At 38.8% G+C, this 50,589-nt stretch overlaps 3 protein-coding genes across 7 annotated transcripts in view; 2 read left to right on the forward strand and 1 right to left on the reverse strand.

Moving 5' to 3' along the window:
• The first annotated feature begins 366 nt into the window (after window positions 1-366).
• On the forward strand, window positions 367-14,072 carry LOC124865586 (protein rapunzel-like). Of its 5 annotated transcripts, XM_047360788.1 has the most exons (4): window positions 367-785; window positions 4,753-4,800; window positions 11,050-11,112; window positions 11,227-14,072. In XM_047360788.1, exon 4 carries the CDS (start codon window positions 11,263-11,265, stop codon window positions 12,442-12,444), a length of 1,182 nt encoding a protein of 393 aa, XP_047216744.1. In that variant the 5' UTR covers window positions 367-785; window positions 4,753-4,800; window positions 11,050-11,112; window positions 11,227-11,262; the 3' UTR covers window positions 12,445-14,072. The 5 variants fall into 5 exon arrangements, with proteins under 5 accessions (XP_047216744.1, XP_047216745.1, XP_047216743.1 ...); XM_047360789.1 differs by lacking the exon at window positions 4,753-4,800; XM_047360790.1 differs by lacking the exons at window positions 367-785; window positions 4,753-4,800 and adding an exon at window positions 5,100-5,191.
• A 9,755-nt stretch (window positions 14,073-23,827) lies between these two features.
• On the reverse strand, window positions 23,828-28,576 carry LOC124866205 (membrane-spanning 4-domains subfamily A member 4D-like). Its single transcript, XM_047361897.1, has 7 exons — window positions 28,512-28,576; window positions 26,932-27,111; window positions 26,766-26,849; window positions 26,479-26,535; window positions 26,243-26,404; window positions 24,287-24,403; window positions 23,828-24,140 (listed from the first exon to the last, which is right to left on the reverse strand). The coding sequence occupies exons 2-7, from the start codon at window positions 27,100-27,102 to the stop codon at window positions 24,072-24,074; spliced, it is 660 nt and encodes a 219-aa protein (XP_047217853.1). The 5' UTR covers window positions 27,103-27,111; window positions 28,512-28,576; the 3' UTR covers window positions 23,828-24,071.
• An 11,629-nt stretch (window positions 28,577-40,205) lies between these two features.
• Window positions 40,206-50,589, forward strand: part of LOC124863268 (transmembrane protein 176B-like) — a 10,407-nt gene continuing 23 nt past the window's right edge. Inside the window, exons 1-7 of the mRNA XM_047357585.1 lie at window positions 40,206-40,360; window positions 41,315-41,509; window positions 44,114-44,230; window positions 46,042-46,098; window positions 46,193-46,408; window positions 46,860-46,982; window positions 48,649-50,589. The exon at window positions 48,649-50,589 is cut by the window's right edge and continues 23 nt beyond it. Coding sequence (XP_047213541.1) covers window positions 41,333-41,509; window positions 44,114-44,230; window positions 46,042-46,098; window positions 46,193-46,408; window positions 46,860-46,982; window positions 48,649-48,714 — 756 coding nt within the window. The 5' untranslated portion in view covers window positions 40,206-40,360; window positions 41,315-41,332 and the 3' untranslated portion in view covers window positions 48,715-50,589. The remainder of the gene's footprint in view (window positions 40,361-41,314; window positions 41,510-44,113; window positions 44,231-46,041; window positions 46,099-46,192; window positions 46,409-46,859; window positions 46,983-48,648) is intronic.

The following is a 50,589-nucleotide window of genomic DNA, read 5'->3' on the forward strand; positions in this document are numbered from 1 at the left end:
CGTTAAAAGTTTTTAGATTAGAAAATGTAGGGGTAAAAAAACATACAAAATAATAAAATAATCTAACTTTAGATCAAGTTATGTTTGAGATTCCCGTTTTTTCCTTGTCTTTACAAAAATAAAAACATTTAAGTTCTAAAGGTTTAGCAAATTCCCAACTTTAATTGTTGAGGAAAAACTTACACTAAAAGATGAGAGATGAATGTTTTGTTGGTCGGCTGAAAGTAAAATTTTATCTTGTCTAGATTGGAACCGTTTTCCGTTGGATTGCATAATAAAGGAAAATTCTTCAGCTGGGTCAGTTTGTAAGCGTGCACAACTCCACAGATCTCATAGAAGCTAGTGCTGTGTCCATGGCAACTTGTTTGAGCCACAACAAGAAGCTTTTTGTCCTGAGCCACTTTCTGAGCTTTGCAACGACGGCTTTTCTTATTATTCTGCCTCTCTCTCTTTGCCCATCACACCAGACCTTTTTTTTTTCTGCAAATTTTCCCAGGATGCACAATGTCCCTGCATGGGGGAATGTTTACACAATGTTATCTGTGTCAGTCCCAGCCCCTGGAGTCTCTCTGGAGTGGGTTCTGGTGGAATTCTGGAACGGGATGGAGGAGGAATTTCAAAAGGAGGAGTGACGAGAGACAGGCACAGAAAAAGGGTTAGGGAGAGAGGGAGAGAGAGAGAGAGAGAGGGAGAGTATAAATATATCCCAAGGAAGCTGGTGCTCACAGGCGCAGCTGGACTCCTGGATAACTGGACTGCAGCCCACTGGAATAATTAGCCAAAAGGTGAGTTTTAATGATTTATTTAGCACTATTTTAGAGAAAGAAAGAAAGAAAGAAAGAAAGAAAGAAAGAAAGAAAGAAAGAAAGAAAGAAAGAAAGAAAGAAAGAAAGAAAGAAAGAAAGAAAGAAAGAAAGAAAGAAAGAAAGAAAGAAAGAAATGTAGTTTTTTGTGCTGATTGAAATTATTGACCAAATAAATGAGGAAACAAGTTTCTTTACCTGTCCTGTGGTTTTCTGAAAGACTTTTTGTGGTCTCTTTTAAAGCTCTGTCAGCTCTATAGCCCTGACCAGTGCTTGATCAAGTGCTTAGTGGGACTCGCCTTTTTTCTTTTCCAAAGATAAGGTTTGGTGTCATGAAGGAAGCTATTTCCTAACAAATATTTGACATGGGGAACTATTTCCCAGCATTAAACAATATAAACACTGATTAAGCATCTTTTCTTGTCTTCTTGAAATGGAATTTTAATTTTTTGCGTCAATTTAAATTTCAAATGTTGCACTTTTATTGTTTTTATTCTCATTGGCTGGCTCACATGTGGACATGTAAAAGGACCACTGGTGTGTGACTGAATAATGTAAATCTAATTAGCATGGTGTTAGGGAAAAGCTGTAGAAGGACACCAATGATCTCAACACTGCAGTAATAATTGGTGAGCCTATGATCTGTTGCTACACACATGAACCTGTATTTTGTTCTCAATGTTAGGACTAAAAAGACAAATGAGACACTTAGATGATTTGATTGTAATTAAGTCCAGGCTGTACTGAGGAGGTGGTTGCAGTAATGAACAAGAGCAATGGAGGAAATGTTCTTCTCTCAGACCTGGGTGTGCCTGTTTCTGAGCTACGTTTGGGCTCCAGAGAACATAAAATGATTGAGCTCATCTCTCTTAAGTATTTTACATTGACAAGCAAAAGATCATTACTGATATAAACCCTGCTTTCCCATGTTCTGAACATCTTTGTTTGCTTTGGGTCTTGGCTATTGTTGGAGCAGTAAAATGATGTCCCCAAGGGGCCAACACTGCTACGTTGTGCAATATTTCACATCATGATTCATCTGTAGACATACCATGTTTGATATTTGTTCTGTTTCTGCGCAGAAGTGACTTGTCTGTGTACCTTTGTCAGGTTTTTTTGTAATGTTTGTCAATGCCATCAAGGTTTTAAAAGAAGTCCCTGTCATTAACTGAGGCTGTGAGGGCGCGGCATGAAACTGGATGCCAACATGTGCTGACACGACCGACCGTTTCGTTTATAGTAGGGTTTGTTTGTCAGGGAAATGTCCTCTAGGAAAAGAAAACTGGCTTAGAGTCAACTTCCTTCTGTTACTTTTACACCTAGACAGAAACAAAATGCAGAGGCGCATTTAATTCTGAAATTTGAATAAATCACTCTATAATGAACTTTACAAGGGTTTTTTTTATGTTTTTTTTCTCCTTTCAGGCACCAGCAAACTCTCTGGATTTCTGATTAGATTTAGTTACTGTGACAAACTTAAAGATGAATAGTGTGGCAGACTGGCTCGTTCAAAACAGGGACAAGATTGAGAAAGGCGTAGAGATCATGGGGCAAGCCTCTGAGGTGCTGGCTTCCACTGTGGGCCAGCTTCACCCCATCCTTGAGGCGGTTTTCGTGGCCTCTGCTGAACTACTTAGCAACCCGGATGGGAAAGAAGCTCGCTACCTGACTCAGCAGTTTGAAAAAGTCAATTCAAAACTCGAGGGAATCCAAGATGAGATTGATAAACTCGCCCTGGAGCTGCAGAAAACATCAATGAACAAGCAGAACTTTGACCGAGAGGCACAGATTCTCAGTCAGTATGAAAAGTTTCAGGACTTTGTCAACGCCAACCCAAAGTTCAGAGAGAAAAAGAAGGAGAAGTTTCTCAGCCACTATGAGAACACAGAGGGCGACTTGAACTTGGATGCCATCTACAATGCTTTCAAGGGGGAGAACACCTCAGGTGACCCCATGCTGGAGACAGTGCTCTCCACCGAGCAGAGAAGCAGACGGGCAGTTGAGGATTTCTGTGCTCAGCTGAAGAAGCTTTTTGTGGTGGGCATCATCTCCATCATGGGCTACGCTGCACTCAAGGAAGGGACCGTCGATGAGGAGATGGTGAAGAAGTGGCAAGATCGAATGGAGGATGTGGAGAATCGCATGAAAGCAGCTGTAGATGACTGTACAGAGAACTTTGCCAATCAAGCCAAATTGGACCTTGAGCACCATCTCCAGGAGAACCCCGGCACGGTCAATCCTGAGTTTGCCAAATCCCTTTTGGATTCACTCATTAAAAAATACGACTGGGTGAGCTGGTCTATAAGGACCTTCACCGACAGAGAGCGCATTTTCTTCTTCAACTGGCTGGCAGGAAAGAAGTACCATGGAAGCGGCGGAGCCAACTGGTTTGACATTCTGACCAAGAACAAGATCAAAGTGGTTGTCTCGTTCTGCGTTGACCCTATGCCCATCAACAAGAGTCAGATCCAAGACCAGATTGAGCAGCAGAAGATAAAGGGGGACATGATGGCAGTGACTTTGTCTTTGAGGAAGAGCTTCCCGGACTGCCTGGTCCATGCTGTGAGCCATTACAAGGCAGTGGTGGAGACCAACAACTTCCGGGAGGACTGTTATTACTATGGGAAACACAAAAGAGCCTACCTGTGTATCCATCCTGAGTAAGGTCCAAGAAAGAAGGATGCATTCATCAACCTCTAGAATAGAGACTTTAGGACATCTCTAATAAATATGGAGCTATTTCTTTTGGTGTATAATCTGCTTTTGATACTGCATTGTGATTTTTTTGTCTTGCAGAATTTCATATTCTTATTCATGGGTCCTCCCATTCAAAATAAGGTTTTTATATAAATTTCAGAGCCGTAAATCGACATGCCTGCTTCGTACATTCTGTCATTTGGGTCGATATTAAACAGGAGATCCAAAAACTATTAGCTGAATGTCTGCCAGAGATTTTGCCTTTCATTTAAACCAGATCTACCCTTAGACAATGTCAACAATAAATCTACATGGTTGATCTATTATGTTAGTTGATGTTTAATGATATATGTAGTTGGAAACAACATTTTGAGCATAACAGGTAATTAAAGGCTGTCAAAATGGTTAAATTATCAAGGAAACTGTGTTGTTATTCTTTATTGAGAAGCATTTTAAAGGATGACTTCAAGTTTTTCAAGGTGGCTTGTGTTTATGGGTTGTGATCTTCTTAGCGGGTTTATTTGGTTTAAACACAGACGCTGAGGCTAACAGAATGTCCAAGAAAGGCCTGGTCCAAAGCTCCCGACATCAAAAATCTAATAACAGGTTATGTAAAAGTTTCTTTAGAACTAACAGTTATTTGAACAGAAGACTGACCTTTCAAGTAAAACATGTTATAGGCTTAATTCGGCCACAGTAATGTGGTGTAAAAATAAGACATATCATTTAAAAAAAAAGAATATTTTACACTAAATTAATTTTCTGATGGTTAGTCTGGCTGTAGGCATGTTAGAGGAGAAGGTCAGTGACCCACAATGTTTTTTTATTTTTTATTTTTTTTATTAGAGTCTTTCAACCTTTTTATTCATATTTTTAAGAAATGATTTTAGAATAAATAGAAACATCATTACAGGTTGCCGCATCACAAACTTTCCAGCAACTTTAAATCTGCAGAGTAACATTTTGTTTCTAAATGCAGACAAAACTTTAGTGAGCAACATCAGTTTGAGTTATTTCCAGGTGCTGTGTGATGTGTTATTATACAGCTGGGGCAGCAACTAGAGCAGCCTCTACAGTAAACTGTCTGAAACCCCAACTTGTTGTCTTCTTCGTGTATTCATAACCGCTTGATGTTCAGATCCAGCCAGTTTGTCTTCATTGTAAATGTTTGTAGGAAATTAAAATCCACCTCAGAGGTTCTAGCTGATACTGAGAATGAACATTAGAATAATACAGAATTTCCCTTTTACAGGAAATCAGATTAACTACATTCGCCGTCTGGTTAAAAGCTCCAGGACAGGTGAGCGTTTGGTGTATATATATGTATATATATATGATGCTTTTGGTGCAATATATTAAAGTTGGGCAAACAGTTTAAAACCAAATACAATCATTATTATATGTATAATTCATTTTCATTTGTAATAAACAACAGCATATGGTGGTCATTGTCATCTAGTCATCATTAATATGATAATTATTGCTTTTCCTGGGGGTTAAATCCTACGGTCATTAAAGGGCCTTTGTATCAGTTAAGTTGAAGCTGATCTGCAGCCTGCACATAAGGAGCAACACCCTTTTCCACCACCCGAGTTTTCAGTGTTTCTGGGTGTGCCTCTTCCCTGTAACATGAGAATCACATGACCAATAAGACAAACAGGAGTTTAGATTTCTTCCGCAAACTTTACAAGGTGAGTCCGGTTCTGGTCCAGATCCTTTATAAGAACCATATAGAACAAACTCTGGGCGTTTGATCGGAATAGAAAATGAAAAAATTCTCTCTTCTTCGTATCTCTCTGAATTCCAGTCCGTTGTTGCATAATCGAGACTTTTCTCCGATTTAGAGGATTTAGAGCCGCTTGAAGCGCATATTTCAGAAGAACGCAGTTTGATTTATTGAAGTGAGATGGGTGATGGGAAGAATCTACTAAATGTTTCAGAGTTTTAATCTAAAAATGTTGAAGTTTTTCTGGGTTTTGCTGCCAGCTCAGGTTTTCCAGGAAGTGTCTGCTGAAACATTTCGGTCATTGTTGCGCTGCGCAGAAACGCAGAAACTCGGAGGTGATCTGCGGTTCTAACAGGCGCTGTTTGTTTGTTTCTCTGCGGTCCTCTGCTGTAAAATGATACAATTAGAGAGCTTGTAGAGCGGACTGATCGATACGTTTTACATTAAGAGGGCGCATTAACAGAGGGTGCAGGGATTTCCGCCTCAGTGGTCAGACTGGGCTGTCTGGTAAAACTGCCACTGACAGAGTGGAACCGTAACAGTGTGCAGCGCTTTTATCCTGCTGTCATAAATATGTTTATGTTCAATTTCTATTCAGTCATTGCTGCTGTTTTTAACGAAGGAGGTACTTTGAACATATGCTTTGCCAGTTAAGTCGTAAACTGTTTTTCATGGCGTAAAAGTCATGATTCGCCCCTTTTCTCTTTATATTCATGCGTCAGAAATGTTTACAAGTTATTTTCCCAAGTCCGAGTCATGTTCCGTAAGGAATTTGGCCTTGAATGCATGCCGTCTAGTCCGCTTCTAACTCTGCATTGGCTTAGTTTAGGAAATCAACCCGTGTACTGTTTGTGTTTTTAGGCCCATTTTAACGCACAACAATTTAACAGTTATCTTTTAGTCTCAACATTTAATTCAGTATTCTCAAACTTTTCCCAGCTGCCTTAAAGTGGTATTTGAAAACTGATCGAGTATAATTTTTACCTATTAGAAATATAAACCAAAGAATTAGAAAAAGAGACTGACATGAACGTGTGTTTATGTTGAATTTCTGAATGAATTTTGTAACGAGGTTAACTCAAGTTAATCCTTAAATGTTTCCGTCCTTCACTGTTTACTGCATCGTTTACGGTTTTCATTCTGATTCAGAGGATTTTTGGAAACTTTGATCAAAATCCACGTTTAAAATCTTTGTTAGGACCAAGATGTAAATATGTTCCAGGATGCACTATAATCAACAGCATGATAATCATGGTGCAGTGTAATGATGAGAGTCAATGTTGAACTTGTGAATAGACAGAACAGGAAGTGCTTTTATTTTGATATGGATGAGGTGTTTTTGTAATGATCCATTTAGCTTAGCAAAAAAAATAAGATGTTGGAGGTAATTTACATTTATTTTGTTCTGAAATGACCCAAAGTCGTTTATTCAAGAGTTTACTTGGAGAAACATCAGTGTGGTGATTATTGTGAAGCTGTAGCTAACAAAACCAGGTTGTTTTAAACCAATAACAGCCCCATGGTTTGTAGATGTTACTGGCTAATACATCAAGCGCACCCTTTCACAGGAAAATATGAGCATTCCTGTGAAAGGGTATGTTTGCTGCTGTGGTCTGTGGCTGACATACCAGCTTGCTTTTAATCCTGATTACATGAGTCAAAACCTGTTAATGAGACCCGAGTCCCACTCCACAAGTCTAAGTCAAGTCTGCAGGATTCGTTTTTGTGAGCTAAATGCAAGAATAAAACCACTGTTCACCGTGAATCATAGGAAGTGATGAGTGCTGGACCATCAGTTAGTAAACAGCATTTTACTGCTCAACTTGGTTCACACAACTCTATTTAAATTATTAGTAATCTGTTGCTTCAGGGCCTGTAAAGCTGCAGCCACTCTGGAGACTTTAGGAGACAGTTCCCATAACAGAATCACATCTGATGCTTCGTGCAGCCACAGTTTCTCCCTCCGTATCACTGAGGTAAAGGACAGAAACAAGGAGGCAAAGATCAAGAAAAAACTGCTAATGAGACATCCCTGCATCCTAACTGTTATTTGCAACAGTTCTGTGGCAGAAAACGGAAAAGACTCAACCGTACTGTTAGCCTCATGTTCTTCTTCTCTTCATCCTCCTTTTATCTCACTTTAGGATTTGAGATGTCCTCCAGGATGTTTTTTAGGGATCAGTGTTGGTTTTTACAGAAAAATGAGAGGAATTTGAGGAGAGACAAATACCTAAGAAATGATGGTAAAACTTACCAGTCACACTGAAAACCTGGATGGATAAAAATACATCTGTTTTCTCATTGAATATCTAAAGTTCACCTATTTATTTAAAACCCAATTCTGAAATTTAGTGATTTATTGATTATTGTAATAGGCTTTTTTAATACAAAATAATCTGTTAAAGTTGAAGATGTGTTGAGGCCAAGGCCTGCGTATCTTATTGCAGCGTTTCCCAACCGTGTTCAGTCTGAAATAAAAAACCTTTCATTAATAGCAGCTAAAAACAAACAAAAAAAAAAAAACATTTCAATACAACCTTAAAGATATTTTCTCCTGAAGCACAGGTTTTCCTCCTGTAATCTAACATTAATCAGGATAAAACGGGGACACCAATCAGGAAGTGTATCACCGCATCTGAATCGTAAGCTGGAAATTAAAGCAGAAAGCTGAGATTCCCAGTTCTGTTCCGTGAGCATCGGCTGCTCCTGTTTCTGAAGATGTGATTTATTTGAAGCACTTCTGTGTTGGATTGTCTGCGTGAAAGGCCTTCTTGCAACAACACAACCCACCAGAGACTGAGGAGTGGAGATTTTTCTTACTTTCAGATCAAATCACAGAGTTACAGTTACTGTAAATGCTTCACCTTCTGGGGGGAATCTTCTGCTTCTTATACAAGAATATTCTGCTAACATGACCTTGATTTTCTTGTGATATTTAAAGCTTTGTAGAGAACCTTTAGAAGATGGTACAAAACAATTAGATTTTGTTTGGCTACACGTTTGTGAAAGAAATTGTGCTTTACTGTTCCAAAAGCTGTATGCCCTTTAAACATTTTCTCATGTAGCACCCACAAACTTCAGTATATTTATGGAGATTTTTCTTGAGAGACCAATAAAAACTAGTGCACAATTGTGAAACTAGAGCAAAAATGATGCATAGTTAAAATTTTTTTCCACAAAAATAAAAGTTTGTAAAATGTGGGATGCTTTTGTATTCAGCCCCCCAATTGGTAAACAGTTTATAGAACCGTATTTCGCTGCAGTTACAACAGAGACTCTTTTGGGGTCTCAGCCAGCTTTGGACATCTACGGATTGAACCTTTATCCCAGTTTTCTTTTCAGAACAGCTGAAGCTCCGTCATTCTGGACAGGGAGCATCTGTGGACAGCAACTTTTAAATCTTTCTAAAAAAATCTCTATTAGATTCAGGTCTAAGTCTATCATATCAATGTGCTTTGATCTAAGCTGTTTCACTGTAGAGCCCCACAGCATGATACTGCCACCACTGTTTTTTTACAGTAGGTTTGAGTTAATTTTCTGCCACACACAGTGTTTTGCTTGCAGGCCCAAAGGTTCAGATTTTGGTCTTCTCTGACCAGAGCACCTGCTTCCACATGTTTGCTGTGTTTTCTTCATGGTTTGTGGCAAACTGTGGGGAGGACAATTTTTGAGCTCTCTGACAACACGGATGCACAGAACTATGTGCACGACTGATTTCTGGAAACACAGTCGAAGACAATTGCTGACAAGTAGTTTATTAGAGTAGATATAAGCAGTTTTTATGCAGAAAGAGTCAGCCTGGTTTATTCCTTCAGGTTTCCTAGTTGGGATTTCACCTTCATTGCTCGTCCTGTGGAGGTTTCCTACCCAGAGTTCAACTGGTTCATTGATTGTCTCATTAGATGAGAAGCTTTCATGTGGAAGCCTCAGCCTGTCATGATGGCTCAGCTGTATTTCATGCTATTTGCTGAAGCCCATAAACCCATTTTACTAACAGCAATAATATGATTATAATGAGAATCAGATTCAAAAAGTAGCAAAGTAGGAAGGTTGACGGTTTCTAATTCAGGAAACATCTAACATGTTTGTTTAGATACTTGTGTCGTGAGTGGGAAACCATGAGCAGTCTGCAGTTTGATGGATCAGGCTGAGGAATGGGTGCTATCTGCTCCCTGCAGCCCTCTGCAGTCCAGCTAGATAAACCCCTCGGGAGTGAACCGACATCAGCAGAGGGAGGGAGAGACAAACGAGCTGACATATTATTTTCCATTGTCTTGTTGCCATAGTTACTTGCTGAGTTTCCAGAGAAACTCTGCAAGTTACCTCTTGTACCTAATCACTTCCCACGCCCGCTGCTTTGATATCGACTGCGGGGGAAAATAAATACTGCAACTTGTGTCTGTGAAGAAAAGAAACCTGAAATAAAACAGGTTACACCAGCTTCTTCACCCATGTAAAGATGTGATGTAGATAATTAGTGGGAGGCTGCCTGGCTGAGGGGGTTTGCACTGTAATGTAACTGTTTGTCATAATTTGATTTCCTCTAAAGATTACTGTTTCCAGATTTGCAGAAGGACATGTCTGAACATGTACCGGGACTCAGTCAGATCTGCTCTCCATGTCAGCCTTTTTGATCTGATTCCTGGCATCTAGGAGAGCTTTTTTTCCCTGGATTTTCCAACACCAGTTGACCTCTGTTAAAGTGAAATATAGTGAGAAAGAAGCAAACACTTTCATAAAAATAGCTGGACAGCTCTGCTGCTTTTTATCTATATTTAACCTTTACATCTGTCGGATCCTAGCATTTTGAATCCGTTATATTACAGCTAAGCTACATTATTTTATGTGCATCATACCTCAGTTGCGTTAATAGTATGGTTCCAGACAATTTGTACAATGCATTTCCTACAATGCATGGGTTGAATTTTGGATCGAGTTAGTGTTGCTCTAAGAACCCTGCTGAGCTCACAGGGAGCTTCTCTGACATCCCTATGGAGGTTCAGAAGTGTTTATTCTAGTTGATTGTGTCATTACTAAAATAAAAATACATTTATAAACAATTTGCAGCTTTATGTTTATTGTGGAGAGAAGAAAGTGCTTAATCTTATCATCAAGCAAGAACAGTTGTTTCCTAAAAAAGACTGAAGTGAAATTTAGGTGACCAGTCAAAGGTTTCCCTAATAGCTGTAGATGCATCATTTTTTGTTCAAACCTGATACAATCTGATACAAAACCAAAATGCACACAGAAATATGTTGCAATGTTTTCTTTCTTGAGCTACGGTAATGCTAACTGCAATGCAACCCATCAAATGTTGCAAGTTACGTTCCGTGAAATTAAAATTAAATCCAATTATAAACCACGTTAAAAACAAGCAGATTTGACCACAGTTCTATGGAGAACATTAAGAAGCCCGGTACAAGAAACAACAGAATAAAATAAAGTTAAAACCAACAGGTGGCAGAAAATGACTGATGGAGATGTGGAAAAAGGAAACCAGACTGGTATTTTTCTTCAGAAATAAATCAGCTAGTTTTACACTGAATGTTTTCCTGTAATGAGGTTCTGAAAGCCACTAACATTCAACAGAGAAACTGTTGGATTCTTGTTTAAAAAGCTTTCCTCCCATCCTGAATGTTGGCATTCTCTGCTGTAGTCCTCCATGGTGACTATGGAGACCATTAGCATGACATGAACCGGTTCAGCCCATAATGGTCTTACGTCACTCTTGAGTTCCTTTGGCTCTGTTGACTCAATCCTCACTGGGTGTGGCCAGCAGCTTAAACTGAAGCTCACTTTGCTGTATCTCTCTCTTTTTATCAGCTTTTGAAGTTTTGTTAGAAGACCAAGGAGAGCAGACCAGTCCAGCAAACCCTTTTCAGAGCTGTGAGTATATCTATAGAACTAACAACAATAATTTCCCCTAAATTCTCCTTGCTTTTAGCTACTCTTCATCTGTTCTTCTGTGTTCTTATAACGGTTTGTTCTCATAAATGCAAGTTCATAGGAACAGTTTGGGAGAGACGCCTGGCAGCGATGGAAAACCAGTTACAGAAGCTTGTAGCGGAGAAGAAGGACATGGTAGAGACCGTCATGGAGGTGTTCGAAAAGGGAGCCGAAGTAGTGGCCAGCATTGCCGGCGACCTCTTCCCTGTCTTTGCCATCGCTGCTCCGATTGTCAAGCTGGCTCTGGACAATGTAGAAAGCAAAGAGGCTGCCTTCATGAAGGATCAGTTTCAGAAGGTCCGAGATCAGCTGGACGTGGTCTCCGAGGAGCTTCAGCGGATCAATGATGAGATCAAGAAGAGTAGAGTGGATGCTGTGTATTTTTCAGTGGAAGAAAACATGACCAACCAATTCAGGAAGTACATGGACATCCTTAACACCAAGCCTAAGTTCAGAGATGTGAAGAAGAAGCTTTTCCTGGACCATTTTGTCAAAACTGGCGGAGACAAAAATCTGAACACTCTCTACAACGCTGTGACCGGAGAAACTTTTTCTGGGGAGCCTATCCTCGAGATCATCCAGAACTACGAGGAGAAAAGTCGCCGGCCGATGGAGGACTTTTGTGCTCGGCTGAAGAATCTCTTCTGCGTTGGGCTCATAGCGCTTTTGGGGCACGCTGCCCTAAAAGGGTACAATGAAGAGGAGGCTCTTCTCAAAGAATGGGGTGAAAAGATGAATGCTGTCCAAGCTAAAATGAATGCTGTTATTGAAGACTGCATCGTCAGCTTCCCTAATCAAGCTGAACAGGACTCCCAACGAGTGGAGAGAGACCAGAAGGCCTTAACCAACCAGCAGCTAGCTGATGCTATCGTTGAGAAGCTGAGGAAGAAGTACGACTGGGTGGGCTGGTCTGTGCGCATATTCAGGTTTCCCACAGGCCTGTTTGCCAGCAAGAAGGAATCCCAATACCACTGCTTGAAGGGGAAGAGTCACTTTGGGTTTCCCTCATCGGATAAGAAACTAAACATCTGGGTGTCGTACAGCTCCTCGCCTGAGCCCGTCAATAAGAATCACATCGAGCAGCTGATCAAGAGTCAGAAGAAACTCACCATGGTGAGTGTAGCTGAGGTCCTGTTTAACAAGTTACCAGGCGACTGTGTAGTGCACACAGTCAAAACCAGCGAAGACCTGGCCTTCTCCTGGAGCTTCGAGAATGAACTTCATTACTGGGAGGAGCACAAGAATTTTTATGTCTGCATTCATTCAGCTTAAAACTCTAGATCTAGAAAAACCCTCCAAATAATCATTAATATATTCTTTCTATATGCACATATTATAGCAGTCTGCTGCTGCCACTTTCCTCTGACCTCACAGGTGAAAGATTTCACAGTAGGTGCCTTATAATGTTTGGATAGTTTTGAAGTTGTGAGTATTTATGGGCTGTAAGAATCTTCTGTGCTGGTGGGATCAATCTGAGCGACCTGTTTGGAGAATCTCATGAGGACTTCAAGCTGACAGCTATTCAGGGCAGGGCCATTCAAGAGGGATGTTCTGAGATCTAAAACAACTGGACCTCCAAAAGTTCCTCCAAGTCTGATTATCACGAGAGATTTTTGTGTGGTTGCTGTTCTCTCATCCAACCACATCCAGGTTTCTGTTCAACTGTATCCGGAGATATAACCGCCATGTTCCAGTCCCAAAACAAAACAATGAAAGGGTAAAAGTGAGGGACTTTCTGGGTCCATATCTGTACCAGCAGCAGTATTCAACAGTGGCCTTTTTGACCACATGTGGTCAAAAAGGCCAGACAGCTCCTCCTGCTGCTTAGCTGATCAACGATGGGACAGCTCCATGCTACACATGCTGCACAGCAACATGGATGTTCTTCAGTCATTAAATTATTGAAAAACATTTGGCAATCATCATTTTCAATATTTTTGACCAGCTTGAATTTTCTTGTGTTATTGTTGTTTTAGATGATTAAATGTCCTCTTTAAAAGGCTTGATTAATCATCCTGACCAGTGTCCTGAAAACCCATTAGTACTCTAAACAATTCTTATCCCTGTTTTCAACTTTAGCTGTTAAAAGAACATCTTTTTCGGCCTTCCTTTGTTTAAAAAAAAAATTCTTTTGGTTAAGATTTTGAGATCACATCTGCTATGCGCTTAATAACAATATATGATCATATTATCCTCTGCCACTGTAAATTTCAGAGGGATGTGCTTTTTCAACCAGGACTTTTGTGGTGGTTAAAAAGAGAAAACTGTAATGGATGTTCTGGTGCTGATAAGGCTGAGCTCACCTGAAATGGGCCATTTATACCAAAGAACCACATGAACAACTGAAATCCCTCACTTGGATTTCACTTGTAGTTCTTAGTTGGCCTAAAGAGGAGAAAACATCACTTCAAATGCAAATGAAGCCTTAATCAGCACTGATGTCCCTGCAGCTTTTATCAACTTCCAGTGTGTCCTGCTCCAACATCTCGTTTGATTTGTGCAGCTGAAAATTAACTTTGTGCAGGATTTAGTTGAGTTTTTGATTCATTTTGGGTTTGGGTTTTTTTAATCAAAATGTTTGGAATCAGAATTCCTGTTCATATCACCTGGTAAAAATACATAAAAAAATGAACTTCTCAATAACATTAAAATTCATCGACTATGACTGTATAATGCATCAACTATTCAGATTTGTTATGGGCTTTTCACTCCTGTCACCAAAATATTTCTTACTTTTCTATATATTAAAACTAAAATATTACTTTTAAAAAGTAAATGACATAATGGTATTTTTGCATACATCTATTGCATACTTTTTATGTTCTTGCTGTGTCTGGGTAGTTGTTTTAATTGCATTGGTTCTATGAAACAAAAAAAAACTAATAAAATTTTTGAATTAATGTGGAATTTGTATATTGTTGTTATTTACTGATTATTGCTGCTTTGTTCCTTTTTACACACCTGAGTTTTAAGTTAAATTTTGTGCAAAAGTCATGTATGGGATGCTTCATCATCCAGTTTCATAAACGCTATTATAGCAACATTTTAAACAGGTATAGAGTTAGTAATGCCTATGTTTAGGCACACTGTTATGTGGTTATTAATTTTACAGATGAGATTAACAGTGTGATTTAATAAAGCCACTGTATTTATAAGTCAGCTGATTGAAGAAGAAAGTTCCCTGTCTTTAGAGGACTGTGTTTGGATCAGCATCTGAGCAGCACCAGGTGGACCTAGTGGTTCTTAACATTTTCTCTATATTGTTTTTGAGGAAAGATGTTTGGATCATTATATTCTGGAAAAAATATGCTATCTGACCCTTAAGAAATATCAACAAAAATAACTGATATTGGCAAATGAAACCAAGCTAAACATTTTGTATGTAAACCTACATTTCTGGATTTGTGAGAAGTTCAGCTCCAGTAAGGTTGACTGAAATATTTAACACCCATCTCTTCCAAGGACAAATTTTCCAGTATGGTGGAAAAAAAGAAAAGTGGTTCAGTGGTTTGGAAACACCCACTGTTCTCTATAATCAACGTGGTTGTGGCTTTTCTATATTCAGCGTACGGACACTCATATTCCTGCAGTTTACTACAGTAGCAGGTCAATAGAAATGAACAAGTGCAACAAAAGGGAGTCAAGGATCGTTGCTCTGAACTGTTTTTATTGTTTTAATATTTATACTGAGCCTCATAGAAGAATTCTGCTGTACATCTTAGTGACATAAATGTGAATCTTCATTAATAGATTTACCGATTTCCATTCATCCATCTTTTATACACGCAGGTCATGTAAGCATTTACACTCACACCTAAGGTCAACATAGATGTAATAATTTCAGAAGTCAGTAAATGCATTTTCAGATGTTAAAGCAAAACCAAAGGCTTGCGCGAAAGTCCTGTTTACACGACAACAATCCATTGAAAATAGGATTTTTTTCAGTTTCTGATTACACATCTACATGACGTTTTATTAACAATCTCTGTTCACATGACAACAGTAGATGAGAAAATAGTGTAACTCCCCTGCCACGCCACTAGTTGGCGGTATATTCTTCCTGCTCACAAAATGGGGGAGAAAATGTTTGGTGAACTAGTAAATACATAACAGCCATTATGTTGTGCACGTGTGCATTCACTTCTATTTATTTCAGGCATACTGTGCATGATCCAGGGCTTTCCCATAAGAAAGATTTAATTTTTCCCATCTACAGGACAACAGAATGTGGGAGGTTTTCAAACCATCAGTCTTTTCAGAGAAATTCGCTGTTGTCGTATAAACGAACAGGAAATCTTACAATGTTTCTTGAAAACTGTGGAACTCAGATAAACGCAGCTCCTCATGATGTGCAGCTTCCTTTTAAAGTTACAAGTCCCATGATGGATCTAGGACCTAGAAACAGGTGTTGAGCCCAGAATCACAGAAAAATGTTTAATAAAAGTAGGATGACAATCTGTCAACATGTCCAAAGTGGATCAAAGTCAAAACCACAGTTAGAAATTGTGAGATGGAAAAATGTCAAGACAACATACCTATAAAATGGTCGAACTTTAATATTTCACAGTGCTAATATATTACAGATAATGTTGCTGTAAATGTAATTCTCCAATTGCTGGGAGTCAATAATTATAATTATTATAATTATATAATAAAATTACAATGCTGTTGTTTAAAGCCAAGGTATCTCTCTTTTTTGTTTATTGTGTTAGCTGAAGCTAACACTTTAGCTTAGCAGCTATGTTTAGGCTATTGTTAGACTTTTATCGTCATCAATTGAATAAACGTTATCTTGAAAACAAAGTAACGTCTTAAACTTAGCGTATGTTTCTCTTCAGCATATGCCTTAAGAAAAAACTATTGGTTGATCTGAACTAAGGCCTATTTTTTCCATTTTTCTACAGCTGCAAATAGTCTGGGGTTCTTTCGGTCTAAAGATTTTCCTGTGGAGGAAATAATGTTTTTAAATTGAAAAATCACTTTGTCCAAGCTAAACAACATCCTTAATATTTAACTAAAATAAAAACTGACCTGTTTTTTAGCTTGGATATGCAGTCGAAGTATCTTGAGCTGTTCCTTTTTAACTAACATCACCTATTGTCCTGTAAGGTGTATGAATTGTTTAGTTTGAGGTTTGAGCCTTTTTATGTAAAATTGCTTCCTTCTTTCAAAATTATTCCCCAGTCGCCATAAAACGCCTGCATATAAAACACGAGCTTCATTCTATCCACACTAACAGTAGTCCCAACAACTGCAGTCAATTTCTCATGTAATCTAGAAAGACCTTGTTGTGTGACAACCTGTGTGCCGGTTGTGTGCTGGGAGAGACGTTTGAACTGTGCCTTAAAAAATGTTCAGCGATGCTCTCCAGATTTTCTCTGCCAGGTTTCACTGCCTCCTCAGCAGTTCTGCAAGAAAAGCTTACTTAGCCTGAACACTGAGATACCTATAAATATTGGAAGAACTCTTGGCTAAATTATTGAAGAGGAAGCAACAATAAAACCCCTCATCATTTAATTAAAATACAATGTCCTGCGAGAAAATCTCTGCTGATTTAACCCTAACCCTTCCACAAAGTACCCCAGTGCAAACAAAAACAGCTGGTTTAGTATTTCTCACATAACCCATAGTTACTTTAAAAATATCAACATTGGTAAATATTAAACAAAGCTGAGGAAACGGACACAATTATGGATAAATCTTTTCTTGGGTCTTTCAACCATTTGTTCCTGGTTGATTGACTTTAGAGGACCAAAACCCAAACCTTTACAGACAATTGAGATGTGCTGATATTTGCTGATAACTTTGCAGGCTGTTGGCACAGTAAGAGCAATTACCCAGTCAAGACTTTTTATTTTAGTTTTGAAAATTTAAAATTGATAATGTCTAGATTTTAGACTGCTGTTCTAGGGTCAGTCGCAGCAGTTTGGTTAACATTTGTTAACATAACAGCTTAGCAAAGGGAACTGTCACATAAATGACATTCAGGCACAGACTTTAGTCACTTTTACTTTGATATAACTCAGTTTTATTTAAAGCATTGTTATATTAACTAATATAACTAAATATACAGCAGCTGTTTGAAACAGCAGGTGGGAGCTGAAACACTTTTCCGCAGCGTATTTGGGAATTAGTGTCACAGGTGTGAGGTATATTCTGTAGTGTTGTAGTTATTATCAACTTAATAAAGGAATTATCTTTCATTGACCTCTGGAAAGCACTGCTTGATAAATGAGGAACCTCTTGAAGTTTCATTCCTCCCAAGGTACATTATAAAAAAAGCTTCAGCCACGGTGTGGGTTTGATTAATTCTGGTGGTTTTAGGTAGCCGAACATTGTTAACATGACTTTATTTACAATTTTTACTTATTCTCATAATGTACAGCAGTTTGGTCAACCATTTGTTATTTTAATAAACTGGATTGGATTTAGCCTTAATGAGTTCACACCTGCCATCGATTATAGTGAATCTGATTAATGTGTTAATCAGCCCTTCTGGCCTTCTGGACATTTGTTCCCTTTCCATAGACCATAGTTTGCAGAGAGGTTATGAAGAATCTACAAGATCTCACAAAGGTATCAGTCAGGATAAGGCCACAAAATGAACTCCACAACATTTCATACGTGCACTGTGTTACAGTGAAGGCAGTCATCAATCATTTAAAACAATACTGGACAACAGTGTCTGGATAAAAACTGAACATTTCTCCAGAACTAATAAAAAACAAGATATGAACAGGTCAGAGAGGCTGACAAAAAGCAAACAGCAGCACTGAAGAAGTTCTGGTACCAGATACGGAAAAGCACCTGGGGGATCATTTAAATATTACACCAACACATACAGGTCCTGGAGAAGCATGGCTTCTTCTATTAATGGACAACAACGCATGTGTGAAAATGACTCTAGTGACTCACTCAACAGATTAGTCTGAAATTTTCCTTAAAACAGAGTTAAAGTGGGATAGATCAGTGATTTCTAGATTTTTTAAATCATGTGCAACCAGAAGATGTTTAGTTCTCCAGGTACAACCATTCCCCCTGAAATAAAAAATCACCACCAAGGTCCTCACTGGGGAAACAAATGTTGCTGGGTCATGTATGGCTTTGCTAATGGCTTTATTATATCAATATGTCTAAGTGGGTATGGGTACCTCGTCTGACAGTAACTCTAGTAAACCTTTGTTTCATCACATACTCTAATCTAATCTTGTTTGATAGATATAAGCACCACTTGGGATTCATTTCTGTCATGTTTCTGTCATGGTTTATAAACAATAAAGTTACAGCGAATTTGGAAGTCAATGACCCTCCCTTATCCGAAAGGGTAAAGCTAGCTGCATTGCTGGCAGAAACTGTTAGCCTTAAACAGTTAGCCGAACCCGTAATAGTAGGAACGTTTTTCCACATTCCACTAGAGGGAGCTTGCAAACCACCAATCATACTTTCAGTCACTGTAAGGGAACAGTACAGAAAGGCAGATTTAACTGTTGGTTTGGTTGTAGTCTTATTGCTGCAAAATTTAATGAAAAGCCCAAAAAGATTAAATAAAAATTTTCTGCGAACTTTTATGTAATTTACATAAATGTATTATGTAATTGATTCTACTTGTATTTTGATATTAGACAGACTGAATTAAATATCTATCAAAACACAGCAATATCAGAATTGTCTTTGTGGATCAGCTTGGCACTACAGTCTGACCCTTACTCTGCAGATGACTGCTGCTAAAGGCGGCTTTCTGTCCACGCCCAGGTGGGTGAAAGAGGTTCCTGACCCGTGACAGCTGAATAGGCGAAGTGATGGTTTTAATCAGGACAGAATTACTTTTCCATGAACATTATTTGGTGAGACAGCCCTGCATTGAGACCGGCCCCATCAGGTGACCATAGGAACGCAGAAAAACATCACGTGTCAGCGGAAAGATTCGCACGCCTTGCAGGAAGACACTAAACTACCAACCGTCACCTCAGTGTAACCCTCCATTCGTCATTCATTCTAAACAAATGGATTTAGATTTTTTTTAACTGGTTCCATATTTAAATCAGGTGGTGCATGTTGGAAGGTGTGCGGGAGGGGCAAAGTTGCTAAGGCCGATTATGTTTTTCTGAAGGATTGAAAACAAGCATGAGGAGTTTCTACTATGGGAACCCTAAATCTGTTAATTTGGCACAGAATTAACAAATCTTCAAAGAAAACCCAACAACAAATGTTTCATTTAGTAGTTTAATCCTTAAACTCCTTTTAAGGATGTTCTTTTTGTTCATCCTATGCAGCCTCCATCCAAGTCCTAAAAGATTTGGACTTTCAAACCTTGGTGATTGAGAACCGATTGTCTTTAAATGTCTCTGACTAGTGGGAGCCTGTCTCTCCAGAGTGAAGCATTTTCTAAGATGATTTGTCTTTCAGGGGTTGAATCCAAAAATGATCCAATTTATCTGTGCCTCTGGTCTTTTCTTTGGAAACTGGTTTATGAAGCTTTGATTAGAGTTTAATGTTTGCATTCTTTTGTCCAGCCGTTTTGTCATTGAGAACACCAACATACGAGTTTCCAGTGTTATTTCAAACATTTCCTCCAGCAAACATGTTTTGAGGTGCCCAACAGTATGTTGGTCCTTTTCATTGTGAAGTTTATGGTTTTTCAACATTCCCCAAATGTGGACAGGTCAGGACTGCAGGCAGACCTGTCGACTTGTGGTACCCTCCTCTTCCTCAGCCATGCCTTTGGAATGTGGTTTTCCATCATCATGGTGAACAATACATGGACGTGTCTAGACAAGGTCCTGAAGGCAGCAGATATGGCTCTAAAACCTCTGCTGGACTTTTCCACTTTATTGCTGTCATCACAGAAGTGAAAATGAGCTTTGCTAAAAGAACTGATACAATCCCATACCATCACAGACCCACAGAAAATACTGATCCATGTTCTCACTGTGTGATGGTCCGTCCCAAACACCCCAGAGCCCAGACAAGGTAAAGCCAACTCTAGACAAAGTTTTGCCTCTTAGAGGATAACATGAAGTTTAAGGAGTTTTAAAGTTTTCGACAGAAGCTTTCTTGATGAGCTCTGTCAGAGAACGGTTCGTTCAACACATTAAACTGACGTGTCACGTTTTCACACTAAGCTGCCAGGTCCCTTCTTCATGTTTGTTATCCCTGCAGTTTCCCATTAAAGTCTGGGCAAGACTCAACAAGTGTTTCTAGTTGACTGCTTCCAAGGTAAATCTCGTCTGTTGAGCCTCATTGTCGATGTCACATTCAGAACCAGATAGACCGAGTCTGGTCTAACCTGAAAACGCATAATAGGTATAATTACAGTCCTTCATGAAAGTATTTTGTTTTGAACTTCTTAACATAAGGTCACATTAGCCACAAATTTCAATGTATTTTATTTTGATTTAATGTGGATTTACCACGATGGTCCAGTTTTTAGCTCCATGCATCTTCACCAGCAACTCTGACCAGCTTCCCTGCCCCTGCTGAAGAAAACATTCCCACAGCCTAATGCTACCACCACCGTGTTCACCATGAAGCTGATGTCTGTAGGGTAATATAGAGTGTTAGGTTTTGCCATACTTAGCATTCTGCATGTAGGGCAAACTATTTAATACCAGGAGCCTCATGGTCCTCTTGACTGCTTCTTTGATTAATGCACTCCTTGCCCAGCCTGTGAGTTTTGGTGGACCTCCATGTCTTGGTAGGTCTTGAGTTAGTCTATTTTGTCTCCATGTTCTGATGATGGATTGAACAGAGCTCTGTGAGATGTTTAAAGGTTGGGATGTTGTTTTAGAACCTAACCCTACTTTAGACATCTCCACATGGTTCTCCCAGACCTACTGGGTTCCTTGGTTTTAATAATACTCAACATTTAATGCACAGGGTAACTAAGAAGCATTCAGCCACTTCACTTTTTCTCAAACTAAGCTTTTCCTTTTGCTCCTCAGGAGCCACTTTTATGATTTAATGCTGATTTAATGGAGAGAAAGCAATACAAACAACTCCAGTCATTTCAATTAATAATTTAAATTTTTTTATGTATTTAGCGACTCATTCACATCTGAATTATAAATTGTGGAAATCATAACCACGTTTATTTTTCAAACTCTTTGTTTAAACTCTCAACCATGCCAAATTTTCAGTGGTGAGTAAAGTAAGTAAAGTTGGTGTATTTAATGGGTGTCAAAGGTGAATTTCTGTAGTGATTAAGTGGATTATCGCCTTCAACAGTCTCTCGGTCCATTGTGTTTGAATTTTATTGTGTTTCCTCGTGATGAGCTAAGTGAGGATGCCCAGTGTCACATCATCACACAAACGTTAGGTATACAGGTAGTCATGACATGACCTACAACATCACATCATTTCTGCTTCCGCAGGGTTTGGGAGGTAAAGGAGAAGCCAGATGATGCTAATCAAACACACTTGGTTATTGATCCTCCACGTGAGAGTCTCTATAAAAGCAGATTTGTTTGACAGTGTGTTGCTTCAGAGCACACAGGTGTGTGTTAACCAAATACCAAGATAGAAAGACATCAGCATTGACTTTAGAGAAGCTGCTGTTTTTGCCCATCAGCCTGGGAGGGGTGATAAGACCAATTACACACAATCTGAATGCCAGCATTCTGCAGAGAAAACAATTATTCACAAGTGGAAAACATTTAAGCGGCCACTTTTTCCATATTAACCAAAATACTTCTGGATGAAGATGTTTGACGTGTAATAAAAACCACATGCAGCACATCAGCACCTTCATATAAACTGTGACAGGGTGATGGAGGGATGATGATTTGGGCTTACTATGAGTTTTTTTAAACCATCCATCCAGTATGATCAAAAAGAGCAACATAGTAAAACTTTACGAATGCTAGGACATCCGGGTTTCCTCCAAAGATCTAATTAGCTTCAGTCACCTTCAACAGAACAAAACGGCCTTAAGGAGGCAGAACACTGATATCCATCCATGTTATCCATCCGTTCCCACGCAGAAAAGAAATAAGCCTAAACTATTCATGAGCAATATTAACTCCTGCTCAGTGCCGTGTCTCACTGCTCATACAGGTAATTCAGCTTTCTTAAACCTCACTAATGGGGATTACATTTACATAAAAACACAGACATACCTGTGGCGGGGCTTTGAGCCGCTGCTTGTGGATGTATTGTGAAACAGGGATTTGATGTGAATCAACAGGTACGTTCAAAAGCACCTGCTGTAATTTTAGTCAGAGCTGAAAATTTCATCTGCACACAAAAAGCGCAGGTGGTTCTGTCAGGTTCCCAGATTTACAGCCTGGTTTTATTATATTCCCACGATGCATTTGAGCTCAGTGGAGCTGGTGGACTCATATTAGACAAGTTTAAACGTCACCGAGATGTGATGGTGTCATCGCTGTTTTCTGTTAGAAAGGATGACTCGCTGCGAGTCAACCGTTGAATGTATTCTGAAAAAAATATAGAAATTAAAGAAATTAAAAAATATTAAACTGAAAGTTTTTATGGGTCGTTTGTTTTCTACACAAAGCAGAGTCTAATTAGCAAAGATGACAGCATATACTCCAAGCAGCAGGCAGCGGATAAATTATCTTTACTCAATCACAGAATATATTCAAGCTGCTTAATGGTCTGTGATAATATTTGGATTTAATTAAATTTCATATTATTATTTAAACCTGTTTCCTCCAACGTTGCTTCACATTACTTAACAGTTTAGAGACTTCACAAGAAAAGACTAGAAGTTAGTGCCAAATAGCATCTATGTTTGCATGTTTGCAGGAGGAATTGTTCACAGCATCTAATATAGATATTAAAGAGCCGAAACACCAACATTGAGCCATGTTTAGTCTGGAGAGATAAATTACTATTATTTTATCAGACTAAAGAGATCAGGTACATGACAAGACAAAAACCACGAGGCAGCAGCAAAAATGCATGAGTGCTGGATGCATAAAAGAATATATTTACCGCCATCTAGTGGTAAAGGATGTAACAACATCTAAAACATGTAAAAATAAATATAAAGTAAACGATAATAAAGAAAACCAAAATAAAATCACACTGAGATCTAGGAATAGGTATCAGAAAGAGTGAATAAATAAAAAATTGCAAGTCATTATTAAATCTTATCCACACAAGCAATGATGACTCCATGTAGAAGAAACTGTAATCCTTAAAAAATAAAAATAAAAATAAAACAAATAAGGATATCTTATAGCAGACATATTTAGGCCATATTTCAGATCCACTGTAACCTGGAAATTAAAGACCTGGCATGTTTCTGTTTTGTTGTTTGTTCTTTTTGGAGATTTTAGAACACTAATCATCTTAAAAAGAATAAAAAATAGAACATGTGCAAGAAAACACTGTCCAAGGATATTTTATAAAACTATTTTGTACTACTTTTGGTTAAAAAAAGGATTATGTTGGCTTTTTAAAATATTTTCTTCTAACTCATTTAAAAATCATTTTAGCATTTATTGGATATTTTGGTGGGTTTTTTAAAGCATCTGTAATTTGTTATTTTTCATCAAAGCTAATACAGGTTAAACTCTACTAGTACTTTATTTCTTCTGCTTCTTGTATTAGTTTTGTCAGGCTTAGACCAGCATCCTTTAGAACGTGAGTCCTAATGGTGGTTAAAGACAGAATATCTTCTAGGATTTAGAGACACTTTTTGATTCCTTTTAATTACTACTTTTGCATTTAATGAAGTGCTTATGGTACATTTACATTTAGATAATAGATGTAATCCAAATGAAGTTTAATAAAGCAGGAGTTTCTAGATGGAGCAGTAATAAGCAGCCTTCTGAAGAAATGACACTGTTGTTTGACGGGGACTGGCTAGCTTTGTGAGTGATGGCCACCCTTGACCCCCCTCTGGCTTCGCCCTGATTTTACCCGGTTAATTAGCTTTAAGCTCCAGGACTGGTCATGGGACCTTCTTTAAACAATTGCTGCTGGATCTCAATATCTGTGACATCCTGCAGAAACACAACAGAGTCAGTTTAAATAGTGAGAACATATTTTGTACAGAGTTAATTTATTTATAAGTTAATAGTACAAAACATTTTATGGAACACAACTTTAACAGTTGCTGTTTTGTTGAATTTGTGAGTTTGATTCATACTTTATCTTTCTCTCTGCAGCACAAAGCCTTGATGCCCAGAACTGAAAGGCTGATGGAGACACAGAGCTGGAGGACGGACATGACGATCATGGTGATGTCTACGCCTCTCAGAAGCCTCTGAGTCAAAAGACAAAGACTGAATGAAAGAGTCAATCTGCATAACAGGCTGCAGTAATCTGGCTACATGTGTTTGAACACCCTTAAGTGAATATTTTTGATCCAGCTTCAGTATTCAGTTTTCTTTAGTTTAAACCTGGCACCATTTAGACAGTATTTGACTAACCTGAAATAGAGTCCAGCTGTGCTCAGATGATTCTCCTGACATTTGATTATTGTCACAGTTTGCAAAGAGGCTACAAAGGATCAAATGATCTCCTTTTACAAACAGATCTTACAGGTGAAGAATACAAAGTACATTTCACAGCCGTCAATGTACCACAGCACAGTGAAGACAGGAATCCATAATCGGAAAAAGAAAAACAAGACAACAGTGGCAAAAAATTTATTTTTCTCATAACTGCTAAAAAGCAGATGAAAACAGGTCAGGGAGACTGCTGTGAGACCAGAAGGTGGAAGTGGAGGAGGTGCAGGAATTCATACAACCATTACTAGTTGTGTTCTACATGTAAAAATAATCCCTTGTGTTTTCTGTATGTCTGAACTAGGAAGTAGACTTGCCAGAAGGAAACATTTTCTTCCAAACAATTCACCCAGACCCAGCTTAAATCTCCCAGAATCTCATGGGAGGATGTATCAGGTTCTGACAAACCCAACTTGGAACTTTTGGGCCACACTTCCAAAACGTATGTTTGGCACAGCAGCTCTGAGCATCACAAGACAAACACCATGCTTAAACACAGTGGTGGCAGCATTATGATCTGGGGTTACTTTTCTTCAGTTTTAACCGGATTTTTACTGTTATTCAGATAAATCGTACGTTTGTCAATGTAAATATAGAAAAAGGTTGATTTTAATGTGGCCTGTTTTTTTTTTTTACACAAAGTGTACTTTTACTGACACCAACTCTGTCATCTGAACTGAAATCAATCAGTGCAAAACTCACCAGCTGATAACTCATAAACAGATCTAAAATTCATTCATGTTTCCTTTATAAATCATTATTTTTTATGTTTTTAGATACAATCACAAACAGATCTGCTCCTAAAATGACAAGGATATCACATTGCTTAATATTACAACAGTATGATTTTTAAAGACGGACCAAAACTAGATTTGTTGTTAAAATTTATTGGCCGTCATTTTTTTTATTTCTTTTCACAAACTCTATCTAGAACCATGACTGGTAGATTCAGATGGGTCCAGATTCTATTTAAATTTCAGAAACTGAAAATTTATTTTATCCTAAATTAAGAATTTTGGAGGAGCATGTAGTGCTCCTGAAGAGAGTTTATTGTCTATGACTAGTAAAAGAAAGATTTGCCTGTTCATGGCTATTATGGTTATTATATTTTGATCCTTGAGTTTTTATTCTTGTCAGACCTCGTTATTTGGTTCAGTTTTCCTTCAGCAGCTGTAATCTTGCCCCCATAGTTCACTTTGTGTCCTTTTTATGTAAAGTTTGATATCTTGGATCCAGAAATTGTACCCAGTCTGAAACCATTTCAGCTGTTTGGGTTAGAATAAATGTATCTGGAAAAAATTTGGGTCACCTTTTCACATCAGTGAAAAGGTGACCCAGTGCCAGCTGGACCTTGAGACCTTCAGACTCAGTCAAGCTTTGATCTCTAAGTTTAGATGTCAGATTTATACATAAAGAAATTCGATTTCTAACAAATCAATTGAAAACATTTTCTACCTTAGTCATACCATATATATTTATGTATTTTAATACGGTGGATGGTAATGTGTTCTTTTAACAATCTTCACTCAGGCCCAGCACAGCAGAATTTTGTTAAACAGAATTTAAACATAAAAAAAAGATAGATGTGCCACTACCTGAGCTAAATTAGCCAAGAATATGCAGTTTTTGGAGTTCCTGTCCTCCAGGATCCCACACATCCCAATGACTGTAAAACTGGCCAAATGTAGAGCATACAGCACAACGGCAACAATGGAGAAGATGGACCCAGCTATGTTGACAAGGACAGAAAAGCCCATCTGAAAGAACAAATCTGATTATTATGTCCAACAGCGACCTCTACAGTTAGAAAACAGTACTGTTCTTTACTGACCAGGCAGCGGAACGGAAACCAGTCTGCAAAAAGTGACATGACTCCGGCTGCAATGAACTGAAAGGAAAACAACAGCAAAGAGCTCAGCCATATTTTTAGATTTAAAAATAATCAGTAAAACAAAATTACTGTCACTCATTTATTGTTTAATTAAAGCAAATCAATTTAAGCACAAGTACGCTTTAATGGTATCATGCACCTTTGGAGGCTTCATACATTTTTTAAATTTCTTTGATTAATTTGAACTAAATAGTTTTATTCTGTTTTTATCTTTTGTTTTTACTTACAAGAACTCCCAGCCAGTAAGGATAGGTCTCTACACGTTCTGGTCCGAGTCCAAGGTTGAACACGCCAACCATGATTTGCACGGTCTGTGAAACGTTTAAAATAAGTTCATCATATTGTGTTACTGTTAAAAAAATATAACCATTAAATGCCTTAAATTCCTCTCACCCCGAGAGCTCCGACCACACTGCTCCACATCATCCCCGTGTTCCCTGACCAGCACGACAGGCTGGAGAAAAGTGACTTGAGGATTTGGCCCCATGGTGGTAACTTGCTCTGATTGTCTGTTGCCACAGCGATGACAGTCACTCCCTTCTCTGTAACCACTGAGATGGACATCTTTAAAACCTGAGACATGGGAAGAAAATTTGGATTTTAAAAGATAGATATTAAAAGCAACATTTTTTCCCCAGAAGTCACTGGATCAGTCTGTGTGGTCCACTGTGCCAGTTCTCCATGTGAAGTGTGAACTATGACAGCATATCAATGTCAAAGTGATGGTCACTCACTGGCCACTTTATTAGGTATGCCTTCATAATACCAGGTTGGACCCTATTTTGCCTTCAGAACTGTCTTAATTCTTCATGACATAAATTGAAAAGGTGTCAGAAACATTCCTCAGGGATTTTGTTCCATATTGACATGATAGCATCACAGTTAATGCAGACTGGACCACTATATAACCCTGATGGGACTCTCCTGGCTCACCAAATCCCAAACGTTTTCTATCAGATCAGGATCTGGTGACTGTGGAGGTCAGTGGAGGACAGGGAACTCATTCTGACATGGTATCCATCAAATAATTGCTTCACTGTGTTAATGAAGGGATGGACATGATCTCAGTTAATACTAAGAGGCTAAAAGTGTGCCACTGATATGGATGAATCCTTGCTTCCATGTTGTTTAAACCAAATTCTGATCCTGCCATCTGAATGTTGCATCTGGAATCAAGGCCCATTAAACCAGGATGTTTCCAGTCTCTACTGTTTTCTATTATCTTGAACGTGTCCACTCATTCTCCTTCTGCCTCTTGTGTCAACAACGATGAATGAATAATTTCACATTTCTGAACATTCTCTGTAAACGTGAGTGATGGTTGCGCAGGAAAATCCTAGTAGATCAGCAGTTTCTGAATTACTCAGACCAACCTGTCTGGCACCAGCAGACGAACCACTGTCAGTCACATTAGTCCTATTTTTTCTGCATTCTGATGCTCAGTTTGAACTTCAGCAAGTCGTCTTCTACACGTACAGATGGCTTCAGTTGCTGCCATATGATTGGCTGATGTCAACAAGCAGCTAAACGTGTATACCTAATAAAGTGGCCATTGAGTGTAGATGGATCAAATGCTAATGTCCTTCTCAGCCTCCATTCATTGCACCTATTAGAGTTTGTTAAGCATTTGTGAAGGTGTTACTGAGGTAGAGCATTCAGATAATTCACAAACTGGATTTGCCAGATGTTCTTATGATTCATCTTAATAAATTATAAAAGGGTCCACAGAGAGCTTTCACAAAACATAACGAATGAAAGTCTAAAATGTTGCTTCAGACAAAACATAAAAACACAGAATGCAACAGTAAATAAACAAAAATATATCTTTTAAACATTCTACCTATTTTTCCTCCCTTGTTCTATGAAGTTGATAAAACACGATACCATGTTGCTTATTTCAGGGCTCACAATCAAACTTCTAGGAAGTAACAATAATTGTTTTTATAAAAGCATTATTAATGTTGCGAACGTACCTGGTGAACAGCTTCAATCTCAGTCCAACAGTTTGCTTTGTCAACATCTGGCCCAGGTAGCAGAAACAAAACTCAAACTTCCTGTCACTTTTACTTCAAAATAAAAGCACACATAACTACCAGTGACAGAATTTCCTGTAATTTTACTTGTATGGGCAAAACAGCATAACGGGTGACCCTTAAATGATATTTGACTGGAGTTTTCAGAACTTTGTTCAAACATTTGAGTGTAGGAATCGTCAGTGGGAAATGAATTGGTTTTATCCTGTGCAGACTTTAAAAGCTCTGAACCTGAACGCATGCAGCAGATCTGCTGTTAATAGGTTGATGCTCCTAAATCCCTAACATTCTTCTGAATGTGTGCTTGTAAAGGAGTTTGGTATTTGCAGAGGAGAGTGAGTCAGTGCAGGAATGTCCTGAAGTCAGGAAAGTAAACAATGATATCGTATCAAATCCAAATATGAAGCCTTTGTTGTTCAGTAAGGCTGAAAGATCTCAGTCATTGACCTCAGTTCTGGGCCAGAGCTCCAAAATATGCTTCTTTGGCTGCTTCTGCCAAATGAAAAACATTTGGTCCTTAAAAACATTGAATATTGGCTTTTTAATTTCACCTACAGCTCTTTATTCTTTACTTAGAATGATTTATCATAACAGGGTACACCATCTATCTCAAAATCTGCAGGAGTAAATCCTTTTAACATATTTTATCAAAAACAAAAGATCCTTTCTCCATCAGCATGTTGTGTTTGATTAAACAAAATGGTTTTGTGCAGAAACTTCAGCAACTTTTCCTCCAACAGAATCTGCTGCAGAATTACAGATTACATTAATACCTTATTTACATGAAACAGTTTTGGAAATGAATAGAATATGAAATTCACTATAGAAAAAAGTAATTGCAAAAGGTGCAATTATTACTTCTCTTGAACTTTGGTCAGGACTGCTACACAAAACATATTTTAATTCAGTAACTCTATTGAGAAGACATTTATGTCTGTCTGTGAGGCAGACATCCCGACCCACTGTTTTAAGACTAGCCTTAAAACATTAATAAAGCTTATGGAGTGGTACAGATTTTCCAGAGTTATTTCTTTAGTTATGCTGCTATAAACCTAATGGGTTAGATGAAAGGTTTTTTGTATGTCTCTCCTGACCTCTGTGCCCCCTGAAGGTTGTGGCCTTGCCTGGATCTGGAGGTGTCTTCCTGTTAGAGGGGAGTTGTGCTTGGAGGGCAAAGCAGAGGTCCTAATAGGCTGTGGGAATCTTTCCAGCAGTCAAAATACATGTTTACTCAACTCATAATTTTACAGATATCTGAAATAGTTAAATAAAAAGAGCTTCAGAGTGATTTATTCTTTATCCAACTTTAGCGATCACAGAAATTATGTTTGCTGTTGGGCAACCAGTTGGCACCTCAGATGTTCAGCATGTGCAATATAGGGACATCTAGCGGTATAAATCGCACATTGCAGCCAACCATTTTTTCCGAAAACGCTCCTTCTGTGGAGCTGCACCATGTGGCAAAAGGATATGTGCTAATATGATCACAGTTACTCACAGACGCTAATATTACAAAGGAAAGCCCTTAAATTAGGAGAGTGATCCATTGGTGGTCCAGAGTGCTGATACAGGGGGGCAGTTGTAATATTGAGTCGATACCTCTATGGCCAGGAGCTAAGCAGATAAAAACAATAAATAATATAAAAACCTGACAAGCAAACCTGTATGTAGATACAATCCATTAAATATTTAATGATGTGCAACATGGAAGAGGCTATTATCTCAGCCTCCGGGTCAGTAACGGAGAAAATGTTTTAATAACCTTTGAGTTTGAGGTTTGAGGTTGATTTAACCAAGTACTCCAGACCCGAAAGAAAATTTCATTATAGTAGATCATTATCAGACAATGCTGTAAGAACCTTTAAATAATCTATTCCACTTCTAATTTCCTCATTATCACAGAAAAACACAGTGGAGGACAATCATTTTGTACCTTCCCCTTCACAAATTGATTCTCTTGTTCATAGTGTTACTTCCTTATTGCGTGGTGCATTAGACAATGCAGCCCCCTTAAAAAAGAAGGTACTTTAAGGTACTTTAAAGCACAATGTTAGACACAATGTTACAGCTTATTTCTCATCATTAATAGAAGAGAACAAGAATAATCCTAGGTGTCTCTCTAGTCCAGTTGCTAAACTTACACAGAGTCTGTCACAGTGTGACATTTTTTATTGTCTCTCGTGATGGTTTATTTTGTCTTGAGGTTTCTATTTTGGTTTTTGTATCATGTTTATTAGTTTGTTTTGCTCCCTCTACTGCCTCCTGGTGTTTTGTTGTTTTCCTCCCTCAAGTTTCCTTTATGGTTGTTTCCTTATTACTTTGTATGGTTTTATTATTATTATTATTATGGTTCTTTATTCTCCCTGGATTATTTTAGCTTAGTTCTCATTTAGTATTTCTGTTAGGTATTTGCTCTCTCTCTCTCTGTTTAGTCCTCAGCTTTGTTTCTATAATTTCAGCCTTCCTTTTTAGGTAAGCTCTAGTTATTGTTTGCGTTTATTCCAGTCATCGTTTCCTCCTTTTCATTCTCAGTTTGTTCCCTTAGTGTTACTTAGGTTTGTTTACTTTTATAGTCTGGTTTCCCTTATGGTCTCTATTTTGTTTAGGCATTAGGTTGTTGTTCTTCTGTTCCCTCCAGTTTCTGTTTCCTTTGGTTCTTGGTTATTCTGGATTTCTTATGCTTTTGGTTATCTTAGTCTATAGTTTTGCTTAGGTCTATGTTTCTCTTTATTGTTTATTAGTTCCACCTGTCCCCTCTGCCTCCCTGCCTCCTTGTCACACCTGTTCCCTGTTTCTTTGATTACCTGCCCTCTGTTATCCCTCTGTATATTAGTTGGTTTTGTGTCATTGTGTGTGGCTGGTTCCTCTCTGTTACTACCCCTGATTCTGTTTCACTACGGTTTCCTTTATTGAACTCTTATGTAAGTATTGGTCTGGACTCTTGTAGCACCTGCAGTGATTTGCTACATGTTTGTAAAATACCTCTGAAAATAAATTCTGAAGACTTCTTACAACATGTGCTTCCCAAGCTCTGGTCTGCATTTTAGTCTGACTCAAAATCAAACTTACACAAAGTCACAGCTCTGTTGAGCCATCCATTCCCTTAGATCTCAGCAGTCATGACTTTATGGGATTCTTCCTAAATAAAATGGATTCTATTAAAAATAAAATCTTTGACTCCAGAAGATGATTACTTCATCCTCAGCAAGTGAGACAACATTGGAAATAACTACAGACCCTGATTTGTGTTTAGACTGTTTTGATCCTGTGAAGCTTCCTGAGTTATCAGAAATATTAGCTTAATCTAAACCTTCAACTTGTATGTTAGACCCAATCCCAACCAAATTATTTAAGGAAGTGTTCCCTCTGATTACCAGCCCCATTTTAGATATGATTCATCTATCTTTAGTAAATTGATATGTACCACAGGCTTTTAAGGTAGCTGTAATTAAACCTTTACTTAAGAAACCTTCGCTTGATCGAGATGACTTAATAAATTACAGACCTATATCCAATCTTCCATTCTTATCTAAAATTCTTGAGAAAAATAGTTTCTAATCAAATGTGTGAGCATTTACAGGTACTTCTCAAAATATTAGCATATTGTGATAAAGTTCATTATTTTCCATAATGTCATGATGAAAATTTAATATTCATATATTTTAGATTCATTGCACACTAACTGAAATATTTCAGGTCTTTTATTGTCTTAATACGGATGATTTTGGCATACAGCTCATGAAAACCCAAAATTCCTATCTCACAAAATTAGCATATTTCATCCAACCAATAAAAGAAAAGTGTTTTTAATACAAAAAACGTCAACCTTCAAATAATCATGTACAGTTATGCACTCAATACTTAGTCGGGAATCCTTTTGCAGAAATGACTGCTTCAATGCGGCGTGGCATGGAGGCAATCAGCCTGTGGCACTGCTGAGGTCTTATGGAGGCCCAGGATGCTTCAATAGCGGCCTTTAGCTCATCCAGAGTGTTGGGTCTTGAGTCTCTCAACGTTCTCTTCACAATATCCCACAGATTCTCTATGGGGTTCAGGTCAGGAGAGTTGGCAGGCCAATTGAGCACAGTGATACCATGGTCAGTAAACCATTTACCAGTGGTTTTGGCACTGTGAGCAGGTGCCAGGTCGTGCTGAAAAATGAAATCTTCATCTCCATAACGCTTTTCAGCAGATGGAACCATGAAGTGCTCCAAAATCTCCTGATAGCTAGCTGCATTGACCCTGCCCTTGATAAAACACAGTGGACCAACACCAGCAGCTGACACGGCACCCCAGACCATCACTGACTGTGGGTACTTGACACTGGACTTCTGGCATTTTGGCATTTCCTTCTCCCCAGTCTTCCTCCAGACTCTGGCACCTTGATTTCCGAATGACATGCAGAATTTGCTTTCATCCGAAAAAAGTACTTTGGACCACTGAGCAACAGTCCAGTGCTGCTTCTCTGTAGCCCAGGTCTGGGGAACACGGCACCTGTAGCCCATTTCCTGCACACGCCTGTGCACGGTGGCTCTGGATGTTTCTACTCCAGACTCAGTCCACTGCTTCCGCAGGTCCCCCAAGGTCTGGAATCGACCCTTCTCCACAATCTTCCTCAGGGTCTGGTCACCTCTTCTCGTTGTGCAGCGTTTTCTGCCACACTTTTTCCTTCCCACAGACTTCCCACTGAGGTGCCTTGATACAGCACTCTGGGAACAGCCTATTCGTTCAGAAATTTCTTTCTGTGTCTTACCCTCTTGCTTGAGGGTGTCAATAGTGGCCTTCTGGACAGCAGTCAGGTCGGCAGTCTTACCCATGATTGGGGTTTTGAGTGATGAACCAGGCTGGGAGTTTTAAAGGCCTCAGGAATCTTTTGCAGGTGTTTAGAGTTAACTCGTTGATTCAGATGATTAGGTTCATAGCTCGTTTAGAGACCCTTTTAATGATATGCTAATTTTGTGAGATAGGAATTTTGGGTTTTCATGAGCTGTATGCCAAAATCATCCGTATTAAGACAATAAAAGACCTGAAATATTTCAGTTAGTGTGCAATGAATCTAAAATATATGAATGTTAAATTTTCATCATGATATTATGGAAAATAATTAACTTTATCACAATTTGCTAATATTTTGAGAAGGACCTGTATACAGCAATGACCTGTTTGAAGAGTTTCAGTCAGGTTTCAGAGCTCATCATAGCACTGAAACAGCTCTGCTGAAAGTCACTAATGATATTCTTATGGCCTCAGATAATGGACTTGTGTCTGTTCTGGTTCTGTTAGATCTCAGTGCTGCATTTGATACAGTCGACCATAATATTCTCTTAAAAAAGCTGGAATATGCTGTAGGGATCAGAGGAACAGCGCTAGGCTGGTTTAAATCTTATCTGTCTGACAGATTCCAGTTTGTTCATGTAAATGATAAATCATCTTTAAACTCCAGGGTTAATTGTGGAGTACCACAGGGTTCAGTACTTGGGCCAATTCTCTTTACTATATATATGCTTCCAATAGGTTAAATTATCAGGCATCATAGGATAAATTTTCACTGTTACGTTGATGATACTCAGCTTTACTTATCCATAAATCCTGATGAGCCCAACCAGTTAGATAGACTACAAGCAAAACTTGGATGACTTTAAATTTTCTGCTTCTAAATTCAGACAAGACAGTTGTCGTCTTTGGAACGGAGTCAGAAACTGCTTAGTCAATCACTTAACCTGAATGGCATTAAATTGACTTCCGGTAATAAAGTACAGTAAAAAAACCTTGGTGTTACTTTTGACCAGGACATGTCATTTAAATCTCATATTAAACAGGTTTCTAGGATTTCCTTCTTTCATCTCCGGAACATTGCCAAAATTAGAAATATCCTGTCCAGGAGACACACTAAAAAACTAGTCCATGCATTGGTTACTTCAAGGCTGGACTATTGTAATTCTTTACTATCAGGATGTCCACAAAATGCAGTTAAAAGCCTTCAGCTGATTCAAAATGAGTTTTGATGAAAGTTCTGATGAAAATTAAAAAGAGAGATCATATTTCTCCTATTTTAGCTTCCCTTCATTGGCTCCCTGTTAAATCCAGAATAGAATTTAAAATTCTCCTCCTCACATATAAAGCCCTTAATGATCTAGCTCCATCATACATCAGAGATCTGATTGGTCCATATGTTCCTAACAGAGCACTTTGTTCTCAGACTGCAGGTTTACTGGTGGTTCCTAGAGTCTCTAGAAGTAGAATGGGAGGCAGATCCTTTAGTTATCAGGCTCCTCTCCTGTGGAACCAGCTCCCAGTTTTAGTCCGTGAGGCAGACACCCTGTCTACTTTTAAGGCTAGGCTTAAAACTTTCCTTTTTGATAAAGCTTATAGTTAGATTGGCTTAGTTTATCCTGAACTATCTCTGTAGTTATGCTGCTATAGGCTTAGGCTGCTGGAGGAAATAATGACCACTTTCACTCTCTCTGCTGCATTCTTATACTACTCTCCAATTTTGCATTATTTGCTGTTATTTCAGCTTTTAACTTTATGTTCTCTCTCTTTTTTCTTGCTAGAAGGTACAGCTGGCCTGACTCTGTGTCTACCTGTGACACCTTTCTGGAGGGGGCATCGTCCAAGCTTCTGCTGGCAACAACTTAATGCTCACCTTCTACAGATGATAAACTTGGCCCTGGCCGCTCACACTGAGCCAGGTTCTGCTGGAGGCTTCTTCCTGTTAAAAGAGAGATTTTCCTCACATGCATGCTCAGTATGAGGGATTGCTGCAAAGTCAATGCCAGCAACTGTCCACTGTCTCTACATGCTCATCCAGGAGGAGTGAGTCACTGACTCGATGCAATCTCTAACACTCAGTAGTTTAATATAACCTCCCCAACAACCCTACATCATTCCAAGCCCTTTGTGAAGAGCCTTGAGACAACATGTGTTGTGAATTGGCGCTATATAAATAAAACTGAATTGAATTTAATTTAATTGGATTGAATTGGATTGAATTGAGCATGTCTTCTTATGTGGACGTCTATTTGCAGCCCTTTATGACCTAATTCTTATCAACTACTCAAGACTATTGACATTATGAAGAACGTACATTTGATTCTGTTTATAAAGGATCATCATATACTGGTGTCTGTGAATACTAAATAATCATTCTGTTCTCTTTCATTGGGTCTCGATACTACCAAGATGGCCCTGGATCAAATACAAAACTGTGACATAAGAACTGTTGCATAAATGAATCCTCGACCTGATAAAACAATCACCGTCATGTTCTCTCATGAATGTTAATTAATTTTATCTTTAGATTTTCTGAACCAGGAGAATATAAAATGTCTAAATTTGTGAACTGAATTTCTGAATTAAAGAAATACTTCTCTTTACATGATCAGAAAAACTTATTGCATGATTTCTTTACCACTATGAACATTCAAAGTGAACATCCAATATTTACTTTATCTTTTCATATTCACCACATGAACTTCTTGGACAATATGTTTAGAAAGGAGGGCAATTAATCTAAAACTAATTTGTACAGAAAATCTAGTGTTGAAAACTCTCTCATATGTAGGAAATCTTACCATCCCAGCATCCTCTCCCATTTTAATAGGATTAGATGTATGTGCAGCTCAGATGAGGACTTCCTTGTGGAACTGGAGAACCCTTTCAGTCAGAGGAGACCTGGATTCAGGATGTTCTATTCAGATTCTCCAACACATCTGAAAGTCTTTCTACTGAAGGGTTAGGGTTTGATCCCCCATCTAAAAAAGGTGCAGACAACCATTAAATATTCCATGTTAATTGTATTAATATATTTGCATTACATGTATTAAAGCTATTATGGAAGAACATTTTATTAGGATATCCTATATCACCGTTGAGGCTTGTCACCTTCTAACTTTTCTGTTCTCTTAGCAAATATATTTCACAAAATAATCAGATTTCTATAACTTTTTTTTAAATTCTTAGTATGTTCTAATTTAAATCCGAAACCACTAGCATTTTGTTTGCATTGTATACTCCATCTTATGTTCTCGGTTGTGCACCATGTCTTGCTTTTGTTATGTTCCTTTTCTTAATAAAGAAAAATTGGCTTTACATAAGGGTGATAAGAAAGAACCGGTGGTTTTAGCAGGTTAATAATTGGACTCATACAGCTGAATACATCTCTGCATTTATTTGGCAAGCACCACACTGGTTAAATGGACTGAACTTATATAGAGCCTTTTTCAGTCATTCAGGCCACTCAAAGCGCTTTACACTAGAGCCATAAAGAATTTAACTCACAACCTTGTGATTGCAAGACGACTCCTCTTCCTACTGAACCACAGTCACCTCGACTACTGTAGTTTGTATCACGGAGATGAAACTGCGGAGAATGCATTGATTAGATGTGGGAGGTATGGGAGGAAGAGGATAAATATGCTCAGAAGCTAAACAGACAGGGAAATCCCTCAGTGACAGAGATCCTGAGGTGTGGGGAAGACAAGGGTGTGGAGGGTGTTATTGTATGGTTTTTAAAGGTGACTTTAAAAACTATACAATAACCGTATTAACCTTGCACTCCTTAACTCTTAACTTATTATTTCTCAGCCAAAAAACTACAGAAAAGTTTGACTAAACTACTGATATTAATGGCATATTGGTTAATTGTCCTAGCATTTTTATAGATTACTAAAAAAATGTATGTAGCCAGCAAAACAAACAAGAATTCTAGTTAATTTGAATCAGCATTTGGGTGGAGTATATAACAAATATGTGTGGTTGAATTTACCCACATTTGCAGTTAAATTGGCTCAGGATTTGGGTTGAATATTTTAACCCATCTGTTGGGGTATAATGAACCAACATATCTTGCTGGGTCAAATTAAGTTCTGCTGGGTTGATGCTACAATAGCCCAGTGGTTGGGTTGGAAATAATCCAAATCGGGTTAGTTTTAACTCAACTGTTTTTTGTATGTAAAGTGACTGAAAAACAGGGTCAGGCTTTCTGGTACAGCAATTGGTTGGTTTGAGTCCTACTTGAAGGACCAGGGCTTTTTTGTGTCAAGAGACTTTACATCAGAGTTGGTAAAAATCACTTACTGGGTTCCCCAAGGTACCATCCTGGGACCCCTCCAATTCAACATCTACATGCTTCCCCTAGCTCAGATCATAACAAATAAGATAAGTTACCAAAACTATGCAGATGACATACAGGTCTACAACACAATGTCACCAGGTAACCAGGTAGATGCATAGAACAAGTCAATGCATGAATGTGCCATGATTTTCATCAGTTGAATAAAAACGAAACTGAAGTTATTATTTTTGGACCAAAGGAGGTGCCCAGTTTACACAGCAACATTTCAAAATTGTCGTGTTGATTTTCAAAACCTGAGAGACCCCACACATGACGATAAAAAATAATAGATATAACAGGTTTGGTCCTACAGTGTGTGGTGTCCAGTCACATGGCATGCACAAGACACAAACAGATTTCACTCACAAACGTTCAGATGTCAGATGAGAAATCTTGTAAACCCTCTCGAGATCAAACGTGAGTTCAGAGTAATTCCCCTCCGTCTTTCCGTCACCTTGTCTTCTGATTGGCTATACATCAAATTTAACTGGCTGCATGCTCATTTGTCCCGGGGAACACCTGACACTGTACGATATCCGACCAAGGGAGTCCAACATCAGAATCAGAATCAGCTTTGTTGCCAAGTTCGTGCATACAAACAAGGAATTTGACTCCGGTACAACATGTTGAATATCCCCGATTTGAGGTCGAAGCGTTCCCGATGTCCTTGGCATACAAATCCTGCCATGTGAACCAGGCATATGTCTGCCTTCTATCACCTGAAGAACCTTTCCAGCATAAAAGGACTGATTTCCCAGCAGGATCTCAAAAACCTTATCCATGCGTGTTAGGATTTGGGGTTGTGTGGTTTCTGGTTTCGGGTTTTTTCCTTATGTTTTTCACTGCTCAAGTTTTTAATCATGCTTCTGTTTATTATTTTTCTGGTCATGTTTTAGTCTTGTTCATGTTTTGTCAAATTTGGTTTTGTTTGTATGTTAGAGTCTCTGTTTTTGCCGCAGCCATGTATTGTTCTGTCTGTCAATTAAGTTTATTCAGTTCACCTGCTCAAAGTTAATCTGTCTCCTTGCTCTACCTGGTTTTCATCCCATATATACACACCTGTTCAGTTAGTCTTGGCAGAAACATTTCTCAAACCAAGTCTTGTTTTTTGATCATGCCATGCTTGTCTCGCCAGCCCTTTTGTTGTTTTGCTCCTTCCTCTTGTTGAGAGTGAGTTTTTGTTATTAAACCTTTTTCACTTACCATCACGCTGCCTGCTCGTCTGCATTCTGGGGTCCTATATCTTGCAAACCATAACAATGCGTTTATCTTTAGTCTAATTATCTTGTGCTAATTCACAACCGTAAGTAGATGGCTACTATAAGAAACAATAGACAAAAATTACTTAAATTCTATTCCTTGTTAACTTGGCACATAAATATTATCAGCCACTAGGTCACCTAAACTGGCTCTAATAAACATTAGATCTTTGTCAGGAAAACCTTTTTTAATCATTGACCTTATTACTGAGCACAATTTTGTCAAAAGTTGCTGAATCCCTGAGTTCTTTTAAATCAAGGTTAAAACCATTTTGTTTAGAGTTGCTATACTTAATATTTATATTTAAAGTTGGTATATTTAAACTATGAACTAAAACATATTGGTAAAAGTATCTGCAGTGGATGAAGTTCAATTTGAATTTTCCACCTTGAAATAGAGAGCGTAAAGGAACTCGTTGTCCACAGCGAGAAGCAGCTCACTGTAAAAGACCCGTCCCTGGCAGACTGTGGCTGGGCTGGGCTCTCCTAGAAGAAGCAAGGAGGAAGGTACAGAACACCAGGAAGTCTACAGACATGGACCAGTTCTTAAAAGGAATATTCCCTTCTTAATCAAGACACATAATTCAGACTTTAAACTTTATTGTCCCCAAGGAGAAATTCTTTTCCACAAACCAGCCCCTGGACTCCCATTACCAGCAGGAAGAACAATCCAGCACAGGGCACAAAATAACATTACTATCCAGAATACATCATAAAAATACTGCACAGAGCACAACTTAATAAATGGTAGCGGGCCTGTTGGTCAGTACGGCTATGACCGGGGCCATTGGGCCCTTCTGTACCTCAGCGTTCTATATCTTGGGTTGAGGTGTACCTGTAAGACTCCTGTGGTATTGAGATTGCCATGTGTATAATGGCCTTATTATTGAGTTCAGAAAGGTTGGGCGTGGGCAGGCCAATGATTTTACCAGCAGTGCTGGTTATGCGTGTGAATGGGTCAGAACAGTTCTAAGGAGTTGCCTCCTCCCCAGGGAGAAAGGTTTGATTTTATGTTAATAAAATATGAGAATAAAAGCATAGAGTACATTCATCAGTTTCAGTCTGTAGTCCAGCTTTTCTTTATTAATTCAATTAAATTCAGTTTTATTTATATAGCACCTATTCACAACACATGTTCACACACTGCAATATACTTTTATGCTCATGTGAAGCACTTTGAACTCTGCTGCTGCTGAAATGTGCTACGCAAACAAACTTGTCCTGACTCAGTGGGATTTACCCTGTGGACGCAGGGTTCAGTCTCATGGAGGCGGTACTGCAGAGTGGATCCAACCCACCGTAATCCACAACAGGAAAAGAAGGGAAGCAAACACTGGCTGCGGTTCTGCAAATAGCAACTGTCACAAGCGAAAAGTCTGTTCTTCGTTGCAAGTCATTTACTTCGGTTCTAACAGGTATGTCAATTTAACTAAGTTCCCTTCAGTTTAAGAGCCAATTCAAAGAAAACCCGCAAATACGTTCTGCTAAAGTAAACCGGTGCCGACGGCTGTTTTTATGTTTGGACCAACGTGGAAAGTTGGAAGAGGCCTGGAAGTTATTTGACTTTAGGAAAAAGAGGAAGATGACTGTAACAGTTGGTCAGCTGCATCACTAAACAATGAACTTTTATTGAGGAAATGATGTGAATTTAAATGATTTAACATGGAAAAATGAATTTTGAGTAATTTATTCTTTTGCGTCATGAATCATCCAGAAGTTTTTCTTTTTCATTTTTAATTTAATTAAATTCTAAATTTAATCCTCAGAGGAAATCCTGAAAGTTCTAATATGTATGTGTTAGAATGGTCCAGTCCAGACCTCCTAACCCAGGGTGTGGCTTGGAGTCATTTGCTGCCCCTGGTCTCATTTTGTTTACTGCTGAGCTGGTAAAAAGTGGTGTCGCTCTTTGCCCTCTTTACTGTTTACCTACTGTTGAAAACTGAAAAATAAAAGGCCTCTAGTGTCGCAAAAAAAGATATTGATTAGGCTTGACAACTTTGGTCAACATGTCAAACAATTCGGACACCCTGTCCTAACCCAAAAGACTTGCAACTAACTTCAGCCTAAGGTGGTTCTGTAAGATACTGATTTAGAGATTTAATACAAATGCAATCCAGGCTTTTCAGGTTTATATTTGTGAAATATTTTAAGAACTATGTTTAATTTTCTGCCCAGTTATGCACTACTTTGTGTTGTCCTGCAATTTAAAACCTATAAAAAGTCAGGGACCTTTATGTCTCAAACAACAGAAGAAAAACCAGTGCGCATGTTCAACAGCTATGGATATTTTTTCTAACACATTTTATGTCATTTAACTTGTTAAAATAAACAATAACTCATATTTAAGATGTCTGTACTGTCTGCTTTAGTTTCCAGAAGCAGGAAGGATGTCTGTGACCATGAGCAGGACCGATGGGGTCACCGTGTTTACGGTGACCTCTGAGCCTGACAGTCGTTGGCCTCCTTTGTGCCAGATCATGAAGAGCCTTTGCTACAGCCCCGTGTGCTGCTCTGTGTCTCAGAAGTTGAGGACAATCCAGAGGACGTCTCTGTCCGTGCTCGGGGTGAGCTGCAACCTTTACTGCTTCAAATACGCTATGACTGTTGTTTTCATTCACTCTCCTGATTTAAACTGATTAAAACTGTACATTTTTGGGGCCCAAGGCTGGTCGTGGTCCTCAGGAGCCCTCAGCCTAGCCCCTGAGGAGGGGGGGCTAGACTGGGCTCTGAGGGACATGCCTTCCTCTTGACCTCCCATGGGCTAGCACACCTGGAGGGATGGTAATGTGCCCCCCCAACCCCCCCCTTGGTCCTTCCGAGTTGGTGGGCTGGTTTGGTGCATCCTCTGGGCTGCCAAGGAGACTGTGTCCCGAGCTTGGCCTGGGTGGGGGTAGATTGTGGTGTGGCTGGATTCAGGGGGGCACAGTGCTGTATGTCTCACCCTGTGTCTCTTTGGCCTGGGGGCTGCTGCTCCTATGGTATACTGACGACCTGACCTGCCTTTGTATGGCTGCCCTGGGGTCATACTCTGTGTCACTCTGCCTTGGGCTGCTGCAGCCTTCTGGAGCTGAGTCCACCTGTCCTTTGCTGCTCTTGGTGCAATGTGTTGCAGGCCTTGTACCGTTCTCGCCACTCTACGCACTGACACACAAATAATCTACAGGTCCTTCTCAAAATATTAGCATATTGTGATAAAGCTCATTATTTTCCATAATGTCATGATGAAAATTTAACATTCATGTATTTTAGATTCATTGCACACTAACTGAAATATTTCAGGTCTTTTATTGTCTTAATACGGATGATTTTGGCATACAGCTCATGAAAACCCAAAATTCCTATCTCACAAAATTAGCATATCATTAAAAGGGTCTCTAAACGAGCTATGAACCTAATCATCTGAATCAACAAGTTAACTCTAAACACCTGCAAAAGATTCCTGAGGCCTTTAAAACTCCCAACCTGGTTCATCACTCAAAACCCCAATCATGGGCAAGACTGCCGACCTGACTGCTGTCCAGAAGGCCACTATTGACACCCTCAAGCAAGAGGGTAAGACACAGAAAGAAATTTCTGAACGAATAGGCTGTTCCCAGAGTGCTGTATCAAGGCACCTCAGTGGGAAGTCTGTGGGAAGGAAAAAGTGTGGCAGAAAACGCTGCACAATGAGAAGAGGTGACCGGACCCTGAGGAAGATTGTGAAGAAGGGCCGATTCCAGACCTTGGGGGACGTGCGGAAGCAGTGGACTGAGTTTGGAGTAGAAACATCCAGAGCCACCGTGCACAGGCGTGTGCAGGAAATGGGCTACAGGTGCAGCATTCCCCAGGTCAAGCCACTTTTGAACCAGAAACAGCGGCAGAAGCGCCTGACCTGGGCTACAGAGAAGCAGCACTGGACTGTTGCTCAGTGGTCCAAAGTACTTTTTTTGGATGAAAGCAAATTCTGCATGTCATTCGGAAATCAAGGTGCCAGAGTCTGGAGGAAGACTGGGGAGAAGGAAATGCCAAAATGCCAGAAGTCCAGTGTCAAGTACCCACAGTCAGTGATGGTCTGGGGTGCCGTGTCAGCTGCTGGTGTTGGTCCACTGTGTTTTATCAAGGGCAGGGTCAATGCAGCTAGCTATCAGGAGATTTTGGAGCACTTCATGCTTCCATCTGCTGAAAAGCTTTATGGAGATGAAGATTTCATTTTTCAGCACGACCTGGCACCTGCTCACAGTGCCAAAACCACTGGTAAATGGTTTACTGACCATGGTATCACTGTGCTCAATTGGCCTGCCAACTCTCCTGACCTGAACCCCATAGAGAATCTGTGGGATATTGTGAAGAGAACGTTGAGAGACTCAAGACCCAACACTCTGGATGAGCTAAAGGCCGCTATCGAAGCATCCTGGGCCTCCATAAGACCTCAGCAGTGCCACAGGCTGATTGCCTCCATGCCACGCCGCATTGAAGCAGTCATTTCTGCCAAAGGATTCCCGACCAAGTATTGAGTGCATAACTGTACATGATTATTTGAAGGTTGACGTTTTTTGTATTAAAAACACTTTTCTTTTATTGGTCGGATGAAATATGCTAATTTTGTGAGATAGGAATCTTGGGTTTTCATGAGCTGTATGCCAAAATCATCCGTATTAAGACAATAAAAGACCTGAAATATTTCAGTTAGTGTGCAATGAATCTAAAATATATGAATGTTAAATTTTCATCATGACATTATGGAAAATAATGAACTTTATCACAATATGCTAATATTTTGAGAAGGACCTGTAGATGGTTGAAGGTCATACAAATACAGGTTTATGGTTGCATCAATGTGGCCTGCCTACTTTGATGCAGGATCCAGTCCTGATTTAATAAAGTCAATTAAGCAATTAGGGTTCCGTCTTGAGAAATCTTTTTGGCAGAGCAAATCTGCCCTGGCACATGTAGCTTCTGTATGGCTGAAGTGCTCCCAACAGGACATGTGAAAGAAAAAAATATTTTAATGAAAGCTTGAACTAGTTGTGCTTTAATTAGACGCATTTTACCATAGAAATTGCTTTTAAGCTGTTTGTTGTATTTTTATAGAAGCTCTTTAATTGACATTTTAAATAAATATAATTAATAATGAAGCTGTCCAGCATTAATGTCTGACCAAAGATCTGATTACCTTTTTTGTTCCACAGACCATACACATTATGATCGGACTGCTTCATATCGGCCTTGGCACCATCGTCCTCCTGAGTAGAACTTATAACTGGTTTATATATTCCACTGGCTTCCCTTTCTGGATGGGATCTCTGGTGAGCAATTGCTGGATCAGTCGTTAACTGTCAGGGCCTTAAAGTTATTCAGAGAAACTTCTGTGTGGGTCCTAAAGGAAACATTTTAAATGTTCCTGGACAATACTGGTTGCCTGCTGATAAATACAATATTCTGTCTGAAACTTTATATTTAATCATTTTTTTGGATGTGGGTCACTTCACCCTTTTGTCATTTAAAGTGCTAGCTGGGATATGGACTTTAACCAGCAAGAAACAGAGAAGTTAGACCTTCAAATTAAGTCTGCAGATACTCTTCACAATAAAAGTTTCAATTTCTCATATTTTTACCAAATTTACTTTCACATTATTAATGGACCTTAACCATAAATAAAAATGTGATCCTGGCCTTTTAAAATAAATCTCACAGATACTGGTTATATTGGTTACATTATTACAAGAGTGGGGTCCACATTATTCCCTGACCTGAACCTGAAGAGTTGTTTGGCTTTCAAAATAAAAAACTTGCTTTTTTTGTTCAGTTATCGTAAAAGCAAGTTCCACATTCCTACTGAGCTTTAAAATCCAAAGCTGTTGTCTGTTGGGCCTAAACACTTCAGAGTATACACAAATCGACTGGCAACATTAAAATTTTTCAGGAATTTTCATTTTTGCTTATATTCAACTACATGAAAATATATTTATTTGACCCTAATATATTATATCTGCCAGAGGGAATCACTCATTCGGGTTCTGTCATATTTCACAACATCAACTGGGTCATAATGAGGAATATTTTAAATTGCGACATTTTTGCATATTTTTCTGATTATCTCTGTCATAAATGCCGTATTTTGTGGTGGACCAGAGGCAGACAAGCACGGAGGAAGCAGAGTGGGATCAAAACTCCCAACTTTAATAAAACGAGTTCACTCACATGAAGGCGTGGTGCAGGGTGACAAAATAATCCAGTAGACAGGGTATTTGAAAACAGAATTTAACAGAATCCAGAGCAGGGACAAAAGTCCAAAAGAGACATCTCACGAGGACATGGAAGAGACATAACGACACCACGTGGAACAAAGGACGAAGGCAAACTTAAATACAGACTGCAGGTGGACAAGAAACAATAGGGCAGGTAATCAGAGGAACAGGGAACAGGTGACACAAGGAGGCTGGGAGGCAGAGGGAGCAGGTGAACCTAATACAAGTAATTAACAAGACACCGAACAGACCTAAACAAAACTATAAACAAAGAATAAATAAAACATAAGAATCAAGAATAACATGAACTAAAGGAAACTGAGAAACTGGAGGGAACACAACAACCTAAGCACTAGCAAACAGAAACCATAAGGAAACCCAGACTACTAAAGTAAAGAAACCTTAGTAAACAATAACTAGAGCTAACCTATAAAGGAGAGGATGGAAACCATTCTAAGAAAATAAACAGGAAAGCAACGCCAAGGGAAATAGGAGAGCAAACTGGGGGGCAGAATATAACCCAAAACAAAAACCACAACTAACATAAATACAAAACACAAGTAAGAACATCTAATTAAAAGGTAAACAAAAACACAAAACCGCAAAACAGAGTCCAAAACATCACATCCTGACAATCTCTGCAAATCATGAAATATGCAACAACCAGAAGACCTAAACAGATATAAAATAGTTTAAAACGGGCAGAAAAAAGGTTTGGTTTTATGCATTAAATGGTAAAGTAAATGCGCAACAAACGATATGGAGCCAACTGACCCTGAACCATTTATTCACCTTATTAAATCCAGCAGAAGTTGAGATATTTGAGTTTTTAGAAAACAGAAGTTTTACATTTCTTCTTTTTTTTCCAGTTCATTGTTTTTGGCATCATGTGCCTTTTGTCTGAGCGGTATCCGAGTCCATGCCTGGTGAGTGATTTAATATTTTATCAGCCCCTGTTCTTTAATATTAATCAAAGTATTGGTCCTGTTTCTTCAAAAAAGGATACATCTTATATTTCAGGTCATCCTCAATGTGATTGTCAACCTGGTTGGAGTTGCTATTGCCATTTCTGCCATTGTGTGCTACAGCATCTATGTGGGAGAACTTTATATATGGCTTTCCTGTGAAGAGAGAGACAACTACTACTACCCGGTATATATGCGCACAACACCAAGTCCAGTGGCTGATACTGATTACATTAAGAAAAACTGCTTGGAGGGCAAAGCAATGGTCATGGTAAGACAGCATTTGAAATACACAATTGCTCTATTTTTGTTATTTTGCTTTTTTTGAAGGGTTAAAATGATTAATGAACCATTATAATGATCTTTAGAAATAATTTGATCATTTAAGATTTGTAGAAGTTCTTATTGTTTTCAGGTTTTGGATTATTTGTTTTAGTTAAGAAAGATATTTTGTAAAGATGTTTTCTGTTCTTTAATGTAGACGTGTGTGATATTGGGACATCTAGAGGTATACATTTCACGTTGCAACCAACCATAAATCATTGGTTTGGGTTTTTTAGTTCAACTCAGCAACATAGCTGTAAGATGATTAACATCATCTCTGTCAATGAAGTGATTGCTTTTAGAACATTACTCTAGATTCTTTAGAAGGAAGCAAAGGAAGGTAATTCAAAGAAAAATGCAATCCTTTTATAGAGTTGAAGGTTGTTTGTGTTTTGCAGATGCTTTTGAGAAGCATCGTTGGTGTCCTGTGTGTCCTGTCGGTTGTGGAGCTCTGTGTCACCATCAGCTCTGCTGTATTGGGCATCAAAGCTCTGAGACGCGCCAGCAAGGAACAAAACAAGGTGAACTGTGGGACAACTAAAATTTGCTTTAAATCAGTTTTTGCATATTTTAAGGATTAATAATGTATAGGTTATTCAACTACAGGGTGAAATCTTGAGTTGGATTTTTCTTTTTAAAGCTTATAGAAACCCCACACATGGACCAGTACTAATTTTTTAAATCCCACGACATCAACTGGACCATAGACTGGCAATCATCAGAAAGCTGCATCATCGAGCCGGACAGGGCCCCACAAGGATGGGAGTGAAAGACAAGGAACAGCCCTCACTCGTGTCCCCAGACGGTTCAACTCACACGTTGCAACATGTGACTGAAACAGCCAACATGGCGTTGTCAGGGACATGTTTGGATCTTCAAGTAATGATCCAGATCTAAACATTAAACTGAATAGAGAGTAGAACCACTGACTTTTTTGCCTAATTGCCCCATTAGTGACTTTATTGGCCCTGCTAGTATGACTTTTGCGACAACTTATAAGCCTGTTACTTCTAACCATCATCAGAAGCCTTTTGGATGAGAGGGGAAATGTCTTCAAGAAACAAGAGAAGTCCAGTTGTTTTTTATTCCATGTTCAGCTGCAGCGACCATAAAAAAGAAAGGTGGACCAATCATTAAAGTGGAACTAAACCCAATGTAAAAGCATAACCCCGCCCCCAGACAAATTTAAGTGGGTGGTGCCAAGAGACACTGTGGGGCGTGGCCAAGTGTGGGGATGAGCGGAGGGGGTTAATCGAGGGGTGTGGTCAGGAGGACAAGGGAAAGTGGCAGCTAGCGTCATTTGGTATATTGAAACATGGAGAGTGACCAGATCGCCGCTGGTAGGTTCACCATGAATAGATCTTTTCAGGAGGAGGATTTTTTACCCCCCTTATCATCGGAGGTTAAGAGAGGCTTTATGGAGCCCAGCGGGCCTTATGAGGTCAAGCCGCTGGTTTAAGGTGCTGACTCAGCGATGCCCGAAGCCGGCACTGCCGAGGTGATGGACAGAATGGGGGCATGTGTCTCACTGAGATGGTTTTATACCCGAACGCAGAGCTGTTACATAAGCATTTACCAAGCTGTACCGTTTGAACCAATAGAAAGATTCAGCTGCAGTAGCCGCCGTTCAACCCACATAGGGCAGCACTCACAGTTTTAGGACAAATATTGCAGAATTAAACAAGTTTACATGAAAAGGTAAAGCATTGCACTGTTACATAAATACAGTTTATCTGCAAAAAAAAAAAAAGGTAATTTGGGGCTTAGTTCCTCTTTAAGGTACGTCACTCTTAATCAATCTCTTCAAACCACAATAAACAGACATAAAGACCAATATAGGATGGGAGGGATATTCCCAACTGGTACACTTCTGGTAGATTCAAGTACAGCTGCTAAATTTTATTCACACATCCAAAACAACTGTTTGTTTTGGGTTTTTTTAGCAAAAGTGTGCATATTTGTTCTTTTTCAGGTTCTTATTCAAAAATCTTAAATAACGACATTGTGATGTAAAAGAGTCAAACCAACTTTGACTTTTTAAAGTCTGAAACTCCTACAGGGATAAAACAGCTTTTCTACATAAACCTGAAGGTTTCCAAAGAGTAGAATCACAGACAGTAATCTCACCAAAACCAGTTTAAACTGCATGTGACTCAGTTTTTTATGTGCCTGTTTGTTCTCATGTAGACATCAGATGACCCAGAGCTATACAAGCCACTACTGGAGGAAGTCACCACCGAGCCCGCAGCCTGAACATCTTCCACTTTCTGTAAACCTGCACTTTTGTTCCTCTGTTGGGGTTAAAAACCACATTATTCATTCGCTTATAATCAGTTTGTTTTTAGACTTGAGATTTTTTTTTCTCCAAATTATGTTTTTCTATTGTCTTTGCACATTTGAATTAAATCTGGGCATATTTTATTAGCTTTTCTTTATAATTAATGTTTTTTTGTCTTTTATATTCTAAAGCCAGGAATTGATCAATAATATTATTGTGATTTCTTTTTTTCTGTAATTCCAGTTTTCCAGTACTGTTTTGCTACATATCTTCATATTTGTTTAGGGTTAAATTTGAAGTTACATTATGGTGGATTTTTTTTTGTTTCAGTGTTTGTTCTAAAATGCCTTGTAAATATTTGACAGTCGAATGAGTCAGGGGAAGTTGGCGCTTAACTACTTGCACAAAGAGCCTTTAGGTTCGGTTCAGTTGAATTAATTCAAGGAAGCGAAGTCAAAAATGAAAGCTGAACTTGTTCCCTTCATGTCTCTACTAGTGTTGAAGCTTTAACGGCTGCCAAATGTGGTTCTACAGAGCATTAACTCATCTGAACCTCATGTATCAACTTCCATTCAGTTCACAACTGTGCACTGCTTTGTTTTGGTCTATCACATAAAATCGCAATAAGTTTTATTGAAGTCCGTGACGTGACAAAGTAAAAGGTTTAATGAGTGTTAATGCTTTTATATGGCACTGTATGTCCCGAACCATAGTAAATATATTTAGGAGGATGATAAAGTTAATCTGATGTTTGAAGTAGATTATTTTATGAAATTTCTGACTCGACTTCAGCAATGTCCCAGGATGTTCCTAATCTGTTCGCAGTTTCTGTTCCTCCAAAGGTGGGATGACGAAGTGTACCAAAAAGTGATGCCTATTTTGGGAATGTTCAGCAAACTTAACTTTGAAACCTGTTTTTATTAACCACAAGCTTAGAACGCCTGATAAGGATGCAAATTACTGTAAGCAACTGCAGCTTGCTACAGTTTTACTGTTGCTGTATAATGAATAAATCAGCATATATGTATTTTTTAACCATGGTTTTGATACATGACTTTGATTATGATTGCAATATTTTCAATTTCCCAGATGTTGTTTTGTGCTCTTAATCCTTGATATCCAAGATTCAAGATCCAAGACACTCTGAGCTGGGCCAGAGGAAAGAACCGTTTGGTCAGGAGCTGGGGCCAGCTACCAGTCCTGTGGTGAAGGCCATGTTGAAAATGATCCAAGTCACCTTTTTGCTTTTAATCTTCTAAAATAAGGACTAAAACACTGGGGAATTGAGCACTTCACGGGCTTACAGTATATCATCCTGACTCAAGTCTTCACACAGTTAAAACTGCACCATAATGTTTTGCTCAGTCTCTATTTTCCAGTAAATATAGAAACCTGTTTTTGACTCATTTCTCAAACCTGTTTTCCTGTTCTTTCCAGGCAACTCAGGTAGCTCCATCTGTCTTCCCCTGTTTTTAACCAGCCTCATAAAAAGCTGCAAAACTCCTTTAAACTCAATTTATATTTTCAGGTTTGGGACTAATAAATAGACGATAAGCAACAGGTTTTATTTATGGACAGACTTTAAATCATACTGAGAACAGTGTAAAAATATCACTGAGGATTTCTTGCTTTTTGAACTCTATCTTTTTCAGTTTTGTGTAATTCAAACTACAGTCCCACTTATAAATTTTAAACAAATGATCTATTCTTTATTTTCCAGGCAGTCAGACTTTCTTATGAACTAAAAACTAAATTAAAAAGAATCCTTCAGAAAGCCTGGAGGACGGATGGGTGAATGAACGGATTTTTGTGGGAAAGCAGGTTTTAATTTTGAATTAACAGTGTAACAT

Source organism: Girardinichthys multiradiatus, chromosome 3 (genome assembly GCF_021462225.1).
Source record: "Girardinichthys multiradiatus isolate DD_20200921_A chromosome 3, DD_fGirMul_XY1, whole genome shotgun sequence".
NCBI classification, from domain to species: domain Eukaryota; kingdom Metazoa; phylum Chordata; class Actinopteri; order Cyprinodontiformes; family Goodeidae; genus Girardinichthys; species Girardinichthys multiradiatus.

What these genes read in the sequence shown, in the direction of transcription:
- LOC124865586 (XM_047360788.1), top strand. Translation starts at nt 11,263, where the DNA reads ATGGAAAACCAGTTACAGAAGCTTGTAGCGGAGAAGAAGGACATGGTA.
- LOC124866205 (XM_047361897.1), bottom strand. Translation starts at nt 27,102, where the DNA reads ATGTCCATCTCAGTGGTTACAGAGAAGGGAGTGACTGTCATCGCTGTG. An exon ending in CTTACTGGCTGGGAGTTCTT is followed by an intron (nt 26,536 to 26,765) that starts GTAAGTAAAAAC and finishes TTTTCCTTTCAG; the next exon opens with TTCATTGCAGCCGGAGTCAT. An exon ending in GGTTTCCGTTCCGCTGCCTG is followed by an intron (nt 26,405 to 26,478) that starts GTCAGTAAAGAA and finishes TTGTTCTTTCAG; the next exon opens with ATGGGCTTTTCTGTCCTTGT.